At 35.8% G+C, this 71,914-nt stretch overlaps 4 protein-coding genes across 16 annotated transcripts; 2 read left to right on the top strand and 2 right to left on the bottom strand.

Moving 5' to 3' along the window:
• The first annotated feature begins 27,871 nt into the window (after positions 1-27,871).
• Positions 27,872-33,847, top strand: LOC112711520 (phosphoglucan phosphatase DSP4, amyloplastic). 2 transcript variants are annotated; one of them, XM_025764196.3, is made up of 14 exons: positions 27,872-28,376; positions 28,520-28,589; positions 28,685-28,729; positions 29,324-29,426; positions 29,744-29,820; positions 29,931-30,007; positions 30,101-30,181; positions 30,810-30,942; positions 31,851-31,910; positions 32,052-32,108; positions 32,419-32,514; positions 32,695-32,754; positions 32,892-32,999; positions 33,369-33,847. In XM_025764196.3, exons 1-14 carry the CDS (start codon positions 28,351-28,353, stop codon positions 33,501-33,503), a joined length of 1,128 nt encoding a protein of 375 aa, XP_025619981.1. In that variant the 5' UTR covers positions 27,872-28,350; the 3' UTR covers positions 33,504-33,847. The 2 variants fall into 2 exon arrangements, with proteins under 2 accessions (XP_025619981.1, XP_072059515.1); XM_072203414.1 differs by lacking the exons at positions 27,872-28,376; positions 28,520-28,589; positions 28,685-28,729 and adding an exon at positions 28,937-29,235.
• A 1,015-nt stretch (positions 33,848-34,862) lies between these two features.
• Positions 34,863-37,570, top strand: LOC112711519 (protein ACCELERATED CELL DEATH 6). Its single transcript, XM_025764194.3, has 4 exons — positions 34,863-35,331; positions 35,559-35,917; positions 36,005-36,552; positions 36,747-37,570. The coding sequence occupies exons 1-4, from the start codon at positions 35,003-35,005 to the stop codon at positions 37,392-37,394; spliced, it is 1,884 nt and encodes a 627-aa protein (XP_025619979.1). The 5' UTR covers positions 34,863-35,002; the 3' UTR covers positions 37,395-37,570.
• A 27-nt stretch (positions 37,571-37,597) lies between these two features.
• Positions 37,598-40,489, bottom strand: LOC112711518 (protein SIEVE ELEMENT OCCLUSION B-like). 2 transcript variants are annotated; one of them, XM_025764192.3, is made up of 7 exons: positions 40,216-40,489; positions 39,937-40,008; positions 39,457-39,839; positions 39,273-39,361; positions 39,033-39,172; positions 38,448-38,933; positions 37,598-38,354 (listed from the first exon to the last, which is right to left on the bottom strand). In XM_025764192.3, exons 1-7 carry the CDS (start codon positions 40,342-40,344, stop codon positions 37,713-37,715), a joined length of 1,941 nt encoding a protein of 646 aa, XP_025619977.1. In that variant the 5' UTR covers positions 40,345-40,489; the 3' UTR covers positions 37,598-37,712. The 2 variants fall into 2 exon arrangements, with proteins under 2 accessions (XP_025619977.1, XP_072059514.1); XM_072203413.1 differs by having other exon boundaries at positions 39,937-40,003; positions 40,216-40,425.
• A 5,311-nt stretch (positions 40,490-45,800) lies between these two features.
• Positions 45,801-50,978, bottom strand: LOC112711517 (transcription factor DIVARICATA). 11 transcript variants are annotated; one of them, XM_072203404.1, is made up of 6 exons: positions 50,791-50,958; positions 49,516-49,715; positions 47,846-49,420; positions 46,934-47,047; positions 46,244-46,423; positions 45,801-46,114 (listed from the first exon to the last, which is right to left on the bottom strand). In XM_072203404.1, exons 3-5 carry the CDS (start codon positions 48,556-48,558, stop codon positions 46,249-46,251), a joined length of 1,002 nt encoding a protein of 333 aa, XP_072059505.1. In that variant the 5' UTR covers positions 48,559-49,420; positions 49,516-49,715; positions 50,791-50,958; the 3' UTR covers positions 45,801-46,114; positions 46,244-46,248. The 11 variants fall into 11 exon arrangements, with proteins under 11 accessions (XP_072059505.1, XP_025619975.1, XP_072059504.1 ...); XM_025764190.3 differs by having other exon boundaries at positions 49,572-49,715; positions 50,791-50,955; XM_072203403.1 differs by having other exon boundaries at positions 49,572-49,720; positions 50,791-50,931.
• Positions 50,979-71,914: the final 20,936 nt, after the last annotated feature.

The raw sequence follows: 71,914 nt of genomic DNA, 5'->3' as shown, positions 1-71,914 counted from the left end.
GTGGACAAGTGGCAAGTATGAAAGCACAAGTTAATGAGGAGCCAGTTGAAAAAGATTGCAAGGTTATTCAACTGAGAAGTGGTAAAGTAGCTGGCTCTGAGACCAAGGTCAATGAAGAGTTAGTTAACAAAGAAGGTCCATAGGAGAAGAAGGAAGAAGTAGAGCATGCCCCTCTAAAGCGTGCGGACAATCCATTCCCATACTCTCTTGACACTTATCCTACATTGCCAAAGGCTCCTGAGTACAAGCCTAAAATGATATATCCTCAGAGACTTCAAAAGGAGACCAAAGACAAGCAGTTTTCAAAGTTCTTGGAAGTCTTCCAAAAGTTGCAAATCAATATTCTTTTTGCTGAGATTTTGGAGCAAATGCCTCTCTATATCAAGTTCATGAAGGAGCTGTTGTCTGATGCGGTATTTTATAACCCACAAACTAACCGGCAAGTGCACCGGGTCGTACCAAGTAATACCTTACGTGAGTAAGGGTCGATCCCACGAGGATTGATGGATCAAGCAACAATGATTAATTGATTGGCTTATTTAGGCAAGCAGAAAATGGTTTTGAGATGTTCAAAAGGTTTAAGTTCGAACTCAAAATATCAAAAGGATAAATAAATAAGTTGGGAATAAAATATTGAGAAGGCAGTTAAGGCAAACTATTTTTCCGGATTTACTTTTCTTACTAACTATTTTAATTATGTAGGATTTAATTTATAGCAAACTATATGTGACTAGACCCTAATTCCTTAGACCTTTCTAGTCTCCTCTAAAATTCATTAACTGCCAATTTCTTGGTCAATTAATTCCAATTAGAGGCTACATGATCAAATTCCAGTTTATATGCCACAAAAACTCTAATTACCCAAAAATAAAAGGATTATATGTCACGTATCCTGTTAAATCCAAATAATTAAAATTTAGGAGAAATTATTTTCAAGCTGTTGTTCAAGTAAAGAGCTTTTCCAAGTTTTACAAGAACTCAAATAGAAAGAGGGTCATACTTCCGTTCCACCCAAATTCATAAGATAAAGAGCAAAAACAATTCTTAAATTATAAATCCGCACATGAATTAAAATAGAAAAAGCAATAAATTAATCCATACAAATAGACAGAGCTCCTAACCTAAACAATGGAAGTTTAGTTGCTCATGAAATATGGAATGTAAATTTGTATAGAATTCCCTAATGGAATGTACCTAATAGAAGAGAAGTCTCCCCTTTTTATAATTAATACTAATTAATCTAATATTTAAAATTAAGATAATATCTTTTCCTATTTTAAAATCAAATTTGAATTTAAATCCGAATAAACTAACTACTCCGCGTCTTGTAACGTGGGGACCACTTGGCTTTACTGGATCTGCGCCTAACTTGGGTGCCAAAATGGGGCCCAGAAATTACCCCCAGCAGTTTCTGCGTTTTCTGCACGTCACGCATGTCACACGTACGCGTCAGTCATGCGTACGCGTCGATAGTCTTTTCTGCGAGTCACGCGGACGCGTCGGTCATGCGTCCGCGTCACTGTGCAATTCTTCAGTTCACGCGTACGCGTCAGTCACGCGCACGCGTTGCCATGGAAAGCTTCAAATCACGCGTACGCGTCAGTCACGCGTACACGTCGCTTTTTGCTGCTATCTCCTTTAAATCTTGAGCTGCAGAAACTCCATCAAATCCAGTCGAATGCTACCTAAAATAAACAATATTGCACAAAACTTAAAATAGCATCCATAGTGGCTAAAACATAATTAATTCTTAATTAAACTCAACAAATTAGATGCAAATTCACTAGGAAAAGATAGAAAAGATGCTCACGCATCACAACACCAAACTTAAACTGTTGCTTGTCCTCAAGCAACCAAAATTAATATAAGCTTAGGATGTGAATTTGCATGAGAATGAGAGTTCGATTAAGCTCATGTCTCTTCTTATAGTGGGGTTTACAACTGCAATCCTGAATAGTTTTGGCATCTCACTTTATCCTTTGAAGTTCAGAATGATTGGCATCCATAGGAACTCAGAATTCAGATAGTGTTATTGATTCTCCTAGTTCAGTATATTGATTCTTGAACACAACTACTTCACGGGTCTTGGATGTGACCCTGAGCATTTTATTTTTCAGTATTACCACCGGATACATAAATGCCACAAATACATAGCTGGGTGAACCTTTTCAGATTGTGACTCAACTTTGCTAGAGTCCCCAGTTAGAGGTGTCCAGAGTTCTTAAGCACACTCTTTTTGCTTTGGACCATGACTTTAACCGCTCAGTCTCAAGCTTTTCACTTGACACCTTCACGCCACAAGTACATGGTTAGGGACAGCTTGATTTAGCCACTTAGGCCAGGATTTTATTCCTTTAGGCCCTCCTCTCCATTAATGCTCAAAGTCTTGGATCCTTTTTACCATTGCCTTTTAGTTTAACGGGTTATTGGCTTTTTCTGATTGCTTTTTCTCTTTTTTCTTTAATTTTTATTTTATTTTATTTTATTTTATCGCAAGCTTTGTGTTTTTCACTGCTTTTTTCTTGCTTCAAGAATCAATTTTATGATTTTTCAGATTATCAATAACATTTCTCTTCTTTCATCATTCTGAGCCAACAATTTTAACATTCATAAACTTCACTATAAAAAAATATGTACTATTCATGTCATGCATTCAGAATTACAGAAAATACTGCCACATTTAAGTAAATAAGACTACTTTTAAAATTAACTCAATTTCTCATGCAATACATCACTTATGTATTTTTTTATTTGGATTCAAGCTCAGTGAGTAATACATGAGACATCTTTTCAGAATTAAAGCAATAGGGAGAACTAAACTAGTCCTAAGATTCTAACTAATAAACAATCATGCAACAAACAAAGCAAAATAGCAGAAAACCGAAACATAACATAGAAAAAAAGGGGAGGAATAAAAATGAAAGGAACTCAACCACCTTAGTTATCCTAGAGGTCGCTTTATTCTTCAGGTTGAGCTCCTTCGTGAAGATGATTCACCTCCCTTTTGGTGCCATAGGAATAAACAGAAAAGCTTTAAGCGAAGCGTCAACATTAAACTTAAATGTTTGCTTGTCCTCAAGCAAAGAAAATCTGAAAACAAAAACAAATGATAAGATGAAAGAAGAATAAAAGGATAAAGGAACAAGAGAGAATTAGGATTGGGAGAGAGAGAAAGAAAATTAAAACTGGGCGGCGAACTTGTGCGGCGCAGGCGACGCGTATGCGTGCAGCACGCTTACGCGTGGGTCGCGAAATTTTCTTAAGGACACGTAAGCGTCAGGCACGCGTACGCGTGCCCTGGGTTTTGTGCGATTCGCGTGAAACCAGCCGCACGCCCGTGCGACTTTCTATTCGCATGGTTTGAGAGCCAAATTTTCATACGACGCGTTCGCGTCATGCACGCGCTCACGTGGATGGCCATATGTGCAACTGACACGGACGCGTCAGTCACGCATCCGCGTGCTCTAACTTGTGCTTTTAGCACACTTCCTGCCCCAAGCCAGCACAACTCTCTGCCCAAACACTCTTTTACGTCGAATTTGCAGGTCACGCATTCGCGTCAATGATGCGCACGCGTGGATGGCGATAAATGAAAAGGACGCGCACGCGTGGAGTACGGCGTACGCGCGATCATGTTTGTGCGCCAAGCTTGGGTCCAGCGCCACTCCCGCGTAACTCTCTTTCAATTTTTGTTTTTTTTACGCACACATGATTGACGCGTTCGCGTCAATGACGCTTGCGCGTCGTGTGCTCTCTTTTTCTCTCTTTTTTTATTATCAGGTTCTTGTTCTAAAATAGCTGCATGATCAGAAAATTAGTAAGAAGTTAATAAAAATCAAATAAGAAAACTACTACTACAAAAAACAACTAAGACTGAAAAGAAACGATCATACCACGGTGGGTTGTCTCCCACCAAGCACTTTTAGTTAAAGTCCTTAAGTTGGACATGTGGTGAGCTCCTTGTCATGGTGGCTTGTGCTTGTACTGATCCAGGAATCTCCACCAATGTTTGTAATTCCAATGGCTACCAGGATCCCAAACCAGGCGCATAATGCCTTTGAGCAAGTTGAAGCAAGTGACAAGGCCCAATGTCTGTTGATTGTGGAAATGAATTCCAGGGTCCCAAACCTAGCTTTTACACCCGTCTTCTTGTGTATCACCATTGTTCTCACCAGGTGGCAAGCAATCTGAATTCTCACAGAGACATCTAAACAACCTTCTAGATCCATTCAATTGAGCTCTACAACAATCCTTGCACTTCAATTTGGAGCATGCAACCATTTTGAACCTTGCTTGATAACTCTTGTCACTAACCATCTTCCTCTTACTCTTTATGCAACAAAGAGCTCTAAGTTGACCATCCGTCTCTAGTAGCCCATATTCAAGTGGGAAAGCAAAGGTTAAGGATAGGAGTTTTACCCACTTAAATGTTGTATTGGATGGTGATGGCTTTGGAAGAGGTCTTGCAAGCTCCACTCCCTTGTGTTCTTCTTTGAATTCTTCTACCTCTTTGCAAGCTTCCTCAATTTCAACCTCTTCTTCTTGGTAGCTTTCTTCTAATTCAATCTCTTCTTCATTGCTTACCAAGGGCATGGGAGGTTGTGCATCTTCGTCTTCTTCCATATGTGAGGGTGAAAAGTTCTCTAATTCACTGGAGTATAAACTCCTTTGATTTGTTTCCTCACTTTCTTCCATAGGATCTTGCATTGTATCTCTTGGGAAGAAATTTGCTTGTTCCCCTTCCTGGTTCTTGATCATCGTCTGCACATAATTCTCTATATTTTTGACACTCGTCTTTATATCATGTAGAAATTCTTTCATGAGGAGCTCAAGATCTGATGGTATTTAAGATGAATAAGGAGATTGTGGCTCTTGATATGAATAAGAAGGAGATGATGGTTCTTGATATGAAAAGGGAGATGTTGGTTCTTGATATGGGTAGAAAGATGATGGTTCTTGATATGAAAATTGAGATGGTGGTTCTTGATATAAATATGGAGGTGGTGGCTCTTGATATGAATATGGAGGTAGTGGCTCTTGATAGTTGGAACATGGAGCATTGAAGTTTCTTTGGTTTTGACTTTGCCAACCAAAATTTGGATAGTTCCTCCATCCACCATAATATGAATCACTACTCGGGTGTGAATAGTAACCCATGTGATCTCTCTCCATTATTTTTCCTTAGCACAAAATACCAAAAAGGATTAAACGCACCATGTGGTAAACAGGAAAGCAAAGAAGAAAGAACAAAATTCTAAGGATTAAAATAAAATTAACTAGGAAAAACCGAACTTAATTTCAGAACTTAAAAAAAATATTGGTGCTATTAAAATTTTTTTTTGAAATTTTAAATTTTTTTAAATAATAAATAAAAATAGAGAAAAAAGTTAAAGAAAACGAAACAGGGGAGGGGGTTGCTAACGCGAAATAAGGAAAAAAATTTTTCTTTTTTTTTCGAAAAATAATAAAACAAATTTTTTATAAAATTAAAATTAAAACGCCTAATCTAAACAATCAAACAACTAATAGTTGTTAATCACAATCAATCTCCGGCAACGGCGCCAAAAACTTGGTGCGGTATTTTACAACCCACACTACTAACCGGCAAGTGCACCGGGTCGTACCAAGTAATACCTTACGTGAGTAAGGGTCGATCCCACAAGGATTGATGGATCAAGCAACAATGATTGATTGATTGGCTTAGTTAGGCAAGCAGAAAATGATTTTGAGATGTTCAAAAGGTTTAAGTTCGAACTTAGAATATCAAAAGGATAAATAAATAAGTTGGGAATAAAATATTGAGAAGGCAGTTAAGGCTTTAGAGTTATCTATTTTTCCGGATTTACTTTTCTTACTAACTATTTTAATTATGTAGGATTTAATTTATGGCAAACTATATGTGACTAGACCCTAATTCCTTAGACCTTTCTAGTCTCCTCTAAAATTCATTAACTGCCAATTTCTTGGTCAATTAATTCCAATTAGAAGCTACATGATCAAATTCCAGTTTATATGCCACAAAAACTCTAACTACCCAAAAATAAAAGGATTATATGTCACGTATCCTGTTAAATCCAAATAATTAAAATTTAGGAAAAATTATTTTCAAGCTGTTGTTCAAGTAAAGAGCTTTTTCAAGTTTTACAAGAACTCAAATAGAAAGAGGGTCATACTTCCATTCCACCCAAATTTCATAAGATAAAGAGCGAAAACAATTCTTAAATTATAAATCCACACATGAATTAAAATAGAAAAAGCAATAAATTAATCCATACAAATAGACAGAGCTCCTAACCTTAACAATGGAGGTTTAGCTGCTCATGAAATATGGAATGTAAATTTGTATAGAATTTCCTAATGGAATCCCCCTAATGGAATGTACCTAATAGAAGAGAAGTCTCCCTTTTTTATAACTGATCCTAATTAATCTAATATTTAAAATTAAAATAATATCTTTTCCTATTTTAAAATTAAATTTGAATTTAAATCAGAATTAACTAACTACTCCGCGTCTTGTAACGTGGGGACCACTTGGCTTCATTGGATTCGCGCCTAACTTGGGTGCTAAAATGGGGCCCAGAAATCACCCCAGCGGTGTCTGCATTTTCTGCACGTGGCGCATGTCACGCGTACGTGTCGATGGTCTTTTCTGCGAGTCACGCGGATGCGTCGGTCATGCGTCCGTGTCGCTGTGCAATTCTTCAATTCACGCGTACGCATCATTCACGCGCACGCGTCCCCATGGAAAGCTCCAAATCACGCGTACGCGTTAGTCACGCGTACGCGTCGCTCCTCGCTGCTATCTCCTTTAAATCTTGAGCTGCAGAAACTCCATCATATCCAGTCGAATGCTACCTAAAATAAACAATATTGCACAAAACTCAAAATAGCATCCATAGTATCTGAAACATAATTAATTCTTAATTAAACTCAACAAATTAGATGCAAATTCATTAGAAAAAGATAGAAAAGATGCTCACACATCGTTGTCAAAGAAGAAGCCTTTAAAGAGAGATGAGACAGTAGTCTTGACTAAGGAATGTAGTGCCATCATTCAGAATAACTTGCCAAGGAAGATGCCAGACCCATGGAGCTTTCATATTCCATGCACCATTGGGAGTACAATCTTTGAGAAAGCGTTATGTGATCTAGGTGCAAGAATAAATTTAATGTCCTTGTCTGTGATGAAAAAGCTGCAAATCAAAGAGGCACAACCTACAAGAATAGCATTACAGATGGCAGACAAATCTATGAAGCCTGCATACGGATTAGTGAAGAATATCTTGGTCAAGGTGGGTAAGTTCTCCCTCCCAGCAGATTTTGTGATTCTTGACACAGTGGAGGATGAAAATGCCTCTATAATTATAGGAAGATCATTCCTAGCCACTGGAAGAGCTCTGATTGATGTAGAAGAAGGTGAACTAGTGCTTAGAGTGCATAATGAGCAACTAGTCTTTCATGTCTTCAAAGACATACATTCAGCAGGTGAAGAAGAGAGGTTCATGCAGATTGAGCTTATTGATCCAAACCTTCAAGGACCCCCTGATGATGCATAGCAAAATCTGCAGCTCAAACCTCCTTTGATGACAATCAATAAAATTCCTCCTGACATCAAACCTAAGTTTGGTGTCGGGAATGCATCATCCACCAAGGAGGAGGTTCCCAAAAAGAAGAAAGTACCCAGAGAATGGAGAAACAAAAAGATCCCCACTGAAGGTTTCTCCCCAGGAATGAAAGTGGTGTTGACTAGCAATCCAGTGTGGATTTATACAGTAAACAGAATCTTCTCTCTGGAGCATATTGAGCTACTTTATGGAGACACATGAAAGAAGTTCAAAGTAAGAGGTGAAGAGCTGAGCCCCTATGATCCCCCTCCTTAGAGGCGTTGACCGTCAAGCTAGTGACGGTAAAAAAGCACTTGTCGGGAGGCAACCCGATAATTTTGTATCCTTAGTTATTTTTCGTAGTAGTGATTTTCTTATTTATTTGAATTTTATTGAGTTTCTACTATCTTCCTTTTGGTTTACATGTGTTTTGGTCATGCAGAATGATTAGAACAGGAACAGCAGCAATTAAGAAGAATTTTTTACACCTTGTTTTCAGATTTTCTTTGCTTGAGGACAAGCAAACTTTTAAGTTTGGTGTTATCACTTCGCTTTTGGCCTTTCTGTTTATTTTAATAGAACCAAAGGGAGATGAATGTTCTTCATGGAGGAATGAGATGGCCACCAGCATAACTGAGGTGGTTGAGTTCCTTTCATTCTATTTCTCTTTCGTTCTTATTTTGTTGTCTTCTATTTTCTGTTGCTTTGATTGCCTGCATGATCTTTAGTACTTTCAATTCTTAGATTTAATTTCATTCTGTCATTTTCTTTTAGTAAAAAAATGTTTCATGTACCACTCACTAAACTTGAATCTAAAAAGAAAAGAAAAGAAGTGATGTATTGCTTGAGAAATTAAGTTTAATTTTAAGAGTAGTCTCATTTATCCAAATAAGGTGGTATTTTCTGTAACTCTAAATGCATGACATGAACATTGCATATTTAAATTTGAATCAAAGAATGTTGATGTACAAGGAACAAGAATTTAGAGAACTATTATGAATTCTCTACAATAAGTGAGAGTTTAATCCTTGAAGCAAAAGAATCCGCAAAAGAAAAAATATATAATAATAAAAGCAAGGTCCAAGGCTCTGAGCATCAATGACTAGGGAGGTCAGACATGATTAAAAGCTCAAAGAGTTGTTTCCCTAGTCATATGCTTGTGGTGTGATTGTTTCAAGTAATCCTTGAGACAGAACACTAAGAGTTTATATCAAATGCATTTAACAGAGTATGTCAAAGGCTTTGAGCAACACTGTCTGGGAGTAACTGAAAAAAAATAGAACTTAAAGAGAGTTCCCCAGTTAAGTGCTTGTGGCATTTTTGTGTCAAGTGAAACTTGAGACAAAATATTTAAAGTCACAGCTAGGCTCAAGGTGCAAAGCACCAAAAAGAAATTTGCTGTGTTCAAGGATTAAACTAAAATATAAAAGACTAGAGAATTCATAATATTATCTGGATTCTAATTCCGAATGACAGTAACATTCTTCTGATTCAAAGGATAGTGAGATGCCAAACCTATTCAAGATTGCAGTTGTAAACCGCACTTCAAGAAGAGATATGAGTTTAATTGAACTCTCACTCTCATGCAAATTCACATCCTAAGCTTATATTAGTTTTGATTGCTTGAGGACAAGCAATAATTCAAGTTTGGTGTTGTGATGCGTGAGCATCTTTCCTATCTTTTCCTAGTGAATTTGCATTTAAATTATTGAGTTTAATCAATAATTAATTATCTTTTAGCCACTATGGATGCTACTTTGAGTCTTGTGCAATTCTATTTATTTTAGGTAGCATTTGGCTAGATTTGATGGAGTTTCCGTAGAAAAAGAGAAGAAGGCGAATAATGCTGTCAACCCTAACCTCTCTGCACTCAAACCTGAATAACTTGAGCTATAGATGTCCAATGGACGTGATTTTAGTGGCTTTGGAAAGCTCACTTCCAAAGCGTTCTAATGATATATAATAGTTCATACTTCTCTTCCATCAACTCTGCCAAGGCTGCGCCTAACTTGAGATTTCTCAAGTTAGGCATGGATCCAGTGAAGCCAAGTGGTCTCCACGTTACAAGGCGCAGATTATTTAATTATTTATGATTTAAATTTAAATTTTATTTTAAAATAGAAAAAGATATTATTTTAATTTTAGAAAATAGATTTTAAATTAATTAGGATTAGATATAAAAAGGAGAAACTTTTCTTCTTTGGGGGGATTCCACTTTTCATTCGACCTCAGCCCAATTTACAATTCACTTGAATCCTTATTTTCTCTCTAAACCATGAGCAACTAAATCTCTACTGTTAAGGTTAGGAGCTCTGTCTATTTGTATGGATTGATTCTATTGTTTTTCTATTTTAATTCATGTACTGATTTATAATTCAAGAATTGTTTTCGTTCTTTATCTTATGAATTTGGGTAGAACGGAAGTATGACCCTCTTTCTAATTGAGTTCTTGTATAACTTGGAAAAGTTGTTTACTTGAACAACAGCTTGAAAACATATTCTCTTGAATTTCTAATTGTTTGTATTTAATGGGATACGTGACATATAATTCCCTTATATGTGGATAATTAGGATTTTTTTGGCATAATAACTAGAATCAAACTTCACCCTCTAATTGGAATTAATTGACCAAGGAATTAGCGGTTGATGAATTTTAGAGGAGACTAGAAAGTTCTAAGGAATTAGGGTCTAGTCACATATAGTTTGCCGTGAATTAAATCTTGCATGATTAAAATAAATTAATAAGAAAAATCAATCCAGAAAATAGATAACTCTGAAACCTTAACTACCTTCTTCATATTGTTTTCCCAACCTATTTATTGCATGTCTTCTGATATTCTGAACTTATTGTTTAACACTTTTGAACTCTCAAACACTATTTTCTGCTTGTCTAACTAAGTAAATTAATCAACCATCGTTGCTTAGTCCATCAAATCTCGTGGGATCGACCCTCACTCACCTGAGGTATTACTTGGTACGACCCGGTGCACTTGCCAGTTAGTTTGTGGGTTATAAATTCTGCACCATGTGGTCACAGCCATATATAAGTACAAAGGTTCTCCTTCTCTGGGCATGCTAAGCACAGGAGGTTCCGAGAGTATCTTTTTGAAATGGTTGAATGCTTGTTCGCACACGGGGTCCACTCGAAGGCGATCCCTTTCTTCATTAGATTGAAGAATGGGATGGCCTTCTCTGCCGAGGCTCCAAGGAACCAGGACAAAAACCTAAGTTTCCCGGCGAGCCGTTGCACATCTTTGACGCATCCTGGGCTCGTCATCTTGAGGACGGCTTCGCACTTGTCTGGGTTGGGCTCTATCCTTCTTTGTTTTATCATAAAGCTTAGGAATTTCCCGGCTTCCATGGTAAATGCGCATTTAAGTGGGTTGAGCCTCATCTTGAATTTTCTTAGTGCCTCGAAGACGGCTTGGAGATCGTCAATAAGGCTGCTCGGCTCTGTTGTCTTCACCAGGATGTCATCGACGTATACTTCTACCGTTTTGCCGTCGAGGTCGTGGAAGACCTTGTTCATCAGCCTTTGGTAGGTGGCTTCTGCGTTCTTCAATCCGAATGGCATCACCTTGTAGCAATAGGTGCTTGTTGACGTTATAAACGCCGCTTTGTCTTCGTCAGGTCGGTGCATCGGGATCTGGTTATAGTCAGACTAGGGATGTCAATGGGGCGGGGGTGGAAGATGCCTTCCTGCTCCCCGTCCCCGCCCCCATAATTAATCTCCGTCCCCGCCCCGTTCCCCGCCATGGGAGAATAATTGTTTCCATCCCCGTTCCCCGCATTCCCCGCGTTTCTCGCGGGCCCCATTCCCCATTGGTGCGCGAAATTGTGAACAATACTTTTCACAACTCTCATAATCCCCGGTCATGAACCCCAAAAACTTGGTGTTCAATACCATGGCATTACACAACTTCGCACAACTAACCAGCAAGTGCACTAGGTCGTCCAAGTAATAAACCTTACGCGAGTAAGGGTCGATCCCACGGAGATTGTTAGTATAAAGCAAGCTATGGTCATCTTGTAAATCTTAGTCAGGCAAACTCAAATGGATATGATGATGAACGCATAAAAACATAAAGATAAAGATAGAGGTACTTATGTAATTCATTGGTAGGAACTTCAGATAAGCGCATGAAGATGCCTTCCCTTCCGTCTCTCTGCTTTCCTACTGTCTTCATCCAATCCTTCTTACTCCTTTCCATGGCAAGCTTATGCAAGGGTTTCACCGTTGTCAGTGGCTACCTCCCATCCTCTCAGTGAAAATGTTCCTATGCTCTATCACAGCATGGCTAATCATCTGTCGGTTCTCGGTCAGGCCGGAATAGAATCCAGCGATTCTTTTGCGTATGTCACTAACGCCCCGCCTGCTAGGAGTTTGAAGCACGTCACAGTCATTCAATCATTGAATCCTACTCAGAATACCACAGACAAGGTTAGACCTTCCGGATTCTCTTGAATGCCGCCATCAGTTCTAGCCTATACCACGAAGACTCTGATCTCACGGAATGGTTGGCTCGGTTGTCAGGCGATCAACCATGCATCGTGCAATCAGGAATCCAAGAGATATTCACCCAATCGAAGGTAGAACGGAGGTGGTTGTCAGTCACACGTTCATAGGTGAGAATGATGATGAGTGTCAATGATCATCACATTCATCAAGTTGAAGAACAAGTGATATCTTAGAACAAGAACAAGCGGAATTGAATGGAAGAACAATAGTAATTGCATTAATACTCGAGGTACAGCAGAGCTCCACACCTTAATCTATGGTGTGTAGAAGCTCCACCGTTGAAAATACATAAGAACAAGGTCTAGGCATGCCCGTGAGGCCAGCCTCCCAGTGATCTAAGATAGCATAAAAATGAAGATAGCTACCCAAGGTCTTCCAATACAATAGTAAAAGGTCCTACTTATAGAGAACTAGTAGCCTAATGTTTACAGAAATGAGTAAATGACATAAAAATCCACTTCCGGGCCCACTTGGTGTGTGCTTGGGCTGAGCAATGAAGCATTTTCGTGTAGAGACTCTTCTTGGAGTTAAACGCCAGCTTTAGTGCCAGTTTGGGCGTTTAACTCCCATTTTGGTGCCAGTTCCGGCGTTTAACGCTGGAATTCCTGAGGGTGACTTTGAACGCCGGTTTGGGCCATCAAATCTTGGGCAAAGTATGAACTATCATATATTGCTGGAAAGCCCAGGATGTCTACTTTCCAAGGCCGTTGAGAGCGCGCCAATTGGGCTTCTGTAGCTCCAGAAAATCCACTCCGAGTGCAGGGAGGTCAGAATCCAACAACATCTGCAGTCCTTTTTAGTCTCTGAATCAGATTTTTGCTCAGGTCCCTCAATTTCAGCCAGAAAATACCTGAAATCATAGAAAAACACACAAACTCATAGTAAAGTCCAGAAAAGTGAATTTTAACTAAAAACTAATAAAAATATACTAAAAACTAACTAGATCATACCAAAAACATACTAAAAACAATGCCAAAAAGCGTACAAATTATCCGCTCATCACAACACCAAACTTAAATTGTTGCTTGTCCTCAAGCAACTGAAAATCAAATGAGATAAAAAGAAGAGAATATGCAATGAATTCCAAAAACATCTATGAAGATCAGTATCAATTAGATGAGCGGGGCTTTTAGCTTTTTGCCTCTGAACAGTTTTGGCATCTCACTTTATCCTTTGGAATTCAGAATGGTTGGCTTCTTTAGGAACTCAGAATCCAGATTGTGTTATTGATTCTCCTAGTTAAGTATGATGATTCTTGAACATAGCTACTTATTGAGTCTTGGCCGTGGCCCAAAGCACTCTGTCTTCCAGTATTACCACCGGATACATACATGCCACAGACACATAATTGGGTGAACCTTTTCAGATTGTGACTCAGCTTTGCTAGAGTCCCCAATTAGAGGTGTCCAGGGTTCTTAAGCACACTCTTTTTGCCTTGGATCACAACTTTATTTCTTTCTTTTCTCTATTTTTTTCGAATTTTTTTCTTTTTCTCTTTTTTTTCGAATTTTTTTTTCACTGCTTTTTCTTGCTTCAAGAATCATTTTAATGATTTTTCAGATCCTCAGTAACATGTCTCCTTTTTCATCATTCTTTCAAGAGCCAACATTCATGAACCACAAATTCAAAAGACATATGCACTGTTTAAGCATACATTCAGAAAACAAAAATATTGCCACCACATCAAAATAATTAAACTGTTATAAAATTCAAAATTCATGCAATTCTTTTTCTTTTTCAATTAAGAACAATTTTTTTTTAAGAAAGGTGATGGATTCATAGGACATTCATAACTTTATGGCATAGACACTAAGACACTAATGATCACAAGACACAAACATAGATAAACATAAGCACTAAAATTCGAAAAACAGGAAAATAAAGAACAAGGAAATTAAGGAACGGGTCCACCTTAGTGATGGCGGCTCTTTCTTCCTCTTGAAGGTCCTATGGAGTGCTTGAGCTCCTCAATGTCTCTTCCTTGTCTTTGTTGCTCCTCTCTCATGATTCTTTGATCTTCTCTTATTTCATGGAGGATGATGGAGTGTTCTTGGTGCTCCACCCTTAGTTGTCCCATGTTGGAACTCAATTCTCCTAGGGAGGTGTTTAGTTGCTCCCAATAGTTTTGTGGAGGAAAGTGCATCCCTTGAGGAATCTTAGGGATCTCATGATGAGTGGGGTCTCTTGTGTGCTCCATCCTCTTCTTAGTGATGGGCTTGTCCTTATCAATAGGAATATCTCCCTCTATGTCAACTCCAACTGAATAACAGAGGTGACAAATGAGATGAGGAAAGGCCAACCTTGCCAAGGTAGAGGACTTGTCCGCCACCTTATAAAGCTCTTGAGCTATAACCTCATGAACTTCTATTCCTTCTCCAATCATGATGCTATGAATCATGATAGCCCGGTCTATGGTAACTTCGGACCGGTTGCTAGTGGGAATGATGGAGCGTTGGATAAACTCCAACCATCCTCTAGCCACGGGCTTGAAGTCATGCCTTCTCAATTGAACCGGCTTCCCTCTTGAATCTCTCTTCCATTGGGCGCCCTCTTCACATATGACTGTGAGGACTTGGTCCAACCTTTGATCAAAGTTGACCCTTCTAGTGTAAGGATGTTCATCTCCTTGCATCATAGGCAAGTTGAATGCCAACCTTACACTTTCCGGACTAAAAGCCAAGTATTTCCCCCGAACTATAGTAAGATAATTCTTTGGATTCGGGTTCACACTTTGGTCATGGTTCTTGGTGATCCATGCATTGGCATAGAACTCTTGAACCATCAAGATTCCGACTTGTTGAATGGGGTTGGTAAGAACTTCCCAACCTCTTCTTCGGATCTCATGTCGGATCTCCGGATATTCACCCTTTTTGAGTGAAAAAGGGACCTCGGGGATCACCTTCTTCAAGGCCACAACTTCATAGAAATGGTCTTGATGCACCCTTGAGATGAATCTTTCCATCTCCCATGACTCGGAGGTGGAAGCTTTTGCCTTCCCTTTCCTCTTTCTAGAGGTTTCTCCGGCCTTGGATGCCATAAATGGTTATGAAAAAATAAAAAGCAATGCTTTTACCACACCAAACTTAAAATGTTTGCTCGTCCTCGAGCAAAAGAAGAAAGAAGAGAGTGGGAGAAGAAGGAAAGAGGAAGAAGGGAATGGCTTTGTGTTCGGCTAAAAGGGAGAGAAATGGTGTTTAGGATGTGTGAAAATGAAGGAGTGAAGGAGGGTTTATATAGGAGAGGGGGAAGGGTAGGGTTCGGCCATTTGAGGGTGGGTTTGGGTGGGAAAGTGGTTTGAATTTGAATGGTGAGGTAGGTGGGGTTCCTGTGGGGTCCACAGATCCTGAGGTGTCAAGGAAAAGTCATCCCTGCACCAAATGGCAAGCAAATTTGCATTTTTAGCCATTTCTGGCGTTAAACGCCGGGCTGGTGCCCATTTCTGGCATTTAACGCCAACTTCTTGCCCTTTTCTGGCGTTTAACGCCAGTCTGGTGCCCCTTTCTGGCGTTAAACGCCCAGATGGTGCCAGACTGGGCGTTAAACGCCCAACAGCTAACCTCACTGGCGTTTAAACGCCAGTAGGTGCGTCCTCCAGGGTGTGCTGTTTTTCTTCCTGTTTTTCATTCTGTTTTTGCTTTTTTTATTGATTTTGTGACTTCTCATGATCATCAACCTACAAAAAAAAATATAAAATGACAAAGAAAAATATATAAAATATAACATTGGGTTACCTCCCAACAAGCGCTTCTTTAATGTCAGTAGCTTGACAGAGGACTCTCATGGAGCCTCACAGATATTCAGAGCCATGTTGGAACCTCCCAACACCAAACTTAGAGTTTGAATGTGGGGGTTCAACACCAAACTTAGAGTTTGGTTGTGGCCTCCCAACACCAAACTTAGAGTTTGACTGTGGGGGCTCTGTTTGGCTCTGTTTTGAGAGGAGCTCTTCATGCTTCCTCTCCATGATGACAGAGGGATATCCTTGGGCCTTAAACACCAAGGATTCTTCATTCACTTGAATGATCAACTCTCCTCTATCAACATCAATCACAGCCTTTGCTGTGGCTGGGAAGGGTCTGCCAAGGATGATGGATTCATCCATGCACTTCCCAGTCTCTAGGACTATGAAATCAGTAGGGATGTAATAGTCTTCAACTTTTACCAGAACATCCTCTACAAGTCCATGGGCTTGTTTTCTTGAATTGTCTGCCATCTCTAGTGAGATTTTTGCAGCTTGCACCTCAGAGATCCCTAACTTCTCCATTACAGAGAGAGACATGAGGTTTACACTTGACCCTAAGTCACACAAGGCCTTCTTGAAGGTCATGGTGCCTATGGTACAAGGTATTGAAAACTTCCCAGGATCCTGTCTCTTTTGAGGCAGTTTCTGCCTAGACAAGTCATCCAGTTCTTTGGTGAGCAAAGGGGGTTCATCCTCCCAAGTCTCATTTCCAAATAACTTGTCATTTAGCTTCATGATTGCTCCAAGGTATTTAGCAACTTGCTCTTCAGTGACATACTCATCCTCTTCAGAGGAGGAATACTCATCAGAGCTCATGAATGGCAGAAGTAAGTCCAATGGAATCTCTATGGTCTCAGTTTGAGCCTCAGATTCCCATGGTTCCTCATTGGGGAACTCATTGGAGGCCAGTGGACGTCCAGTGAGGCCTTCCTCAGTGGCGTTCACTGCCTCTTCTCCTTCCCAAAATTCGGCCATGTTGATGGCCTTGCACTCTCCTTTTGGATTTTCTTCTGTATTGCTTGGGGGAGTACTAGGAGGGAGTTCAGTAATTTTCTTGCTCAGCTGACCCACTTGTCCTTCCAAATTTCTGATGGAGAACCTTGTTTCAGTCATGAAACTTTGAGTGGTTTTGATTAGATCAGAGACCATGGTTGCTAAGTTAGAGGTATTCTGCTTAGAACTCTCTGTCTGTTGCTGAGAAGATGATGAAAAAGGCTTGCTGTTGCTAAACCTGTTTCTTCCACCATTATTATTGTTGAAACCTTGTTGGGGTCTCTGTTGATCCTTCTATGAAAAATTTGGATGATTTCTCCATGAAGGATTATAGGTGTTTCCATAGGGTTCTCCCATGTAATTCACCTCTTCCATTGAAGGGTTCTCAGGATCATAGGCTTCTTCCTTAGATGAAGTCTCCTTAGTACTGCTTGGTGCATTTTGCATCCCAGACAGACTTTGAGAAATCATATTGACTTGTTGGGTCAATATTTTGTTCTGAGCCAATATGGCATTCAGAGTGTCAATCTCAAGAACTCCTTTCTTCTGACTAGTCCCATTGTTCACAGGATTTCTTTCAGAAGTGTACATGAATTGGTTATTTGCAACCATTTCAATCAGTTCTTGAACTTTAGTAGGCGTCTTCTTCAGATGAAGAGATCCTCTTGCAGAGCTATCCAAAGACATCTTGGACAGTTCAGAGAGACCATCATAGAAAATACCTATGATGCTCCATTCAGAAAGCATGTCAGAGGGACACTTTCTGATTAATTGTTTGTATCTTTCCCAAGCTTCATAGAGGGATTCTCCTTCCTTCTGTCTGAAGGTTTGGACTTCCACTCTAAGCTTACTCAATTTTTGAGGTGGAAAGAACTTTGCCAAGAAGGCATTGACTAGCTTTTCCCAAGAGTCCAGGCTTTCTTTAGGTTGAGAGTCCAACCATGTTCTAGCTCTGTCTCTTACAGCAAAAGGGAATAGCATAAGTCTGTAGACCTCAGGGTCAACCCCATTAGTCTTGACAGTGTCACAGATTTGCAAGAACTCAGCTAAAAACTGATGAGGATCTTCCAATGGAAGTCCATGGAAATTGCAATTCTGTTGCATTAGAGAAACTAATTGAGGCTTAAGCTCAAAGTTGTTTGCTCCAATGGCAGGGATAGAGATGCTTCTCCCATAGAAGTCAGGAGTAGGTGCAGTAAAGTCACCCAGCACCTTCCTTGCATTGTTGGCATTGTTGTTGTTTTCGGCTGCCATGAGTTCTTCTTCTTTGAAGAATTCGGTCAGGTCCTCTAAAGAGAGTTGTGCTTTGGCTTCTCTTAGCTTTCTCTTCAAGATCCTTTCAGGTTCAGGGTCAGCCTCAACAAGAATGCTTTTGTCTTTGCTCCTGCTCATAAGAAAGAGAAGAGAACAAGGAAATGTGGAATCCTCTATGTCACAGTATAGAGATTCCTTGAAGTGTCAGAGGAAAAGAAAAGTAGAAGACAGAAGTAGAAAATTCGAACTTATCAAAGAAGATGGAGTTCGAATTTTGCATTAAGGGATAGTATTAGTCCATAAATAGAAGGATGTGAGAAGGAGGGAAGTGATTTTCGAAAATTAAGTAAAAAATTTTGAAAACATTTTTTAAAAACATTACTTAATTTTCGAAAATGAAAGTGGGAAAGAAATAAAGTGATTTTTGAAAAAGATTTTGAAATTAGAAATCAAGAGAGATTTGATTGAAAACTATTTTGAAAAAGATGTGGTTAAGAAGATATGATTGGTTTTTTTTTTAAAATTGTGATTGAGAAGATATGATTTGAAAAACATTTTTAAAAAGATTTGATTTTGAAAATCAAAAACTTGACTAACAAGAAAAGATATGATTCAAACATTAAACCTTTCTCAACAGAAAAGGCAACATACTTGAAATGTTGAATCAAATAATTAATTGGTAGCAAGTATCTTTGAAAATGGAAAGAAATTGATTTTGAAAAAGATTTTATTGAAAAATTGATTTGAAAAAGATTTGATTTTGAAAACTAAAAAAAAATTTTGATTTGAAAACAAAATCTTCCCTTTTAGCCATCCTGGCGTTAAACGCCCAGAATGGTGCACATTCTGGCGTTTAACGCCCAAAATGCTACCCTTTTGGGCGTTAAACGCCCAACCAGGTACCCTGGCTGGCGTTTAAACGCCAGTCTGTCCTTCTTCACTGGGCGTTTTGAACGCCCAGCTTTTTCTGTGCAAGTCCTCTGCTGAATGTTCTGAATCTTCAATTCTCTGTATTATTGACTTGAAAAGACACAAATTAAAAAGATTTTTGGATTTTTAATAATAAGAACGAATCAAATAACAATGCATGCAAGACACCAAACTTAGCATTTTGTATACTACTGACACTAACAAAATGAAAATGCATATGAGACACACAAAACACTCAAGTCAATTGAATCAAAGATCAGAGCACGAAAATTATCAAGAATTACTTGAAAATCCTTAAGACACATGAATGAATGCATGCAATTGACACCAAACTTAAGATGAGACACTAGACTCAAACAAGAAATTTTTGGATTTTATGATTTTTTTAATTTTTTTTGTGTTTTTCGAAAATTAAATGGAAAAAGATATCAAAATTCTTAATGAGAATTCCAGGAATCAGTGCAATGCTAGTCTAAGACTCCGGTCCAGGAATTAGACATGGCTTCACAGCCAGCCAAGCTTTCAAAGAAAGCTTCGGTCCAAAACACTAGACATGGCCAAAGGCCAGCCAAGCCTTAGCAGATCACTGCTCCAAAAGCAAGATTGATAAAAATCAACAAGCTTTTGTGATGATAAGTTGAAACCTCGGTCCAATGAGATTAGACATGGCTTCTCAGCCAGCCAGACTTCAACAAATCATCATGAAACTCTAGAATTCATCTTCAAGAATTTCGAAAAAAATAAATACCTAATCTAAGCAACAAGATGAACCGTCAGTTGTCCAAACTGAACAATCCCCGGCAACGGCGCCAAAAACTTGGTGCTGTTGCCGGATCAGAAATTTGGCACTGATGTTACCGGACCAAAAGCTTGCTCAAAACTTGAACAATCCCCGGCAACGGCGCCAAAAACTTGGTGCGCGAAATTGTGAACAATACTTTTCACAACTCTCATAATCCCCGGTCATGAACCCCAAAAACTTGGTGTTCAATACCATGGCATTACACAACTTCGCACAACTAACCAGCAAGTGCACTGGGTCGTCCAAGTAATAAACCTTACGCGAGTAAGGGTCGATCCCACGGAGATTGTTAGTATGAAGCAAGCTATGGTCATCTTGTAAATCTTAGTCAGGCAAACTCAAATGGATATGATGATGAACGCATAAAAACATAAAGATAAAGATAGAGGTACTTATGTAATTCATTGGTAGGAACTTCAGATAAGCGCATGAAGATGCCTTCCCTTCCGTCTCTCTGCTTTCCTACTGTCTTCATCCAATCCTTCTTACTCCTTTCCATGGCAAGCTTATGCAAGGGTTTCACCGTTGTCAGTGGCTACCTCCCATCCTCTCAGTGAAAATGTTCCTATGCTCTGTCACAGCATGGCTAATCATCTGTCGGTTCTCGGTCAGGCCGGAATAGAATCCAGCGATTCTTTTGCGTCTGTCACTAACGCCCCGCCTGCTAGGAGTTTGAAGCACGTCACAGTCATTCAATCATTGAATCCTACTCAGAATACCACAGACAAGGTTAGACCTTCCGGATTCTCTTGAATGCCGCCATCAGTTCTAGCCTATACCACGAAGACTCTGATCTCACGGAATGGTTGGCTCGGTTGTCAGGCGAGCACTCGGTTGTCAGGCGATCAACCATGCATCGTGCAATCAGGAATCCAAGAGATATTCACCCAATCGAAGGTAGAACGGAGGTGGTTGTCAGTCACACGTTCATAGGTGAGAATGATGATGAGTGTCACGGATCATCACATTCATCAAGTTGAAGAACAAGTGATATCTTAGAACAAGAACAAACGGAATTGAATGGAAGAACAATAGTAATTGTATTAATACTCGAGGTACAGCAGAGCTCCACACCTTAATCTATGGTGTGTAGAAGCTCCACCGTTGAAAATACATAAGAACAAGGTCTAGGCATGCCCGTGAGGCCAGCCTCCCAGTGATCTAAGATAGCATAAAAATGAAGATAGCTACCCAAGGTCTTCCAATACAATAGTAAAAGGTCCTACTTATAGAGAACTAGTAGCCTAAGGTTTACAGAAATGAGTAAATGACATAAAAATCCACTTCCGGGCCCACTTGGTGTGTGCTTGGGCTGAGTAATGAAGCATTTTCGTGTAGAGACTCTTCTTGGAGTTAAACGCCAGCTTTAGTGCCAGTTTGGGCGTTTAACTCCCATTTTGGTGCCAGTTCCGGCGTTTAACGCTGGAATTCCTGAGGGTGACTTTGAACGCCGGTTTGGGCCATCAAATCTTGGGCAAAGTATGGACTATCATATATTGCTGGAAAGTCCAGGATGTCTACTTTCCAAGGCCGTTGAGAGCGCGCCAATTGGGCTTCTGTAGCTCCAGAAAATCCACTCCGAGTGCAGGGAGGTCAGAATCCAACAACATCTGCAGTCCTTTTTAGTCTCTGAATCAGATTTTTGCTCAGGTCCCTCAATTTCAGCCAGAAAATACCTGAAATCATAGAAAAACACACAAACTCATAGTAAAGTCCAGAAAAGTGAATTTTAACTAAAAACTAATAAAAATATACTAAAAACTAACTAGATCATACCAAAAACATACTAAAAACAATGCCAAAAAGCGTACAAATTATCCGCTCATCACCCATCTCCCTATGTTTAACATTCATATGAAAATTATAATAAAAAAATAAAAAAACCAAAAAACAAACTACAAAATATTATTACAAACACACAAACATATCTTATCCAAGATTATAAGTCCAGAAATATAACATAGGAAATCATAGTCCATAAAATACAATCTTGAACAATAGGGTTATGATTTTTCAATGAGTGAAATTACTAAAAAAAATCCTTATAGTAGAAATAAAGTAAGGGTTATTAAGTAAGTTCAAAAACTCGGGGAATTATTAAGGATGGGGCGGGGATCCCCGCTTGGGTCCCCACGCCTGTCTCGGGGGAATTTTACTCCCCATCCCCATCCCCACGGGAAAAATTCCCCACCATTAGGGCCCATTCGGCGCGGTTCCCGTAGGGATCTCTGCCTCCTGGGGATTTTTGACACCCCAGAGTCAGAGTACGCGTCCATGAAGCTGAGGAAGCGATATCCTACCACCGAGTCTACCAAGGTGTCGATGCTGGGGAGAGGGAAAGAGTCTTTAGGGCATGCTTTATTCAGATCGGAATAGTCGACACACATTTTCCACCTTCTGCTGACTTTTTTGACGAGGACGACGTTGGACAGCCACATTGAGTACTTGAGCTCTTTGATGAATCTGACTTCTAGTAGCCCAGCTGTTTGCCTGGCCACCTCATCAGCCCTTTCCTGAGACATCTTTCTTCGCCATTGGGCTACTGGTTTGGCGTCTGGTTTGACGGCTAGTCGGTGGGACATAACTTTGGCCGGCATGTCTGACGGCGTCCATGCGAAGAGGTCGCCGTTCGTCCTGACGACCTCCGTGAGGGGGCCCTTGAGCTTGTGAGGAAGGTTCCTGTTTACAAAGGTAAACTACTCTGCCGAGTTTTCTATTTGGAACTTCTCCATGTTTCCTTCTGGTTCCGGCCTTGGCTTGTCCTCCATCCTTACGTCCAGGTTTGCCAGGAACACGCCGCTGCTTTCTTTGACTCTTTCCTTAGGGAGAGACTGGCGTTGTCACAGGAGACCGCCACTTCTAAGTCTCCCCTAATGGAGCCAACGGTTCCTTTATCCGTTATGAACTTTATTGTTAAGAATTTGGTGCATATTACGCCTAAGAACTCGTTGATGGTTTTTCTCCCTAGGATGATGTTGTAGGCTGTGGAGTCTCTGAGGACCACGAAGTCTGCCATAACCGACCTCCTGGTGTCTCTGGTTCCTAGGCAGATTGGGAGGGAGATTGTCCCGTCGGGTTTTATATAGTTATCGCCTAGTCCCATGACCCCGTGCTGGCGGCTCTTGAGGTCAGACTCCTTGAGTCCCATGGCATGGAATACATTCCTGAACAGGATGTTGGAGTCAGCCCCGGTATCGACGAGGATTCACCTGACTAACCCCGACCCGACCATTGCTGTGATTACCATGGGGGAGGGGGTTTTCAGGGAGATCGTGAAACCATTGATCTTCTGGACCGAAGGATATCATGGGAGATCCTCTGTTCAGGGCGGCGGGACCTCCTGTCTAGATGGATAGGACCCAAGTATCCTTTTTTGCCGCCGATTTGGACTTGGAGGGGGGTATCACGCCCGACCACGATGTTGACCACGAAAGTTGGGGTGTTGTCGGCGTTCCCTGTGGGTTCTTGTCTTGGTTTGACAGTCTGGCTGCGGTCCTCTTCGGAGCATTCTCGCTCTCGTCTCCTTGGTTCTCGGATGAGTCGGGAGAAATCGTTCAACTTTCCTTCCCTGATGGCCTGCTCTAAAGCGTCTTTAAGATCGAAGCAGTCATGGGTTTTGTGGTCGAACCCCTAATGGTAATCACAGTAAAGGCTTTTGTTTCCTCCTGTTCTCTCTTTCAATGGTCTGTGTCTGGGCAGGATTCCCTTGTCCGTGATCTGCTGTAGACTTCCACTATGGGCGCCGTGAGTGGCGTGTAGTTTGTGAACCTCCCTACCTATGGGAGTTGTTTTGGTTGTTTTGCTGAGGTTCCGTCCCTGGGAGCTTCCCTGTATCTGTCAACCTGAGGGGCCTGCCGTGCTGAGGGATTCGAGGGCTGCCGTTTATTGGTTGCCACGACTGGCTTACCTCCTCATCGTTGATGTATTCCTTGGCCATGCTTTGAATTTTCTGCATGGTCCAGACAGGCTTGGTGGTGAGGTGCTTTCTAAAGTCCTCGTTTAGCAAGCTGTTCGTTAGGTAGAGACTGGCAACCGAGTCGGTGAGGCGTCGATTTTCAAGCATTCATTGTGGAATCTGTTAAAAAACTTTCTGGTCGGCTCTTCAGGGTTTTGGGTAACCCCCAACAAGTTGATCGGGTGTTTTGCCTTGGCTATGCGTGTTGTGAACCGAGCTAGGAAGCTTTGGGAGATGTCTGTGAAGGTCGTGATGGATCCTTGTGGGAGTGCGTTAAACTATCGAATCGCTGGCCGGCCAGCGTCACAGGGAATGCTCGGCACCTGATCGCGTCGCCTACCCCTTCCAAATTCATTCTTGCTTCAAATGTCGTGAGATGTTCCTGGGGGTCCTTAGTCCCATCGTACCTCATGTCCGTCGACTTGTCGAAATTTCTCGGAAGCCAGACCTTGATCGAGGGGTGGAAAGGAGTAGCTCCCATGATGATGGGTTTCAGCCGTTTCCTGGCTTCTCCCTTTTGGGACTCCCCACGACTTTCGGATCTGCCTTGGGTAAATCGGGAGGTTGCCTGTGTATGCTCTTCGTCTCTGTCTTTTGTCGGACTCCTTTCTTGATTCTCGTATCTCCGGGAGGGGGAGTGGGTGCCGGGTTGGCTGACGTCTCTGTGGGATCGACTCCTCGTTGCTAGCTCCCTTTCAAGGTTTTGCACTCTGTGTCTAAACTCTTGCATAATCTTAGCGATGTTGGCTCCCGTCCTTCCGAAGGGACGTCTTTCAGGGGCTTGGTGTAGATTGGTTGGTTTGGCTGAACGGAGGATCGTGGTTGTTCGCCGGCGTGGGCTGTTGAACTCGCCCTACTCAGGCGGGCCCCTCCTCATTCGCGAAGTTCCTCCGACGTGGGGAGTCGCTCCATGTCTGCTCTAGGTCTCCACAGACGGCGCCAACGTTCGTTACCTGAGGGACCTCGGGTGCTCGACGGGTCGGGTGGTGCGGAGAGAATGAGTGGGTGAGGCCTTGAACGGACTTGGAGCAAAAGTGGAGGTGTGAACTGGAAGATGGTGACGTCGGAGACGGCGTGGACCGGGGCTGGCCACCTACAAAGAGACTTCGATGATCAAGTCAGTGTTCGTACGAGGTGATAGCCGAATTAGGTAAGATGTCACATACCTTGGGGGAGAGCTTGGCCTCTTTCCTTATATACTGTGCTGGGTGGGCCTATAGGTGACCTAGTAAAATGGCCAAAAAGCTTCCATGAACTGTCCTAGTCCACGTGGAGGTGAGGTCACTCTAGTTTCCGGGTCGGGGGTCTGGGGTGCTGCCTCGAGGGTACCGACCCAGCTGATTACTAGGCGTGGTGACTTGAGCTGCTTTGTGGCAAGTCGCGTGTGCTTCGGGGCGGGTGTGGTGGTCCTACGCATCAGGTAAACGGGCTAGACTGTGGTAGTTTGTAACATAATATAATTCTATATTTACACCAAATACATAAATTTAAATTCAAGAAGTTGAAAATTTAGCTTTTTAATTAATGATTATTTTGAACTTAATTATATTAAAATGATTATTATTATTATTTTGTAATATTTTATAACTGTAGTTGGTTTAATCTATTATATATTATTAAAACTAATTTTTTATATTTAATAATGAAGCTAGCATATCATATTTGTGAAATTATTTTTAAATTTATTCTTTTCAATCATTAAATCAAATTAATTATAATAAACAAATTATAAAACTAATTGATTTAATCAATTCATATGCTTGAATAATGTTTAGATAGTATTCATTTTGGTATCTTCAGTTAGAACCATAAAAAAATTTGTTTAGTTTTAGAAGTTAAAGCTAACAATACTAATTATCTCAAAACCATAATTAATTTATTTATTGATTTGAATTAAATTTTAGTAAAATTAATTTTTTAATAGCTATAAATAAATAGTGGATAATAACAATAAATACTCTGAAGTACTCCAAAATACTCCGTTATTGTTTATATGACAAATTTATTTTTTCTGAATCTTCTTTCACCTCAATTTTATTTTCTTTTATTAAAATCAAATTTAAACCACAATTTCATCAGAAAATTGCAAAATTATTTCATTTAGAACTAGTCGATCAGGATGACAACACCTGGCTGCGCTTCTACTGGACTCTGAATCCGAATGTAAAGTACCAAGTAGATAAAAGTGTAGTTCAAGGTACAACACAATCTGTAGTGAAGAATATCTTGATGTTTTTGACCCTTTGCATAGAGTCATTGGGACCACTTCAAAATGTCTAATATATATATATTTGGACTCGTACCAGACACTACTTTGGCTCATGTACAATATATTCTGTATCAACTATGGGATTTGGCAGCCTTTTATACTTGCTGTGTTGCTGATCCGCATGACAATAACTTTCAGTGATTGCAGAGGATAGTTTTTTCTTGTAGATTTTTGCTGTGTTACACTTTAAATTACACTTTTGTTTTGTCTGCCTAGTGTCCTTCGAATTTGGAATCCAGCGGTAGCTGCCAGGTGTTGTTATCGGCTAGTCTGCAGCCTTCTGCGCGAAGAAGGTGGATTTTATATGAACAAAGACAAACTTAAAATTGAAAACAAAGGAGTACTTTAGAGTATTTTTTAAAATACCTATTGATGTTATTAATAGTTATTAGAAAATTAATTTTACTATATGTTAAATAAATTGACTATGATTATTAAGCAATTAGTATTGCTAACTTTGACTTTTAATTAAAATAATTTTTTTTATCATTCTAACTAAAGTTATAAAAATAAATACTATCCAAAAATTATTCAACCATATAAATTGATTAAATCAATTAATTTTATAATTTATATATTATAATTTATTTAATTTAATGGTTGAAAAGAATAAATTTAAAAACACTCTCACAAAATATGACATACTAGCTTTATTGTTAAGTAAAAAAAAAATTTAATAATATATAATAGATTAAACCAACCACCTTATAAAATATTACAAAATAATAATAATAATCATTTTAATATAATTAGGTTCAAAATATTTTTAATTTTTTGAATTTAGATTTATTTTTGATGTAAATATAGAATATTTTTTATGTAGATATAAAATATTACAAAATAATATTTTGATGTAGATATAGAATTAAATTATATTACTATAAAAATTATTTGTATCATAAATCTATACACAAAGTATATGAATTAATATTAACTTTTTTTTCACGATCATATTGAATATTATTTGTTGATTGCAAGATGTGAACAATTTTCACCTCAACAATCGTATATAATATTATAGTATGTTTATATATGATAAAATATAAATTTTGTACATTTTTTAAATACATTTATAATAAATTAAAAAACTAAAATATTCTCATTTTACTTCACATAAACTGCATCAACTTAGATGTACGTAACATTAATAAAAAATATGTTAAAAAAGATAGTTAAATTTATTATTTATTTATTTTTATTATTTTTAAAATTTAAAATTCTGATGTTTATTTTTTTTATTCCTCATCTATATTTTTGTGTTTATTGTATCTTGTACCATAAAAAGTTATATGTCGCTCCACCAAAACAAATTTTATTTTTTGATTATCGTCTACGCTAAAAAAATCATCCCTTTCACTTTAGCTGTTCAGCACCTAAATTTTTTTTATTGACCCAAATATGTTCCATATATAAATATTTAATTATTAATCGATATCATTAATCTCACTTGTCAAAAAAAAAAAACGAAAATTTAAAATTATTCTACTATCAATAAAACTTACAAGTAAATCAAAACTTGACGCGTAATATCAGCATCAGATATTTATTTTCGGCGTTCTCAACGGATAATTTCCCTACTGATATACCATCTTAACTTGGTCTCAAAGATGATTTCTTCCTTCTTGAAAATCACATTCCCAAATGATTTTTTTTTCCATAGTAAAAAGCGTGGAGTGTCTATACCGCCGTGAGCCCACGTGGTTGCACCCAGTAGTTTATGTCATTTGAGTGTCCTCTTGACCTCTTCATTCTTCGATTGCAAATTCATTCTCTAAAATATTGCAAAAATATTCATCAGAAACATTTCATGCTTAATCATTGGATCTTAGTAACAGCCACTGCACACAGCAATGCCTTTATCAAGCGATTATTCACAAAAAATGTTTGCTCAATAATAATGATTAAGAACCTTCTAAATAATATTTTTCACATAAAAATTTTGTGAAAATAATAATTAAAGATTATCAGATAATTTAACACAATTAATTAATTTATTTAATATAATACATGTCAAAATATAAACTATCATTTTTATATGAAAATGTAGCTGTAAAAAAAATTTGCTACAACAAAAATCAATAACGGAACTGTATCCCAAAAAAAGAAAAGGCTAACGCCTTTTTCTGGTTGTAACTGTATAAAATAAAGTAATTCCTGAATCAAAATATCAAGGAATAGAGAGTAATCGAAGTAGATACTATTACAGAGAGAGAGAGAGAGAGAGAGAGAGAGAGAGTTTGCATAACTATCAACTCAGAGTGTTTCAGGTTTCTGCTGCAAACATGAACTGTCTTCAGAATCTTCAGCGGTTCGTTATTCTTTCTTCATCCTTTATTTTAATTTATATTTTCACTGTAATGCACGCTTTTTCTTTGTCCATGGCATCCAAATCGAATGAGATTCTTAATTAAACTTTTTCTTTTCTTTTCTGTCTGTTTCCCCCATTTGTAGATCCTATGTTTTGCCCTTACAAGTATCCACGCGCCACCACAGGAACCATCCTTTCTGTTCTGTTTCACTGGTACCTCAGTCTCGCCCTATTTACTTACACTGCATTTTCTTTGTTAATGTGTTTAATTTATATGTGAAAAATGTGGTTTTCGTGGTTGGTTTCAGGGAATCAGCAAGAGTTCTCATCAGAATCGAAGTATGGCAATTAAGGTAACTTTATCTTTTCCGAGAAATATATATATATATATATATATATATATATATATATATATATATATATATATATATATATATATATTTTCATTTTTTGGTTTTCCATTTTATCAATCTGCTGTTGGTGGTGCTAATCGGTTAAGAGTTCATAAGCTCTTATGAAACTTATAGATAGTAATAATAATGTGAGGATTCTTTGCATAGGAATTATGCAGTTTCGCAATAGTGGTATTGCAAAGCTGAATTATGAAGCCAGTACACAGAATAGTAAGACAATGGAATTTTCTCGGCATATTCTGAAACATACCAAAATGGCCAAATCAATGATAGTGATAGCATTTGAATGGAGGGAATACATTTTGTCATTTTGGTGCACGTGTGGGAATAAAAACAAATTATAAAGAAAACAAAGGAGTGTCTGCAATAGAAGTACTTCAACCTCAAAAAGTGAATGTCAATTTTTTACCCAAGTGTCATTCCCTTTGGTTTGTTTATGTAAACAGGTGTATTGGTATCTGCAATTTGTGTCCTCGTTGCTTCATATCTTCTTTTCTTTTCACTAGAGAACATGATTGGCATTTCCTTTTGCAGTCTGCTTCTGGTTCCATACCAAGTGCAGAGACCAGTAGTTTTGATATGAAAGAGGAAAAGTCTGAGACATATAGTAACAACATGACAGAAGCCATGGGTGCTGGTATATTTCATCACTCTGTTTGTATTCTGCTACTTTGTATTTATAGGTTTGATTAATCAAAAGCAATTAGAAGACCATCTCTCTGTTTTGAAGCTACATCTTTGATGTTGCGTAAAAAGATTTCATGTTACCATAAATAAACTTTCATGTCATTTGTTAAGATAAGTTCTTGCAGCCATATATACAGCATTTGCCTTCGGCTGATGGTTTGGACTTTGGATTATCCAATAGATGGGTCTTTCATTATAATGACCTTCCGTTTCTTTCATTCTTTGAGTATTAACACCATAAACCCTTTATGACATAGTTTTATACAGTTTTGACATATAGGCATGAATTGGGAATGAACTACAACTTCATCCGTCCAGACTTGATAGTAGGATCATGCCTACAGGTTTTTATTTTATTTTTTCCCCTCCAGTTGTGGATTTGTGGCAATCTGGTACAGTTTTGTGAAATCAAGTTTGATCATCTGACTTCTTTAATTTTATCTGTAAATTCCAGACTCCCGAAGATGTTGACAAACTTCGGAAAATTGGAGTGAAAACTATATTTTGCTTGCAACAAGATCCAGACCTAGAGTATCCTTAGTAGTTTATTTATAAGGCTTTCTTTTTCCACTTGGAAATTGGGAAAACAAGAAAAATTGTTGTGCTTCTTGACCACTATTTCAGATATTTTGGAGTTGATATCAATGCCATACGAGAATATGCCAAGGCGTGCAGTGACATTCAGCACTTGCGTGCTCAGATAAGGTCAGTTATGGGATGATACTGGTTAAATGAGAACATTAAGAGGGGACCATTATAAATTCAAATTGGCCTGAATTATTTCTACTCAGGTTAAGTTGCATGTTAAGAAATACATTGAAAATGTTGCTAGAATGTTTCGTTCACAAAAATCCAGTACTTCGCTGTATTCTATATTCTACTGATTAGTGCTAACAACTCATGGCTTGCATGGGTAACAAAGTTTAACATATAGCAAAGAATTAAGCTCAAAGACATTACCGCCCTCATAATAATATTAAGGTAAAATCTGTAGTCACTGTCACATATGATAATCTTCCTAACAATCACATACTCTGTTTTAAATACTTAAATATAAACAAGGGAATGGTTTGCTTGGATGTTGATAATATATACTTACAAATATTTATGATCTTTTTGACTGCTCTCTTGCAACACGTAAGCCAAACTCTGCTTCTATTTTTTATCAGGCACTAATTTATTCTTAATTAGTAATGTCACTTTGCTTTATTGTTCTTAATTTACTATTAACTATTGGTAGGTTTTGATCATTCCCTCTCTATTATACATTTCTTTGCCTTTGTATGCCTTGCACTTCTTAACATTCAACGATGATCTGATTTTGATGTGGCAGAGACTTTGATTCATTTGATTTACGGATGCGTCTCCCAGCTGTAGTTAGCAAATTATACAAGGCAATAAATTCCAATGGAGGGGTGACATATATACATTGCACTGCTGGACTTGGAAGAGCTCCAGCCGTTGCGGTATGTCTCTTGATTTTGTCTGTAGTGTGCATTTTCTCTCTCCAGGTATTTGCCTGATTTATGCTAAAGGAACTACTTTCCATTTAATCAAAGTAAAGACAAGACACGGAATGTATTAAGTGACTTCTCACCAACTGAATGCTTTCATTAGTTGTTCTCGCTTAAATTTGCTAGTATCAAATAAATAACCAAAAACCATATAATAGCAAAACTTTTGATTTCATAATTTTATGTAATTTTTTAAAGCCTGTAGATCAAACTTAATTTAGTGCTACAGTAGGGTGCCAAGCTTGTTGCCTCTGGCCATCCCTGGTTCAAGTTGTGAGAAATAGATTCTCCTCTTATGGGGCTAATGTTGTGTACATATGACTGCCTCACCTTACAATAATGGAAGCCTCATGCTCTGGGCCACCTTTTTCTTTACCATGTATACTTTTGCTGTTGACTGCTAGAATGATTTTTGCTGGTATGGCAATAGCGCAGACCATCCTAATGTATTCTCTTCTAGCTTGCCCTTGTTTTTATAAAGGTTATACAAGAAATCCTAAAAATTGATATTTTTGCTGTTTTATCACAAAAGGTTTAATTCTCTAATTCATGTAAGCATAATAGAGCTTTTGGGACTATATATTCACTATTAATTTTGATATTATTGAATTTGGTATGACTTTATATTGGATCAATAGTAAGGAAATCCAAAAGGTGGTTAGTTATACTATGGATGACGGAAAATGGATTAACCAATTCAAACTTCCATGAAGTAGATTTCAATTTTCCTTTTTTCTCGAACATTTTGGCATGAATCCAAATGCATCTTTATTTGTTTATTTTTAGCTCAGGTACATTTAACATATTATATGTTGATTGATCTCCATTAGTCACTTATTAACTGTTTATTTTTGTCTCAGTTGGCATATATGTTTTGGGTTCAGGGTTATAACCTCAATGAGGCTTATAAACTTCTCCTGGTAACTTCTCTTGATGCTTTTTAATGCTGCACATTCCAAAATAATTTGATAATTATCCTTGTAATCTAGGTCTTAAAATTCTCATTCGAACAGTGTAATGGCTATTATTCTCATTTGCTTGAGGCTCTTTGTCATTTGCAGAGCAAAAGGCCATGCTTTCCGAAACTGGATGCCATTAAAAGTGCGACTGCTGACATTGTGAGTCAATTTAGAAATTCCACATTTTTATGGTCTCTACATATATAAATTTTGATTCGAGTCTACCCTATAATAGTGACTTGACGGAATTTTAGCAACAGGGAATCAGGGATCCAATTAGTTTCTTTTAATGGTAAAAGATGTCCGTGGAGCAATTAAACTAAAAGAGAATAGATTATATGTTACTATGTAACTATTTCTTATCTTTATTCCCTCATTATATCAACAAGAACATGTGAATATCAAGCAGATATATACTGATTTTATTTTGTTTATATTACTAAGCATCATTTATTTATGGCATTCAAAGCTTACAGGCCTCAGTAAGAAGTCTGTCACTTTATCATGGGAAGGCAGTAATTGCTCTTCAGTGGAAGTTTCAGGACTCGATATCGGATGGGGGCAGGTGCTGATCTGATCGAGCTTTCTCATTCGTTTTTTTGTTTGAGTTCTTCTGCAATAGAAATATTAACAGTAGTTTTGGTCAAGGCCCCAGAAAGTTACTAGCTTCATGCTTATTGGATTTCACCAACTCTCTTTATTTTTCCACTCAATGCTAATATGATGAATTTTGACAAATTTTCAGAGAATGCCCTTAGATTTTGATGACAAGCAAGGTTTGTGGTCTCTCAAGAGGGAATTGCCTGTAAGCGCACTTATAGAAACAAATTTGCAGATTTAGCCGACTCTAGTTTTCGGAATTCAATCTTTCTTTAATGCATTTGCTAGTTTCGTGATATGCAAAATTGTTTAAGAAACAAGTTTCTTATAACTTTTTTCCAGGAAGGGCACTATGAATACAAGTATATAGTTGATGGGAAATGGATATGCAACAAGAATGAGCTTATAACTTCTCCCAACAAAGATGGCCATGTCAACAATTTTCTTGACGTAAGTTTGAACTACCTTGCTTATAAAACCGGCATTAGACCAACATATGGAAAATTTGGTGTTGGGTGAGCTATGCTCCTTATAACATCCTCCATTATTTTAACCAAAAATAGAAAGGGGAGAAATTTAGTGATTGTTAACTCTTTCTTAACATCTTTGAATCCAAGGAATTGGAAGTAGCTTTTCTTTTCAGTAAAGAAACTAGAATCTTTGCTCATGAATTTGTTCAAGTATGAATTACAACAATTTTCCAGAATATGATATTTTATGATTTGAGCTCAAATTGTAACGATGCATATTTTAAATCATTAGAAATTTGCACAGTGCTTCCTCTTGATTTTCAGATAATTCATTCTCCTCCATGAACAGGTCCTTCATGATCCCAGCAGTGTTGGCGCATTGCTTAGGGAGAGATTGACTGGTGATAATCCTGATCTCACAAAGGACGAAAGGCTGAGAATAAGAGAGTTTCTTGAAGCCTATCCTGATGAGACTGAGCAGTGAACCATCAATGGTTCATATGTAAAGAAATAGATGCACGTTTATAAATAAAAGAGTCATCAAATTTGAACCATAGATAAGATCTATGTTACAAAAAAGAGAAAAATATGTTGGGATGCAGCAGTATGTGTTGAGTTGGATGGAAATAAAATGATCGTAGCACAATTCAACCAGTGCAAATGTATCATGATGACATGTAAGATGGCTGTTAAAAAGATAATACAGTTATAACTTATACCCAGTTGCCTTCAGATTTTCAGTAAATGTTTACATCATTATCATCCACTCATGTGTAAGCATATTCTTAAAGTTTTTCTTTTCTGGTAATAATGAATTATTTTTCTCTCTGGTTTTTTTCTTTAAAAAATGACCACATTATCGAATTTTGCATTTTGGTTTGATTTGTTTCTTCACTTTTTTTTTGTTAACTTTGCTGCCTTAAAATTTTATACTTTACTTTTCTATATTACTTCTACTAACTTTTAATCAAGTAGCTCTCGAGTCTCTGAAATAGGTTGAATCATAGTTGTTGGTTTATATTGTATTATTGTATTATCTATATATAATATAGATCTTGGATTTTGCTTCAAGAATAGAAATGGAAATTACTTGGATAAAAATGTCTTTGTATAAAAATAATAGTTAAATATTGATATGGTTTAATTATTCTATTAGTCTTTATAGATTTACCAAATTTACAATTAGGTCTTTATATTTTTCCATTCAATTGGGTCTTTAAACTGCTTTCAATTTTGTAATTAGGTCTTCGGTTGTATTAATTTGAGTTCCTCACTTTAATCAAACAATAAAATTTTATCACTTTGCTGTCAATGGTTATTGTGAGATTTTGTGGCATTCTTCACACCATACATTAGTGCTATAGCATTTTATTATCCACTAAGTACTTTTAAGGCCACATAAGTTGAAGACTTATGTGCATTGGATAATTAGATCTTTGTTATTGAGAATCATGTAAAAAATACTTTAGAAGTGAAACTTTCTTACTTAGAGAGTGCCAAGCTTTATTTATTTATTTATTTATTTTTTCTAGGTAGTGCATAGTTGATACCTTGCTTTAGGGGATGGACTCTAAATTCTTGAGAGCCAAAGCATCCATGTTTTAAGTGTTATTACATAATGAAGAACGTTCCAACCTTTGCTGTATTGGCATCTTAAAACCACGTATATATTATATAGAGAATATATTAAAGTAAATATACTATAGAAAAAGAGAGACTAAAATAACCTTATAAAATATATAATAATGAACTAATTATGTAATTTGTGACAGAAACAGCTATTTGCTTATGAATCCGTCTCACTTTTGTTATAAAACCTGTCTCCAAAGCAAGGTATATATTTGATTGGACTAGTTTGTGTATGATGAGACAAATGCTACTACTTATTTATTATTAATAGTTGGTCACATTTAATTTGAGCTTTGAAACCAATCTCCAAAACAGAGGTAACTTTGCATTGTTTCAGTTGTCATCATCAGCCTTATGGCTGGAAGTGGCAGGCGGAAGAGTATTGATTGTACTTTATACAACGCTGCAATCGAAGGCAATTTCGATGCATTCAATCATGTCCAAAACATTGAGCATCTACTCACTCCAAACAATAACAGCATCCTTCATCTACACTTAACATCTGCAATCACTATACCAACTCAAACTGTTTCCCCACCCCAACCGTTGTTTTCTCTTCTAAACAAAAGATGCGAAAGATCAACTGTTTCCGAAGATTTTGTGAAGAAGGTTCTGGATAAATGTGGAGGCCAGGTTCTAATCGCCAACGCCAAGGGAGAAACTCCACTTCATCTGGCAGCAAGGTACCAACCTATCTATAATGCGCATTCCAAACGCAACCTAAGGACACAAGTTAAGATTACTATTAGGAGAAGGTTTTAAACTTTTTATTTTGATAAATGCACGACAATTGCATTGGAAACTAGACTTTGCATACTTTTCTATAATAACTTTCTTGACTAGTTTTAATTTAGTAAATAATTAAGTCAGCAGTTTAATAGTTAAGTTTCATGTATCTGACTTATCATAGGTACGGACATTCGGCGGTAACAAAATTGTTGATAGAGAGTGCCAAGAGTTTTCATGATGACATTGAAGCTGGGAGAAGAGCAGAGAAAGAGCTTATGAGAGCAAAATCCAAGACTGGTGACACTGCATTGCATGAGGCAGTGCGCCATAACCCCATTGAAGTAGTGGACATATTGTTGAATCTTGATAAATCTATTAATAATGTTGCTAACAATGAGAATGAAACACCGCTCTATATAGCTTCAGAGAGAAAATATAAGAGAATTGTGGATAAGATATTAGTGAAAGTGGAATCACCAGCATATGAAGGCCCCAACGATCGAACAGCATTGCACGCAGCTGTGATTAACAGTGACATAGGTATTGCATCTTCTTGTCCTCAAACATAACTTTTTGAAGATAATATATATTTTAACTGAAAATTATATAAACGATGTAATCTTCTAGGAATGGTAAAAGACCTTATGAAGAACGAACATGTAAGAAGCGCCATCAAACATGCGGATGGAAGAAAAGGTTGGATTCCTCTTCATTATGCAGTAAAAGATGGAAACACAGATTTGACAACATTATTGCTCAATGAAGATAGGAACACAGACACAGCATACATGCAAGATAAGGAAGGTAGAACTGCCTTTCACATTGCAGCATATTTTGGCCACGAGGAAATCGTGGACACATTTGTAAAACACTACCAAGGTTGTTCAGAAATAGTAGACAACAAAGGTTGGAACGTTCTTCATTATGCTGTGAAAGGAGGATCTTCACATATAGTTGCTAAAATAATGAGAAAGTTGTCGCTGAGTCACCTTTATAATGAGAAGGATATTTATGGAGATACACCTCTCCATCACCTTGCAAGTTCTCGGATTCAGAGTAGGGAGTTGGTGTATCATAACCGAGTGGACAGACTTGCTTTGAACAAGAATGACCAAACGGCCCTTGATGTTGCTTATGCTATTGCTGAGGATGCTGATAGAGTATTGACCAAAAAAGTAAGTCAAAAGATTTTCTCATTTAAATTAGACATTATTTTTGTATAAATAAGGATAAACATATTTGGAATTCAGAAAAGGTTAAAGATTGAAGGAGTTTATATGTTTGAGATAACAATCAAATTTGATTAAAACTGAGGGACTAATTTGATTATTATGTATAAGGTAGTTAACATTTTTCTACCCAAATGCAGAGGTTGATAATGCAATTAGAAAAAGCTGGAGGTATAGGAAGTCAACATTTAGATGAAAGGGATAGACTAGGAAAGGGTACCAAAAAGTTAGAATTCACGAAAGAAGCAAAGGAATCACATCTTATAGTGGCCACTCTAATTGCAACAGTGACATTTGCAGCTGCATTTACCTTACCCGGAGGTACAGAACAAGATGGTGATCATAAGGGTAGTCCTATATTAGGACACAAACCTTCTTTCAAAGCATTCATTGTATCCAACACCATATCTTTAGTTATGGCTGCTTCTGCAGCTTTCATACATCTCTTCTCGCCGCTAAACAAAGCTAAGTGGTTGGACTATTACTTCTCTGAAGTGGCATTCTCCTTCACATTGGTGGCTATAGCAACAATGATTGTAGCATTTGGAACAGGAACATTTGCTGTTTTGGGATCTTCTCCTGTTGGTATTGCGGCTATTATTGTCGGATTGTCGTTCTTCTTTGTCTTCAGGCAAGTGTTGCAAATGAGTTTTGGAGGGGAATCTTTTTTCACCTTTGTTATGAACTTAGTGAATGCAATTATTTTTCCGTTCATTAGATTTACACCTAGACCATTTGGGTTCTTCATACTTTTCTTCAAAAGATCAGATGAACCTAGAATCATATAATGTTTCTAGATTTATGTGTAAAGCACTTTAATTAGTGGCTTTCATTTTTCTCCTGGGGCTTGAATTTGTTTGTTGCTTGCTCGCTTTGTGTATTGTATTAAAGCACTTTAAAATTTGGTTTGTCTGCTAATTATTTTCGTGCTATGAAATATTTTCGCTTTGTATATTGTTCTTTAGATACTTTAGCAAGAAAGAGAGCAAAGTAGCCTCTGTCATGCAATTTGCATGATAAAACTATTGTGTATTAAATGTGTATACAGTTTTCATGATGAATACACAAGAACTAGTTGTATGTCAAGCAATAACTGTTTGGAGAATTCAATCTGTCGCACAAGCACAACATTGATGGAAAAAATCTTTTATGCCACTGCAAATTCGATCGCAAATCGACTTTTCTCCTTTAGGTGGTTTTATGAAGATAGTGTGTTGTGGCTTTTCTCCATTAGGTGGTTCTCTGATGATAGGCATTTTTCCATTAGGTGGTGTTGGCTTTACTTCTTCTGCAGCATCATCTTCAGCTTGAGCATCATAGTACTCTTTCAAAGCTATGTCAAAGCCTTCTATTTGAAGCACTTTGTCTTTCCATATTTCAAAATTCATCATTGTTTCAAACATAGGTTTCATGCCACCCAGAACCTTCACATTTGACCCTTTGCTCAAAATCACCCATCCTTGTGGGTCGTTTTTGAGGCGAAGCAAGCTCTCCATTTTGTCTTGGATTTCATAGTCCAAGACTTCATGCAACTTGCTTGCTTTCTTGGTTTCTTTCTTGATTTCTATCTCTTTCCAGAAACTAGAAATGGCACCATGATCATTCTTCCCCAGTTGATAGTGCTCGATTACACAGTCTGCCCTCTTGATCGTTTCATGCACCTTTATCTTATCCAATTCAAATGCCAATTTCTGATTCCATTCTCTGTTTTTTCCTTGGTAGATGAAGATGTATTTGCCTCCCTCCAGCTTGAATCAAATGTAACACATTTATCTCTGTTAACACAAGGTTGAAATGCAGAATGCTATTTTATGTGAATTTATATTTCAAAATTTTCTTACCTGAATTCCAAGACTTAATTTCTTTAGCACATCCCAGAACCACTTCCATTTCAGACTGAGGTCTTCACCGTCGAATTTCCGGAAAGGGAATGCTTCAATCCCCCACTGAAAGATCAAGTCCTTGGCATCTTCATTCATTATGTCACCTTTGGGTGTCAACACTGGCATAATGGGTTTACCAGTGTAATTTAACTTCTCTCTGATTAATCTTATGCCTGGTAACTTGGAGAAGTGCTCCACTGCATAGCATCTGATGTAACTCTTCAAGGTTTCGAATCTGAGCTTGATCTTTGCGCTGTCATCCATGTTATCAACAATGGGAATCCACAGAATCTTAAAATCCTCTTTCTTAAAACCTTTTATTACTTCTTTTGGATTTTCCTCGAGTCTAACATGGATATAATTTAAAAACAAAATCTCACTATCAATCGAGTTGAACTCCGAAAAGTACAATAACACATGTTTCTGCTTGAAGACTTCAAAACCCTGCTTCAAGGACACAATGATTAGCTTAGTTATTAGAAACTAATTATTCAAACACTTCATTAGACATGATATAAGGTTATAATTTGGTTTCTTGCTCACTTTCTTGGTCTTGGTGTTGCCATCATACACTTGAACTCTTGGAAATTCAGGCGTAGGTTCGCACAAATTCCTCAACATACTTACACTATCTTTAGTTTGGGAAAACATTTCCTTACGTCGCAAGTAATCTTCAAAGCCATCTGCAGAAACAGGTGATCTAAACCTCATTATTAATCTAAACGAAACTCAATCTCGACTTCATTATATATTTTGATTTGGAGGAAAGCACCAAGCCATAACCTATTTCCTGTTTGATCAAGCTCAGATGTTCCTTCAGATTGTTATCAATAGAAGAAAGCCTGTCAATAAAATCTGATAACTGATAATCCCTGAAACAAAATAAATAACCACTGCAGTTATATGACATGATTAATTCTAAAGATCGTCTGAAAGCCATTGTTGTGAATAGAAGGGAATTGGTTACGAGGAAGCAATAATGTTGGCAACAGACGCGACAAGGGAAGCGAGTATCCAGTAGACAAGAAGGGGGATCTCATTGAAGGCATCTGACAAGGAAGGCACATCTTCTGTGTTGTAACCAATAGATGAAAGTTTTAACCATTCCCAGATATGTTCAAGTGCTTCCATTACCCAAGCCACTAAATTTGTGGCAATAGGAGGGACCTTCCACCTGCTTTGGACTTCATTTGTCCATGGAGATTCCAGTGATTCAATCCTGTGAATTTCGAAGGCAAATGCAGCTAATGTCAGCAGCGCCTTCGCGTCCCACGAGTAATTCTTGAGTTGTTCTAGAATCCACATTGTTGTTTTGTGCACATATTGCACACCGCTTGTTGCATTTATCATCTGCACTCAAAACTCAAAAAACAAATCACCCCTCTAGATCATTTTTGAACAAGGATAACAACTGTTTTTCGAAAGTTGTCCAATTATGCATAATAACCTGAGTAGAAATCAGCTTCAGGGTATGAAATCCTGGTTGGAAACTGCTAGATCCTGTTTCTGGCAACCTATTCTGTGATTCAAAGATTAAACTAAGTAACAATTAAGATAATAATGTATTAGATTATCCCCTAATTTCTTTATAAGTGGGGCTAGTGAAAATAATATGTAAGATGTTAAACACAAATTATGTTAAGCAGTGTAGTCAAACATATCAAATCATGTATCGATTTATGAAGATGAGTAAACTCCGATCATGAAAGGAAGTGAATTGAATTACCTTGTATAAAAGAGTGGAAACGGTGGTGTAAAGAACATGAGTATCGCATGTGGCATTATCATTGAGATGGGTGTGATAAGCCATATCCCGGATATGAGAGTCACCAAGTTCAAAGGGATTCACTAACATGGTTTGACTTTGACCCTAACAACCCTAGTTTCAATGTGTTTCACTCTCATTTCATCTTCAATCTTCACACCATATGGTATAATAATTGCCAATCTTTTGGAGCCAAAACAAAAATCAACATTAATTGAATAAAAAGAATAGTTCATCATAATTTTAATTAAGAGCATCTATCTATGTTTGAACATTCAAGCAAAGATTAAGCTATATAAATAAATAAAATGCATTCAACTATTCAAGCAAGGCACATTATGCATTCGAGGAAAGGCATATATGATATACCACAAGCCTTCATAATTTTATCCATCATGGAGTTTAATTAAAGACCTGTATTCGATCTTATATATATGTATAAGCTAATAAGCTTGCTTGTTTCATGGTTTATCTCATGGATTCTCGCTCACTCTTGTTAATAAGTAAATAAAAAAAATCAGAATTTATTTTCTATCAAATGTAAACCAAATATGTATCATTAGTGTGTGTTTGGATTATGGTTTGTCAAACTAAAGTTTGAATAAAAAATTTTTATTCGGACACATTTGGACACACCTAAATACCATCATGTCTCAGTATGTCCAGTCTTATTCTTAATATATATTCTTAAAATAAATTTAGATATAGTATATATTATTATTATTTATTAAAATAAAAAATATTTTAAATATTCGATATAATTAAAATAAGACATTAAAAATAATTTATAAAATTAATTTATATTTTAATATCAATAAATATCAAAATATTATTATGATTTATCTAAAAAATACTTTATATTTTATATGTATGCGTATTTTCATGTCATGTAAGATTTTAAAATTTGTCTATCAGCGTATTCTGTGTCGCGTCGTGTCCCGTGTTTGTGTTTGTGTTAGTGTCCGTGCATCATAAGTAACATTTGTATAAGTTCTTTTTTTTGTGACTATTTGTATAAGTTCTTTAAGTTCAAATTTTATAGACTTGTAAGTGTAACAGAAAAAAGAAGATAAGATAAGAAAATAATAAATTATAATAAATAAATAATATCTTTTAGAAAAAAAAACAAAGTTGTATTCATATTTTTTTTTTTTTAACAATGATACTATTCTTTGTTATATAGAGTCCATTATATGTGTTATATTAATAGCTATTTCGCATTAAAACGAGAATATATAAACTTGTGAAAATTTCGTAAGTCTTATTTAATTCCTTTAAACTCTTATGAGAAGACATGGTTTTAGTTTTACTGATACCTCAGTTTCAAAAAGTTAAGGAAGTTTCAAATAAAATTTTTTATTCCAATAATGGTACTAAGCGATTAAGTGTAAATATTAACATAACAGTGCAAAAATATCTCGAAAATAATGAATAATAATACTAATAATAAAAGCACGGGTAAAAGACATATAAACATTACTAATATTATTATTATATTATTAATAGACAAACACCAAATAAACAAGAGGGGTATTATGTAATAAATTGCTTATATAAATCGTTGTATGCAAAAACGATTTACCAAGCAAAAGAAGCTAAGCAATGCACAAATCCACCTAATTCATAATTAAATTATCCTAAATCGTTGTGGTTTACAATAATTTATATATATATATATATATATATATATATATATATATATATATATATATAAGTAACTGAATTCAATTTAGGTTAGACATATAATATTAAAGACAATTTTATTTAGGTGTTTTACCCTGAAAACATTATTGCTTGTTTGAAAAAAATAGAAAAAAAGAATAACATATAGAGTAGGAAACAAATAACATTTATTTAAAAAAATACAATTGTGTTTCATTTATGGTTAGCATAAACTATTAGCTAAAAATAATAACATAAAAAGTCTATTAAAAAGCTATAATAGAAAAAAAAAAAGAACTATTTAAAAAAAATATTTTTACAACGACGATGAGTTTTTTAAAAATCGATTTTAATTTTTGCATTTCTCCCTTTTTTTCGTATAACCTGTCAAGAACAATTAATTTTAAGAAATTAAGAGATGAATGAATGTACTGAAAAAAAAAAAAGAACACAATAAAATATCTAAAATTCAAATCCCAATTCCAATTTACAAGTAGCATTGTACTTTATTTTTTTTAATATAACTTTATTTAATTGCATATACCAAAAATAAGTAATACAAGTATCGAAAATATTTGGTAAGTGATAACTAAAAAAAATTAACTAAAAATAATCAAAATTTATTTTATTTAATATTTATTAATTATTATGATAAATAATAATTATTAAATAAAACAAATTCTAAATTTTTTTTCCTCACTAACATTACATATACAATACCTAGTTACGTCATCATATAATATATACAAACATTTAGGCTCTACTTTTTCCAGAAAAAATTTATATAGTAATATTAGTTTAAAACTTTTATTATTGTTTCTATCAAAAGCATTTTACACTGTAATTTAGAGCTTGTTTGGGTGAGCTTCTAAGAAAAGATCTTTTTTTGAGTTATCATTTTTTAAAAGATCTTATAGAGAAGTAAAAGTAATTTTATATTTGGATATCTCATGTAAAAAGGTCTTTTTATCTATCAATTATGTTTGGTATAACAATATAAAAGTACTTTTTTGTTTATTTATTACATGAAAAACATCTTTTTTTAAGAAAAAAAGATCTTTTAAAAAAAGATGTAAATTACAACTTCTCAAAAAAGATCTTTTTTTTATTTTACTAGTGTTTTTACTTTTACTACTAAAAATTTGCCAAATACGTTAAAAAATAAAAAAAAAAAGATCTTTTTCATTGAAAAAAGATCTTTTTTGAAAAAAGATCTTTTTTTAACAAAATAATGGCGCCCAAACATGCACTTAATCAAATTTATTACGATGGTAAAAAGATGGATATTAAGATTCAGAAACAACTACACCCACACCCTACAGCGGTTTACATAGAATTATAAAAAATAAGTGTATATGAGTAAGTTTTTTATAAAAGTTGTATATAGATAATTTTAATTGTCATTTATTTTATTTAAGTAATTTACCCATTAATTTACTTCTTTTTTTTATTTTTGCGTGAAAAAACCGTATTTATTATCACTAATAGGAAAACAATTTTTAACTAAAAAGCAAGCTAAGCAATTATGAAATTCAAGTTCCACTAGGCCAAGCTGATATCTTTTAACTTGTTCATCACCGCTTCTTCTAACAACTGTTGTCAATATGAATATTTCAATTATTAATAAAACAAAAATTGCATTTTGAGAAAGAAATTCGGCAGATTTAAAATAAAATAAAATAAATAGATCAGATTATATGAAAAATAATAAAATAAATTATGCATCGTATAAACTTTATTATTTGGAGCAACATTGGTTGATGGATTATTAGGATCATCACTAAGCTCTTTTGATGAAATTCTTTTCGAAAATAGTTCTTGAAACATATAATCAGATAGAAAAACTTTTGCATACAGTGGATATAAATGAAAAAATTCAGTAATACTCTGAGGAATATGAAAGTCGCTACCGTCTAGTAGTGGATATTGATTATCTTCAAATAATTCTTCACTTACAAAGATTAATTCATGAGACACATCATCATAAAAAGTATCAACTTGTTCTAATGGAATGCTTTTATAAAATTCTTTGTATGACCTAGGAAGTTATGGCAAATAATTTTCACTATTTTCTTGATTCTCCATGCATTCCATAGTTTAAAAAAAAAAAGATGTAGAAAAAACTGAGTCACTTGTATTGTTAAAGAAGGAGACAGAAGAAAAAGAAGATAAATAGTTGCAAATTATAAATTTTCTTGTGGTATGTATATATATATATATACATTCTTATCTTTAAATTGTACAAACATGCAACAAAATATAATATAAAGATATGATAAGATAATCATAATAAATTAAGCTAAAAAAATAAAATCTTTTAGTTAGAATTTATATTAATTAATGGATCCCGCTAGGGAGACAATGGACTATTTGTACAATGTGTACAATGGCTATTAAGTTATGAAATGAACATCCATCGAACTCTTGACCTTTCGAATCTAACGCTTTAATACCATATCATGATATCACTCATCCCAGAAGCTTCAGCTGGTGGGAAAATGTAACACTAATGATTATATCTCTAATACTCCATAAACTTCCATTGTACACATTGTATAAATATTTCATTGGCTCCTCATACTTTCCCTTAATTTTATCTTAAAATTGATTTATTAAATTATCTTTTACTTCACATAGAAATAAAATGTACTAAGTTATTGTCTTATAAAGTCAACTACAAAATCTACTTTTATTTTAAAATGGATATTTTGTGGGTGTGTGTGTGTGTTTTTAAAAACAACAATATTAGGGAATCAACTCTATATAAGCTAAGAATCAGCCAACTGCTAAACCAGAGGCACCGGTAACTTTAACCGGATGTTGCTACTGATAGGCACACGGATATTTCTTTTTCTTGTAAATTGGATGGTTTTGGATATGATTTCTATGTTTCATGTGTTACGCATTAATAAAACATAATTAATTATATGAAACCAACTAATTAATGATCAAAGGATCTGATCCGTGATTCTCTCCTATCACTAGCGTATCTTCCCTCATGTTTTGAACGTGGTCAACAATAATTTAAAAGACAAATTAAATTATAAATTAATAAAATTAATTATAATTAATTATGTTATTCCATTCTTGGCTGATTATTAGTTGGTTCCATGTACTTTTCATTTTTTAAATTAAAGATATGGTTTTTGATTCAACAAATGCTTTGAAAGAAGGTTTGTATCCTAATATAGGACTACCCTTATGAAGCAAATATTTATTATTATTATTATTATCAATCATAAGTCATAACACAAATTTAGTCATTCTATCCGCTTCATTTACAACTATTAGGATTGAATTTAATAGAAAATAATATGATTAAGGCCATGCAAATGCCCGGGTGACCTAGTAGTATAACTTTTGTGCTATGAATGTCTTTTCTTTTCTCTTTTATGGAATGAAAATCATTTTCTTCGTCTATGAGCAAGAGATCATTCTATTACATCTTGCTTTCATTTTTCTATTTAAGACTGTCATGGTTACATATGATTCAGACTTTACGATAAGTAAGAACAAAAATATGATTACAAACTATTTTGATTCATGAAAAAGAATCAATAATAACATTTATAAAACAAAATTTTATTAGTGATACCATGTAAATACATCACAGTAAGTTAGAGTAATTCACTAATTGTATAAATACTTAACAAGTTAATTAGTGTCAAATTCTTCGTCTATAATTTAATTTGTGTCAAGCACTTTTTATACTAACTCTCAACTCTTTCCGATGGCAACCAAATAAAATATGAAAAAGTAACCATTAATAATAAAGTAACCATTAATAATAGTATAAAAATTACATAAAAATATTTTGTAACTAGAGTTTGTGGATCAAATGCTTTCAAAAAGTTCTTATAATTAATATATCTTAAACTAATAACTTTTTGAAAAGATACACTCCATCCAAAGTCTCTTCGACATAGCCATCGAGACTCTAAATAGAAACTAGCTCACCGTCCCCTTCGGCATTGCCATCAAGGCCGGAGAACTAGGAATCAAATATTATTAATAAGAAAAATTATGAATTACAATTATATCTAGAATGTTCCTGTTACAGACAAGTCTTGTATTCCTACCTCATTGTTCCTATATTTTCATTTTTCAACCTAAATAAAAATCTTTAGTACATTTACATGTTCTTCCTCCTTTAAGCAAATCCTCCATCTATTAAACCCTTTGGATTAGGGTACAATTCCTACATTGGAAAACAATTAAAATAGTGTAACTATCATGGATAATAGAGTTTAAAATAGCCAATTTAATATTTCTTATATTAGTGGAAATTGAATTAGACTAACTAATTGAGAGTAAAGAAATGACTTACAATGATCAAATTACATCATAAATGCTTTTTCTTAACTTTTCTCCTTTAGCTAATCTTTCTTTATGTCTAAAATATTTCTGAGCATGACTGCTAATTTGATGATAAGTTCTTGTTTTGACATAATATTCTGAAATTCTTGACCAATTTGTACCTTCTGCTTGGTACCCTCTAACAAATAATCTACCAAAATATGATTTTTGAAATAAGTATTAACAAATTTTACACTAAAAAATTTTAAACAAAAACATAAACTATTTAATTAGTAACAATTTTTTTCTTTTTTGGTTTTCAGTCCAACCAAAAATGTTATTATGTCAACCACTCAACCATTGTCAAAACAAAACAAATTTAGCAATCAACAAAACTATGCGTCATTTGCAATTACTTTAGAGCTCTTTCAAATTGCTAGTTATTGATGCACAAATACATATGAAAGGTTGGATTAAGAAGAAAGCAATGAAGTGAAGCAGAGTCGGTCTTACAAAAGAGGAATGTTAGACTAGTATATTGTAGACAACCTACAACAAAGTAGAGATATATCTAAAACAGGAGAAGTGCTCCTATATGCTAATACTAGTTGCTTCACTTTTTTCTTTTGTGTAAACACCAATATTCAACTAGATAATAGATAAACAAATAAATAAATAAATATAAAAGAAGAAAAAAGAAGCAATATAATATAATAAATACCTATGCTCATCTTCAGTCCACCGAGAATATTTCTTTGTATTGTTGGTGTTAGCAGATTGGCTTTGTTCCCTTGTTGCTGCCTCCATTGGTGCTGCGGCCGCGACTACCTCCGCCCTGCCATGATAGAAATAAACAATATAATTTTTTTTCTTTTCCAAAAAAGAACGAAACAAATGTTTGTGTTATTTATTAACACCTTGCAAATTATTTAACGATAAAATAAGTGTAAATTACTATAATAAACCAAATGGCTCCCAAAATTACCCAGATCCCCAAAACTAAAAAGGCTACTTGAAAATTATTGAGGGGATGTTGCTTGTAAATCGAATTTATGAGTTTCGATTTACATGGAGTGCTGTTCACGTGTCTAAATCAAATCTATGGGTTTCGATTTACATGCAAATAAAAATCAAATCTCATTGTTTCGATTTAGTGTTTATATAGAATTCAAAGCTATTTTATAGATAATTTGCGTTTGCATGCAATTCAAATCTAATGGATTCGATTTAGTACCATTTTGCATGGTAGCCTTTTTTATTTTGGGGGATTTGGATAATTTTGGAAGCCATTTGGTTTATTATAGTAATTTACCCATAAAATAATTTGCCAAGTCCCCAAAATTTGTCAGTTTAATTTTTTCTTTTCTTCGTATAAGATTATTTTGACTCTTTTTGTAAAGAAAAATATACAGTTTATTATTGTAATTTAAAAATAATTTATTTATTCAAAAAACAAATCAAGAGGGAAAAAACGTTCATTGTTTATACAGTTTGTTCATAAAACTTCTAAGAAAAAAGAAGAATAGAATAAGTAATTAAAAAAAAAAAAGAGTGGGAGGAGAGAATGAAAATATGTATCGGCTAAAAATAAATAAAGAAATAAAAAGAGAATGAAAATATGTTGAGCACAAACCTGTGATGTTGATGATCAGTGTTATAAGGCGGTGGTGGTGGGGTTGTTGTTGTTGCATTGATGATGGGGATGGAGACAGGGTTGTGTTCCAAGGTGGTGGTAGGAGCAGCCATTATCATAGTCATGTTCTCAGATGCAGTATTCAGAGGAGTGTTTGAAGTATAACCGTTATGGATGACATTGATGTCCTTCATCAGCTTCTTGAAGCGTTCTTGCAGTTGAGCCGGGGTCTTTCCAGGGAGACGAGCAGCAATCAGCTCCCAGCGGTTGCGTTTAGCATACTCAAAAGAATTGGCAATAACTGACTCAAAGGCTTTGTTCTCCTCCCAAGTCCAGACCTGAGGTTGAATAGGTTGGAGCTGAAGCTGAGACTCAGGTAGTTGATAACCACAATCAGCAAGAAACTGCTGAAACTGCTGAGGATGAGGGTGGGGCTGAGGCTGAGGCTGAGGCTGAGGCTGAGGTTCTGGCAAACACTCAGCAAGAACCATATCGAACTGAGGATAACCACACGTGTCACTGAAAAACTGAGCTACTGTAATCTCCCTTACATCCGGCTGCGGCTGAGACTGAGGTGGTTGATTGCCACCCACGTCAATGGCACACTGCTCTACCATATTCCTTCTATCCGCATCCCAGTCTATCATATCCCAAGGATCTATCATATCCAAAGGATCCATCATTGAGAAAGTACCTAGTTCCTCTTCACTCATTCTTAGCTTCTTGCTTCTTCTTCTTCTTCTTTGCTTCTTGCTTGGTTTCCTATTTTTAGATTATGGGAAACTAGAAAGTATTCGTTTTCAAATTCTGTTTCATTTATAAATTCTATTTTATTTTCCAAATCCTATTCTAGGATGGACCGACATAATGAAACAATAAAAGAAACAATAAAAGAAACAGAGTATATAAACAAACTCATTTTCAAAATTAAAAATTAAAAACAAAAGAGTTGACTCGACAAAATTTGTTTAAATAGACTAAACTTTTATTTTAATTTAAGATCAGGATTAAAATAAATAATAGTGACTAATAGTTTGTTATTAAAAAATTAATAAAAATATAATTAAAACATCAAAAATAAATTAAATATTAGAGACTTTTTAAAAATATTTTAAAAACAGAAGCGAACTTTATTGATTTTTTTTAGTAATGGATTGTGCTATTTATTATTATGAAAAAGTTGGGTGTTGTAGCTTATTATGGATATTTATTTTTTTTTTATTTTCCACCCAACTCTTATCAGCTTCATCAGAGGAGGGAAGTCCAGCAGATTTAAGAAGCTGGCCCACAAGTGCCTTGAATTTTCCATTGCTCTCTGTTTTTCCTCTTTGCATCCACTTACTTCATCCTTGGAACTAAATATATAGGTAGTAGGATCACCCCAGTTATCCTCGTCTTCATCTTCATCATTATAAGTCACACTGTTGTCCATATCATCCTTTCTGGCTCAGGTTTGGAAGAGAATATTCCATCTCTTCAATCTCCACATTTCTCACTATGTAACCCTCATTGTCATTACTGCTTTCTTGAGAATAGTTAAGTTAAGCATTATACTCACATCAACAGAAAAATCACCTGAAAGATCACATATTGAAGAAAGACTGGGTTACACAAATATCTCTTGGAACATCGAGATTCAAAAAACTAAAGACAGCAGCATAGAAATTTACTGCAGGTGACAAGGATGAAGTTGGACTAATGTGTGGAGTCGCAAAAGGACTTGTACCATTCAATTTCATATTTTCGCGCTCAAGGCTTTGTGGGAACTTTACTATTCAACTTCAAACTACTCTCATGATCCTGTTTCTTCTCATCCACATTTGATCCCATCAAACCAGCACCACAAGAAATAAAGCGAAAAGCTTGATTCCTGCTCTGACACAAGAAATAAACTATGTCTTAGTATTGAATTACTTCATTCAACTAATTCATGAAAAGAACCAATAAAATTCAGTGCAGTAATATCTATTCCTATTTCATTAAAATGTTTGCTTCCCTTCTGAGTAATTTAATACTTATCAAATACTATCTATTAAAATGTCGGCATAAAAGAGTTTCGTATAAAGAATGAAATAGTAAAACACAGATGCTCATGAATCAAGAATAATAATAGAATCAAACAATTGCTTTATCATGCTAATTCTTTAATAAAATACAAAAATAACAAGTGCTTTTTCAAGGTTTAACAACATTTTTACAACGAGAGAAGGGAATACAAGAAATATAATATGATACTTTTCATAGACCAAACACAAAAGAAACATTCAATCAAGAGGAGCTCCAAACAAAATGAAAAAACTTTTATTTGGTATTATTTAGTAGATTGATGCAACAGATATAGAAAAGATACAGAACAAATCTGCATCAAGTTGAATCAAACAAAGCTAGGGGAACAGAAAACTTAGTCTCCACCAATGGGTAATTTCTTGGGGGTTGTCAATCTCCAAACAAAAATCATCAAGAGATAAGATCAAAAGAATGAGTACAAATAACAGGACTAAATCAAATATTAGACCAAGTGCTACAACTGCAGATTCAAGTATTATGTAACAAAAAGGCCAAAACCAAAGTGGAAAAGTGACTTCAGATGCACATTCTGTCATGCAGGCAACATAACAAAAACCCCAGAATTCAGAATCCGTGATTTTGAATTAGAACTATGAAACAGCAAACACTCTCAACAGCTCTTGACATGGATCAGAGCTGAACAAAGAGGGAAAAGAAATTACAGAAATTATACATTAACAAAGAATGAAAGAAAAAATAAATTGATAAACCCGCACAAGACTGATCACAAAAATCAGATGAAGCACCCAATCAAGTCTTCAGTTTTCCAGGTAGAAAATCAAATAAGACCTTCAACATCTTTCCATCTTAGACCAAGATTCATCCATATGAGTGCCATTACAAAAAGAAAAAAAATTGACAAGAAATGTAGACCTTACCGTCAAAGCAAAACCAAGAACAAATACATGGATGTGACCCCAAATCAATCTCAGCTCCCAAGCAAAACGGGTAAAAACCCTCTTCAGGAAAGTAAAAAAAAGAAGTCCACTGTTTTCTCAAATAAGCAAAGAGAATTCTATGTAAGAAGAGTTGGCTGATGATTCGATGGTGCAGAATGTTTGGACATATTTTTTAAATTTTTTAATAATAATAAAATAGTTTTTTTATTTTAATTACAAATTAACTTTATATATTTTATTTAATTATAAAAATTATTTTTTATTTTATAAATTATTATTTTATCATTCATCTATTATGTTTATTAATAATCAAAATAAAAAACAATAACGAATTAGATCTTTCATTGATCGTAATAAACTTTTTTGTCATTCCAATCGATTAAAAATTTATATTTGATCCGTAACGTTAGTCCAGGGCTGTTAAATTCTATTTCTTTGAAAATCAATCAATTAGATTATCAAAACAATCGATTGAATTTCAAGTTTTTCATAACTCGATCGATTGGACTTTGTTTTTAAAAAGAAACGTTCAAAAAGTAAAGAAAGCGGTGAAATTGAAAAACACAAATTTGGTGTTGAAAGAATTTCAAAAACGACAAGAACTGAGAAAAAAAAAGATATCTTCGGAAACCGATACTTCTTCTTATCTTTTTGCAAAAAATGGTAAGAATTCAAAGAAAATCAACGAAACCGCAGATAAAAAGATATTGGTATCGAAAAAATCCCTTGTAACGATTTTTTTATTTTAGACGATGGAAGCGGCCGTTACGATATATAAAAAACGCTCGATTTGAAAATGTTGTACGAAATGACTACAGGTTATCACAAAACAATCGATTGAAAATTGCAAGGCAGGATGATTTTCGCAAAAATTAATCGATTGGTCATATTACTCAATCGATTGCTTATACTACCCAATCGATTGAATGCTTCAAAACAACTTGAGGTCTCACAATACAATTCAATCGATTGGTTGTGTTACCCAATCGATTGAAAGCTTTTACAATTTTTCTTTATTTCTATGCACTATAAAGATATTTTAGTTTAAAAAACTCATATTTTTACGATGAAGTAATGTCATTTTCATTTATTATTTCAACAACAATGCCATACAAATTTTATGTCTTGTGAATTATATTTTATTTTATATAATTAATTTATGTAAAAAATTTAATATCTTTTTATTTATTTGCATTCTATTTTGTTCTTTTCATTTATTCAAGATTTGACCTCTCTATTGAATCTTGACTAAAAAAAATACCATACAATATATATTAAAGCATTTTATAATCTGTTTATATATTGCTAAGACATATATGAGTATATATATTACAAATTTTTAATCAATTCTTCCTAGATTAACAATGGAAGCCCCTTTCCAATCCTTCATTGGAGCTATATGACTTTTAGACTTATTATCTTCAGATTTCACAGTTTTCTCGGGAGGCACACGATCCGTTATTTTCTCATTGTAAAGCTCTAATAATATTACTTTCATGTTGTGCTCTACATTCTGAGCCTCCAATATATCGAACATCCGTTTCACAGCTCCGGAGATGACACCAGCATCACTCGGTAATTCGCCATTCTGCACGATGAAGAGCACAGAAGGATAATTGGATTTCAATACAAAACATTTGAGCAAACATAAAAAGCAGTTAAAACATGGGAATATTGAATATCTCCTGTATCGCCGATATTTCCAGTTGGAGGTGTTTGATATGAATTTCTCAAAAAGAAGGAACATTTCAAGCAACAAATACCTGGAAAAAATAAGAACATTCATTACCAGCCAATACATGATTTCAAAAAAGGTAAGTCAAGAGACATTATAACTACCCAGGCATCGAGTCATAAGTCTGCACCACTCTCTCATGATACATAAAGAGATTGATACATGATTTTAATGGTGGGATTGAATAATTGGTGATAGATTATTCACCAATTTATAATGTTAATATTAAAGAAAAGATAAGATTAGAGTATCTAAATCAAAATAAAGTCTTAAAAATTGAAAATAGAATTTTAAAGTCAAGATAGATGAATAATAAGATAATAATTTATAAAAACGATAAACAAATTGAAAATGGCGTAGTACACCATTCAATCGATTGGGTAACACAACCAATCGATTGAATTGTGAGACCTCAAGTTGCTTTGGAGCATTCAATCAATTGGATAGTATAAGAAATCGATTGAATTTTAAAAAACCAACATTTTAGTCATCATTCAATCGATTGGGTAATATGACCAATCAATTGATTTTTGCAAAAATCATGCTGTAATTTTCAATCGGTTGTTTTGTGATAACATGTAGTCCAATCGATTGAGTTATTATGTGAAACCTGAAATTCAATCAATTGTTTTGATAATCCAATCGATTGATTTTCAAATAAACACAATTTCACAGCCCTGAGGAACGTCACGGATCAAATATAAACTTTTAATCGATTGAAATAGCCAAAAAGTTTATTACGATCAATGGAAGATCTAATTTATTATTATTTTTTATTTTAATTGTTAATAAACATAATAGATGAATGATAAAATAATAATTTATAAAATAAAAATAGTTTTTATAGTTAAATAAAATGTATGGGGTTAGTTTGTAATTAAAATTAGAAAAAAACTATTTAATAATTGTTAAAAAAACTTAAAAAATATGTTTTGTTATGGGACCATGGTCTAAACGTTCTGAGACCATCGAATCGAGTGTGCGAAGAGTTGCACAAAACCAGCCCAACTATAAAAAGTTCGAAACCTTTCGGAGAAAACTAAAATGGGTAAGCATCAGAAAGGCGATATCCGAAGAATAAAAGAATTGTTGAAAGAGGTTTAATAAATGAACACAGAAAAGAAAGAAGAAAATAAAAAGAATAATAACAAGAAGAAGAAGAAGGAAAAAATTGACCGAGTGTAAAATGTAAATGAGATTATGAAGAAGGAATAAGAAAGCACAAGAAAAAAAAATTGTTGCTGGGGCCACCCCTTATTTCCTTGCTTTCAAAGCCCCGAAATCATAGTTGTAAAAACCGGATCAGATCGGTTGGTTCGACTGAAAAATTGGCGAACCGAACCTTATACCGGTCCGATTTAATATTCTGACCGCTTAAAAAAATGAACCGGTCAAAACCGGTACGAACCGATCAAACCGGTCAAAACCAACACGGTTCAGAATTGAACTGGTCCGATCAATAACGCGGTCAATAGTCAACCTGCGTGCCGATGACGTCATGCTGACGTCAGAATGCGGGTTGTGAAATTAGAAAAAATATATTGCAAACAGTGGGAGTCGAATGAAGACCAAGTTGACAATCACTGCACTAACCCGTTTCTTTAGCGTTTTGAATGCTTTTTAAAATATATATATCAATTCTTTCTAACTAATATATATATAAACATGAAAATACTTAACTCATTTTTTAATTGAAGTACAAATTAATTAATTTTAAAATAAAAAATGATAATGAATAAAAAAATAAAATAAAAAGTTACTTATTCTAAAAAAATAAATTTATATAATTATTTAATTATATAAAAATATTTAGACCTTAAAATTATTCTTTGGATATAATTCATAGATTGTTATTCTTATTGTATCTAATTAAGATTTATATAGTAGTATGAACTAATTATATGTTTATCTTTGTATTAGTTATTTATATAATTTGACTTAACTGTTCTTAAAATGTTAGTAAAAATATGTATTTCAAATTTTAAAGTTTTTGACTATTTTATATTTTTTATTTATGTGAGAACAGTTTTACCGGTTGAACCAGTAACTTATCGATTGAACCAATAAACCAATAAATCAATAATTTGATCGGTTCGATTACCGATTCAGTTTTGACAACTATGCCCAAAATATCAGAGTTTTCAAAATTTAAAATTTATATAATTATTTTAATTTTAATTTTTTGACCCAATCGAAATATTAATTATTTCATAAAATAAAAATTAAAAAAAATTGAAAAGAAAGAAAATGTTAAATTGTTTGCTGTTACTTTCTCTGTGCTGTTACTTTCTCTGTCGCGGGTGGCCTAGATTTTAGGGTAACGTTTGTCTACTGTGCTCTATGTGCATCATCAAATGTGGATGGTTGGATTTTAAATTAAGTTTTGGCTTTTTAAATTAAGTTTTGGATTTGAAAAATAATGGGAAGTGTTAGCTTATTTTTTTAATTGCTATAAATAAAGAAAGTTTTAATTTTTATATATTTTGAAAATAATATATATACTAAAGTTTTATTCATTTAAATATTAGATAATTAAAAGAATAAATTAAAATTTCTAATCACTATGTTTTTGTTTTAATTTAAATTTTTGTTTTGATAAAAAATTATTTTATTTCAATAACTTTTTTTTAAAAAAAGTTGGTCTTTTTTTTTAAAGATATATCTTTTATTGCATAAAAAAACTTTATATCTAGAGTACATTATGTTCTCCAATAGTACATTATGTCAAGACAAAGGAATTTTCCGATTTAAATAAAATTTATCTAATGGGTAAAGGAGAGAAAGAAAATAATTAAGAGAGGAAGAAACTCCAACGCGCTAGTAACTGCTGTTTATAGAGAAGGTGTTTTGAAAAAATGATGTCGCCGGTATTCCTCCACCAACAATATCGCCTGAGACAAAATTTTTCCAGGTTCCTGGCGTTGATCCTCAAAGACTAAAGCGTTCCGCGCCAACCAAATCTGTCATAGAAGGTAAGCTACCTGAGCACTTCTGATTCTGAAATTGGGTTTGAATTTTTCAGCTTCCATGAATTGACTCCACAAATCCCAAACTTTTAGGTTAAGGTCGCGGAGAATAGTGCTAACTAATGGGAAGCTGTTCCAAATTTAAAGAACTTTTGGACAGAAGACAATAGCATGCATCGGTGTCTCCGGCGCCGATTGACAGCGGAGACAAAAGTCGCTAATTTGTGGTCATTTCTCGTTCAATTTTGCTTTAACTGCAATGCTTTTATGGGCTAATCTCCAAACAAATAATTTAACTTTTGGTGTTACTTTCATTTTCCATAAGGTTTTTCACATTTCTAAGTCTGCATATTGAGGATAAAGTAAATTCAGTGGAGGGTGAAAGAATTAGTATGCTATACTATACCCAGATTTTACTGAGTATTCCCCTAAATTGTTATTGCACCATATAATCAAATCTTCCTCTTCTGTCTTGATCTATTGAATATTGACACAGAAAATTAAATGTTGAGATAAATTAAAATATCAAACAAATTACATTAATATTTAATTTATCTTGTACTTAATAGATAAAAAAAATCAAAACAGAAAAAAAAAATTATTAAAAAATTTATAAAACATATAAATATATTAATATCTTTTAAATTTTTAATTTTAAATATTAAATTTTAAATCTAATACAATAATGAGAAAGTATAGGGAACCAATGAACTAAGTGTATAATGTGTACAATGAAGGTTTAGAAAGTATTAGAGATATGATTATTAGTGTTATATTATCCTATCAGGTTACGCTTTTGGGATGAGTGGTTTCAGGACATGCTATTAGAGTTCCAGGTTCAGAAGGTCAAGAATTCAAACCTTGGTGAACCCAAAATTAGTTTTTTATAACATGAAATATTTATTATCCCTGATAGTTATTCTAAACAGTATAGGTGATGTTCATTTTATTCATAAACCAATTACTATTTTGCAACTTAGGGCCACGATACTTTGTATCTTTCAAGATTTCATGGCTTTATTGAGTTCATCAATTCCGCCTAGCAGTAATTAATTAACCTTGGTTCCCTAAATCATAAATGGTGCTACATTAATAAACTTTAAATTATGAGTTCTGATCTAGATAAGATTACTGATCGAAGAAGATTTGAAACAATATAAAACTTAAATTTTCAATGTATTTGTTATATATTTATTAAAATAATAATTTTAATTTGTATTGTTACTAATTTTAATTTGTATTCTTACTATATATATATTAGTTAAATTCTACCTGATATAATAAATTTATAAGGAAAAAAATACATGAAAGACATTGTGATTTGGTTCGATTATATAAAAAAAAGTCATCTAATTCTATAAACACGGTTCGATTTAATTCAATTATTTTATCGAGATCGTTCCAATTAAACTAAATTAATTAGTCACCAAAAAAAACTAATTAAAATTAGTTTGGTTTGATTTCATTTGTTTAATTTTTTTAATTAATTTAAATAAAAACTTACCATTTTATTTTACGAAGTCGTAACATTAAAATCATATACGCATTTTGGTCTTGAAGAGTATATACGCATTTTTAACATTAAAGTCATAACATTAAAAACTTACAATGAAGAGTATATACACATTTTAGTCCTTAAAGAATTTTAAATCAGACATTTTAGTTCTCAACTAAAATTAATTACTCAATTGGTCCTAACAATTAATTCGTCAGTCACTTAGGTCTTTGGCTCCGTCAACCCTAACGGAAGACAAAATAGTCTCTGGAAAGTCTAACATGGAATAAAATAATCCCTGACAACTCTAACAAGGGACAAAATGATCACTGACCCATTTATTCGAAAACGACATTGTTCTTTCCCAATTTTATTATATCTCGCATAACCCTAACATTCATACTCTCCTTCTTCACCTTCACAGTCTTCTTTTCTATCTTTTTCTTCCTCCTCTTTAACTCCAAGATTAAGCCATGGTGTAATTGTCACACATGTTGCACCTACCTCAACATGTCATGGACCACACACTTCCTATATCTTTGTGACTGGTACATCCACATCCTCTGCACTTTACCCACCAAAAGCATCAACTTCCATGTCTTTGATAACATCACCTCCAACCTCGACAATGTCCACGACATCCTCAAGACCAAGTTCCACAACTATTCCAATGGCACACCTTTCTCTACTCTCCAGCAAGCAATATAGATTGTTGGATATTAGGAAACCATGAGAAAATTTTCTTTCGACATCATATGCAAATTTTCATTTGAAATAGACACCGAGTGCTTTATTCCTTCTTTCCCGGAGTCCAAGTTGGCGGACAGCTTCGACCTCGCATCCAAGATATTACAACGAGCAATGTCGCGGTTGCCGCTCATATGGAAACTGAAGCGATTACTGAATATTGGTTCGAAGAAGAATATGAAGGAAGCGATCGGAGTGGTGGACAATGTGGTCATTGATACACATCCCCATTGAAGCTCTCATCACCTACAACATAATTGTAATCACACTCATAGCCAAAGTGAGAATTCATGGTGGAAAAGCAAAAATAAAACTAACAAAATCTAGAAAACAAGCAAAAGACAAACTATTTACACTATTCACCTATGTACAATAACCAATAACACAACACCATTGCAAATCTCCGGCAACGGCGCCATTTTGACGAACGGATTTTTGACGGTTTAGAATTTCACTAATGAAATCTCGTTGTAAAGTATAGTTTCTAAACCAAACAATAATCCTTTCATACAAAAGTTGTTTGTCACTAGTACAAACCCCTAAAATTTATAAACCGAAGTATTCAAACCTCGGGTCGTTCTCCCTAGGACTTACAATGAAGTGTCTTGTTATTGATTTGAGTTATTTTGGGGTTTTGATATGAAGCATGAAAGATAAATGGCAATGAAAATAAACTAACAACTATAAAAGACTCTTGGCAAGGTATGAGAACTAGAAGTCCTATCCTAGTTATCCTTCTCAATTGTGGTGAGAGTTATTCATTGCTACCACTTAGTTAACCCTTACTAGATAGAGAAAAGTCAAGTGGATGAATCAATTTGATTCCTCAAGTCCTAATCAACTCCTAAAGGAAAGACTAGCTTTAGAGGCATTCAAATCAATTAGCAACTTCTAAGTATCAATCAACAAAGAAACTAGATAACTCAAGAGTCACTAATTACTCTACCTAGGCCAAGAGGAACAAAACCTACACTAAGTTCCAACCAAGCAATTCATCAAACACTTGGAAGGCATAAAAGAAAAGCATGGTAAATTGATAACAAGAATAGAATCTAACAACAATTATTGCAAAGAATTAACAACAACAATCAAGGAAATCACAACTATCATGAATTACCTCAAATTGCATTATTGAAAGGAAATAGAGGAACAACAATCTATTCAAAACAAAATGAAGAATTACAATTATGAAAGCACATAACTAGAAAGGGAGAGATTAAGAATTGATAAAAGAAAATTGAATCAAAGCATGAATTAAACCTAGATCTAAGAAGAGAGATTAACCTAAATCTAATCCTAATTCTAGAGAGAAGTGAGAGCTTCTCTCTCTAGAAACTAACTCTAAACTAATCCTAGTGAGTGTGTATTATTGCCTAATTCATTCCCTAATGCCTTTCCCTTAATCTTTCACCCTTATATTCCTCTTCCTTAGCATTTGGCGCCAAAATGGGTTCAGAAACCCTCTCAAATCGCCAGGCACGTGTTGCATTAGTGAGGTCATGTGCCATCATCGGCGCGTGCGCGCACGGTACGCGTGCGCGTCCTTGATCTGTTTTGCAATGTGCGCGCGAGCGCCTTGTGCGCGTGCGCATGCATAGCTGACTTTGCTTCTTTGACATTTTTATGCTTCTCTCCACTTGTATGCTTCCTTCCTTGCTTCCTTTGATCCATGCCTAGCCTATTTCAATCCTGGAATTACTAGCAAACACATCAAGGCATCTTATGGAATCAAAGAGAAACTAGAATTCATCAAATAAGGCTTAAAAAGCATGTTTTTACACTTAAGCACAAATATGGGAGAGATAACAAAACCATGCTAATTCATAGGCTAAATGTGACAAAAGGTTATCGAAACACTCTAAATTCGTTATGAAACAAACAGTCAATTTGGGGTTTGTCAACCTCCCCACACTTAAGCCTTAGCATGTCCTCATGCTAAAATAAGAAGGAACTAAAGGTTATGACAATTATTGAATGCAACTAAACTATATGAATCCTATCTAAATGCAACTACCTAAAGTAAATGTAAATGCTTAATTCAAACATCTCAAATTGCCAAGAGAGCATGTGTAAGCACAATGGCTAGGCAATAGGAATTAAGTCCAAACCACAATTATATTGAATTATTAAAAAAAATTCAAACTTGCAAGAATATAGATAATATGGGTGAACACATGTAATTGAACTTTTGAACCCTCACCGGATGTGTATCCGCTCTATTCACTCAAGTGTTTAGGGGTTAATCCACTCAATTCTCTTCTAATCAAGCTTTCCAAAAATTGATTTTCTTCTAACAATCAACACTTATTCAATGCATGCATACATTCATCATGAGGTCTTTCATTTTGGTTGCAATGGGGTTAGGGTCAAGGTAGGATCATTTATGGTTAAGTGGACTAAGATTTGAATCTTTGATTAGCATAGACTTCCCCACCTAACTATATAATGACCTATACAAGTTCAAATTATTCTAACTACCCATTCTTCACTTTTTCTTACATATTCATGCATCCTTATTTGATTCATAACACCTATGCATTGATTTCTTTTTATTGACTTCACTTTGGGGCATTTTGTCCCCTCTTTATTATTTTTCCTTCTTTTTCCATATACAATTTTTTGTTTTCTTTTCTTTTTCTTTTTCTTTTTCTTTTGTTTTTCTCATTTTCACTTTTATTTCTCTTTTTTTTTTCTTTTCATTTCTTTTTCTTTTGTCAAACTATATACAAGAACATCAATGCATAAGGTCTATTCATTTAATCAATACATGAGTATGTACCCAATTCCTAAACATGAAAGTGTACTACCCCTTTTATCCCATCCAATGTTCCCAAGCCTCACCAACTTTGAATAATAAACACTCTCACTAGCCTAGGCTAATCAAAGATCCAAACAAGGACTTTTATTGGTTTTTCCGCCTTGGGCTTGTAATGTGCTAAATTGAGAATAAGTTAGTTAAGCATAGGCTCAAAATTGGCTAACAATGGAGAGTAAAGGTTGGCTATTTGGGTAAGTGGGCTAATGAAGTAATGGCCTCAATCATATAAATGTATAAATACAAGAGATAAATGGACATATAGAATCAAGCAAATCAAGGATTACAATCATAGAAAGAGAGCAATTGCACACAAGAATGGAAAATAAGTGGTTATAAAATGTAACCACATCAATAGGCTCAATTCTCACAAGCTTGTGTTCTCAATTCAATACATGCTTCACAAAGTATGTAATTCAAGCGAGTTTACCAAAAATTTTCTTTCAATCAAATGGGTTGATGCCCTATATTTAAACTTCTTGGAAAAAAATCTCAATGTTTGACTAAGCATTGTTGTGATTGAAAAATCCAAAAATTTTCTTAGTTCGCCATTTTCTTTTACTTAAAATCAATTTCTTATGCAAAAAGGGTGACTAAGTATTTTGCAATTCAAAGTATGCTTTCTAATCACAACCACAACTAAAAGTAAAGATAAACAAAAATGTATAAAGAAAAATACAACTAAAAGTACGGAATCTATCATCAAAACATCTACAAATATCCAAAAGCATCAAAATATCTAAAATCCAAAATAAGTAGTAAAAGTATCCAAAGCGACTAGAAATGCATCAAAATATATACAAAGATGTGCAAGATAAGATAACTAGGCCGAAAAGTTCACCGGTTCCCAAATAATGCTACCGGTGCCCTCCCCACACTTAAAACCAAGCATCGTCCTCGATGCTAAACCGGAGGATCAGTGGGAGGTACAACGATAGGCTCTGGCTCTGGCTGTGGCTGTGGGACCGGATCCTCATGAGTCTGTGGTGGCGCTGTAGTGGCATGGGTATCCTGCTGAACTGGTGCCTCCGCATCCTCCTCCTGATGATCCTGCTCATCGGAGGCCGGAGAATCGGAAAGCGGAGGTAGCTCAGCACCCAAAGAAATAAGAGCCTGGTCCATCCGATCTAATCGGCGTCTGACATGGCGTCTCTCTCGCTCTAAGAACCGGAAAAGACGCTGGACCAGGAGATAAGTAGGCTCAGGTGCTGCTGGAGGATCTGTAGATGATGAAGGAGCTGCAGCTGTAGAGGATGATGGGGCAGCTGTAGGGGCTGACGGGGAAGGTGTCCCGATGACAGCTCTAGCCCGAGAGCGGCGTCTAGCAGGTGGCCTCTCATGCACCCAACCACCCCAGGGGATAGTAACCTCCCTGTCATCTACATCAGGGGGTGGTGGTCGCACATCATCATCCAACCATGGGACCTCAGCCAGGGCCGCCATACTCGTGACCAATGTAGGAAAAGGGAGTAGGTCACGAATATGCGCCCGCCACATGCACTGTCTGATAAGTCGAGGGAAAGAGACATCCTTCCCCTCCATGACACACCCAATCAGTAGGAGCATCTCCATGGGGATCTCAGAGAAGTGGGTGGTGGGTAGGACATAGCATGCGAATATCATCTGCCAAGTCTTGGCCTCACGAGTCAGGTGAGTAAAGAGCATCCCTTTCGGCTTAGTATTATTTGCATCCAAAACCCATGTGGCATCTGGTAACCCAATGACACTTTTGAGTGCCTCATAATCAAAAGTCATGCTGTGTATGGCCAACTCAGCCTGCTGATGGGCACACAGCTCATCAGGGACATGCCGGCACTGTAGCGCCTCCTCAATAGCAGTCTCAGTAACCATGATCTCTCTACCCCTCACCTGAACCGAATCCAAGGTTGGGCGGAAGAAATTGCAGTAGAATTCCTTCACCCAAGATACATTGATATCCCCCAACTCTCGGTCAACAAAGTCGATACCCAACTCAAGGATCCGACCGGTAATGGGCCGTCTCACATCATTAGGGAGGAGTAATTTCTTCTCAACATTCAGCTTTGTGGTTCGATATTTGGAAAATCGAAGCTCACAGTAGAGATTGGGGAATTTGTCTGGATTGGTAGAAGGTAACTGCTGATTTTCTTTGTCTACATCATTCAAAAGATTCTTGGCATAATGCTTGTAGATGGCAGGAATGGAAGGTGTAGAGATTTTTCTTTTCTTGGAGGCAGTGGCTATGGCTTTGCCCTTATCTGACATCCTGAAAAATATGATAGAATATATGGAACATTTAGCATGTAACAAAGAAGGCATGTTCAGGAGACAATTATCAAAGAATAATCATGATGTTGCAGTGACTATGCAAAAGTGAACAAGTAAACCATAAGTGAACAAATGAACCAAAAAATTGTGATCCTCATTAGGGCAACAATTATTATTCAAAAGGCAATAATATCATCAAAGTGTAAAAGAATGGTTAATGACGGTAAAGAGGAGTGGAAAGTAATTGGTTAAAGAAGTTAGTGAGTTAGAAAAGTAGGTTAGGAAGATGATGACAGTTTGCGCAATTAAAAAGAAAAGATTGTGGTTCATGTTCACAAAGATTGTGCAAATTCGGGAAGTCAAAAGGAAACAGAAGGTTGCCCAAATTTGAAATAAAGATCAAAATGAAACTAATTTCCTTGAAAATCGGGCAGCATTTCGCCTTAAAATTAGACGTTCCCGGATAGCAAATTAGCACAATTATCACAGAAAACAACATCAATTACGCACAGCAGCAAACAGATAATATTGAGCAACATATAGCGCCAGAAATTACAACTCAAGACCAACAGACAGTACTCAAGGAAGCAGGCAGCAAATATGCACATACGGAGCAATTATCAGGCCTAGAATCCTCTATCCAGCCCTAGCTACCTAACTGCAGTTATATCTATCTAACCTAACATGCAAAAATTGAATTGAAACGAACTAACAGAGAATTATACTAACCAACAGAAAAAACAGAAAAACAGAAGTTGTGTGGGAACCTGGAAGCAGGGGCGGAATTGGGTATGGAAGAGAAATAGGGAGTGGGGCAATAGAAACAGCAGTCGTGCCGCCGCGAACGGTGGCGGTTACGGCAGAGGAGAGGCGGCGGTAGTTACTGCGGCTGCCGAGATGAGCTGGAGGGAGAAAGAGGTTGGGTGGTGATGAGGCTAGAAGGGAGAGCCGCCGTGAACGGTGATGATGGTCTGGCGGCGGAGATGGTGGCACGGTGGTGGGGGTTTGGCCGAGAGGAGTGACTGTGGTGGTTGGTGTTCGGGCGGGGATGGATGGACGAGAGAGGGAGAATGTGGGCGATTGGGGGTGATGGCGAGGGAAGGGGTTGGCCGTGCGGTGGTGGCCGGCGGAGCAGCGGCGGTAATGGAGGGGAGGAAGAAGAAGAAACGGTAATGGAGGTTGAGGGGGCAAGGTGCGCGACTGCGCAGTGTGCGTCGCGCATTAGGGTTATCCCCATTTTTAAATCGACGCGCGCGCGCACCATGCGCATCCGCGTCCCTTGAGGAAACTGGGTGCCTACGCGTGCGCGTACAGCGCGCTTAAGCGTGGATGAGCAAAATGGGAAAGGACGCGTGCGCGTATAGTGCGCGCCCGCGTGCATGGGATTGGGCTAGGGGCCTAGAGTTGGCCCAACTAAGGCCTAACTCTCTGGAGAATGGCCTGGAAGTCGCGCTATCAGATCTGTGCGCACGCGGCATGTGCACGTCCGCGTGTATTGAGAGGAATGGAGATCCACGCGTGAGCGTACGGTGCGCTCTAGCATGGGATGGCAGAATAGGTAAGGGTGCGTGTGCGTATAGTGCGCGCACGCGTACATTAGATTGGGCCCGAAGCTTAGAGTGGGCATGAGGCATGCCCAACTCTCGGGTTAGAGGCCTACATTGACAATTTGGGAGACGGTGCGCGCTAGCGCGATGCGTGCGCTCGCGTCTTATCCATTATTGACATACAGGCGCGCACGCGGCAGGTGCGCGTCCACGCAGATCGAGTTGGGCTAGGGGCTTAAGGTTGGCTCAGAGCTGGCCCAACTCTCTGGGATTGGCTCAACAATTTGTAGCAGCAGATCGGCGCGGACGCGTCAAGTGCGCGTCCGCGCGAATTTCCCTGTTCTCATAAACGGCGCGCACGCAGGTAGTGCGCGTCCGCGGGGGTTAGGTTGGGCTCAGGGCATAATGTTCGCCCAAGGGAGGCCCAACTCTCGGGTATGTGGGCGATGATGCATCTGCACAGGGACGCGTACGCGTACTTTGTGCGCGCGCGTCCATCCCCTCCTTTTTTTTTATGAAACAAGTTGCTGGGTGCTCCCCTTAGTGTTCACAACTCTTATTCACTCAACCATCATACAATTCACAAAAATACAATTTTTTTTTGATATTATTCATCTACTACTAAACACAACATGCATGTGACTAAGCTAACAATTAAGTTGTACAAACAAATTTGTATGAAACATCTACCTACAATGGTAACTCAAATCACTTATTAAGTAAATGTAAAAGACTGGAAAGAGTTTACCATGGTGGGGTGTCTCCCACCTAGCACTTTTAGTTTAAGTCCTTAAGTTGGACATTTTGAGATGCTTGTTGTCATGGTGGCTTATGTTTGTACTCCTCCTTGAATTTCCAAGGATCTTTTCCCCTCAATTGGTTAACAGAATTTCCAACCATTTTTATTAAGCTTGGGCAGAGTTCTACCCAAAATACGAGTCCCCATATTTGGTCTTCACATAGCGAACCGGGGTCCCATATCTCATTTTCGCATCCATCCGTTAGTTGAGTTCCATGATTTTGTCGGATGGGTGGTTGACATAAATGTGGTGGACACACAGAATTCTCGTTACTCCACCAATGCTTCCTTCTAGACCCATACGAAGTAATTCTTGTCTCATCATCATCCCTATACTGTGGAGCCTTGACCTTGATAAGCTTAACACCAACTTTCCAACCACTACACAACTCATTCTTACTTTTAATTCCACAAAGAGTTCTAAGTTGACCATCATTTTCAATCAAACCATATTCAAGTGAGAAATTAAAGCTTAGAGATAGAGATTTTACCCACTCAAATGTTGTGTTGGACGGTAACTTGGGAAGGGAGACTTCCCCACACTTAGACAATGCAAGGTCCACTTCCTTGTGCTCTTCTTTAGTTGTTTCCACCTCTTCATAATTTTCTTCAATTTCAACCTTTTCCCCTTTGTTACATGGCTTGGTGTTGACATATGGTTTAATGGGAGGTGACTCAACTTTGGATAGGAATTCATTGATGAATGAATTCATCTCTTGATCAACCTCTTCATATTCTTCAATTTCAATATACACCATGCCCTTGTTGTTATCCTTGGGAGGTTGTGTACACTCTTTTATAGTTTCCACTTCATGTCCAATGGGAGAGGATTCCATCGTAGAGAGAAATTCATCCATGATTGAATCCATTTCTTGATAAGTCTCTTCCAAATTTCCAACGATGATATGCCTTGAAGGTTGCGCACCCTCCTCAACATCAATATCAAGCTTCTTGAAAGAGGGTTCCATGATGCTACATTCCCATGGACTTTCAACATCTCCTAAATCTTCAACCGCTTCTTCCCGTTCTTCAATGATCATAGGCTTCTCCAATTGTTCCAACACAAAATTGGACTCTTCCTTCTCTACCGGATTTCCCACTTTCTCCTTCATGCGTTGCTCTTCTTTTAACCTTTCACATGGGGCTACGGAAGCACCTTGAGTGTTCAAGCATTGGTATGCTAAGGTAGACACTACCTTGGTCAAATTGGTCACAAACTCAAGTGTATCCCGCTTTATGGCTTCTTGTCCTTGAAGTAACAAAATGAGAGGATCATCTAGTGGGGCTTGATCATTATTTTGGAGAGAGGGTTCATAATAGGAAGGTGGTTCTTCCTGGTAAGGTTGTGGAGATTGTGTGTATTGAGGTGGTTCTTGGTGGTAATCTAGATAGGGTTGTGGTGGTTCTAAGGGTTCTTGCTCATAATGGTCATAAGAATATCGTATGGATGATTGGTTATATGATGGATATGGGTCATAGGAAGGTGCTTGGTATGGAGAGGCTTGTGAGAGTGGTTGAGAGTTATGTTGTAGGTGTGGTTCATAAGCATATGGTGGTGGTTCTAGAAAGTCACAAGGTGATCCACCATAGCCATTGGGTTGATATGCATCATAGGATGGCTCTTCTTCATAGTGCATTGGTGGGGGTTGTTGCCGTGAAGATTGATCATATGCATATGGCTCCTCCCACCTTTGGTTGTTCCATCCTTGATACACATCCTCATTGAAGCTCTCATCACCTACAACATAATTGTAATCACACTCATAGCCAAAGTGAGAATTCATGGTGGAAAAGCAAAAATAAAACTAACAAAATCTAGAAAACAAGCAAAAGACAAACTATTTACACTATTCACCTATGTACAATAACCAATAACACAACACCATTGCAAATCCCCGGCAACGGCGCCATTTTGACGAACGGATTTTTGACGGTTTAGAATTTCACTAATGAAATCTCGTTGTAAAGTATAGTTTCTAAACCAAACAATAATCCTTTCATACAAAAGTTGTTTGTCACTAGTACAAACCCCTAAAATTTATAAACCGAAGTATTCAAACCTCGGGTCGTTCTCCCTAGGACTTACAATGAAGTGTCTTGTTATTGATTTGAGTTATTTTGGGGTTTTGATATGAAGCATGAAAGATAAATGGCAATGAAAATAAACTAACAACTATAAAAGACTCTTGGCAAGGTATGAGAACTAGAAGTCCTATCCTAGTTATCCTTCTCAATTGTGGTGAGAGTTATTCATTGCTACCACTTAGTTAACCCTTACTAGATAGAGGAAAGTCAAGTGGATGAATCAATTTGATTCCTCAAGTCCTAATCAACTCCTAAAGGAAAGACTAGCTTTAGAGGCATTCAAATCAATTAGCAACTTCTAAGTATCAATCAACAAAGGAACTAGATAACTCAAGAGTCACTAATTACTCTACCTAGGCCAAGAGGAACAAAACCTACACTAAGTTCCAACCAAGCAATTCATCAAACACTTGGAAGGCATAAAAGAAAAGCATGGTAAATTGATAACAAGAATAGAATCTAACAACAATTATTGCAAAGAATTAACAACAACAATCAAGGAAATCACAACTATCATGAATTACCTCAAATTGCATTATTGAAAGGAAATAGAGGAACAACAATCTATTCAAAACAAAATGAAGAATTACAATTATGAAAGCGCATAACTAGAAAGGGAGAGATTAAGAATTGATAAAAGAAAATTGAATCAAAGCATGAATTAAACCTAGATCTAAGAAGAGAGATTAACCTAAATCTAATCCTAATTCTAGAGAGAAGTGAGAGCTTCTCTCTCTAGAAACTAACTCTAAACTAATCCTAGTGAGTGTGTATTATTGCCTAATTCATTCCCTAATGCCTTTCCCTTAATCTTTCACCCTTATATTCCTCTTCCTTAGCATTTGGCGCCAAAATGGGTTCAGAAACCCTCTCAAATCGCCAGGCACGTGTTGCATTAGTGAGGTCATGTGCCATCATCGGCGCGTGCGCGCACGGTACGCGTGCGCGTCCTTGATCTGTTTTGCAATGTGCGCGCGAGCGCCTTGTGCGCGTGCGCGTGCATAGCTGACTTTGCTTCTTTGACTTTTTTATGCTTCTCTCCACTTGTATGCTTCCTTCCTTGCTTCCTTTGATCCATGCCTAGCCTATTTCAATCCTGGGATTACTAGCAAACACATCAAGGCATCTTATGGAATCAAAGAGAAACTAGAATTCATCAAATAAGGCTTAAAAAGCATGTTTTTTACACTTAAGAACAAATATGGGAGAGATAACAAAACCATGCTAATTCATAGGCTAAATGTGACAAAAGGTTATCGAAACACTCTAAATTCGTTATGAAACAAACAGTCAATTTGGGGTTTGTCAGCTATACTACACATTCAATTATTTTTTCATCCAAGTTTTATCTAAGTAGGTCCAACACCAACAAAAACCACTCTCATTAAAAGAGAATCATTACACGCGCTTTATCTTCTCCTCTCCCGCCTTCTTCTTCTTCTCCCCTGCGTTTCAAATACACGTATATGTCATCTTCTTCTTCTTTCAAATTCATGTATACCTCCTCCTCCTCCTCCTTCTTCTTCACGCACGCAGATTCTTCTTCTTCTCGTCTTTCGTTATCATCATCACCAACAACACCAACATTTTGCCAATGGATTATTTTTTCAATCGAATTGAATGGAATGCAATTACTAAATTGAATTGAATTGAATTGAATTGACGCAGGTGTTCTAAATCTGAATTGAATTGAATTCAACTGATAATCTCTAAATTGTACACAAAAGTGTTTCAAATTTGATTTTATATAATGGATTATGTTTCGTTCATTCAATACTATACAATTGTTTCACCATGAGTACGTGTTCGGTTCATTATGCAGAAAGCTGTTTGTTTCGTTCATTCAATACTATACAATTGTTTCACCATGAGTATGTACTCGGTTCATTATGCAGAAAGCTGTTTGAATTTGATTTTATATAATGGATTATGTTTCGTTCATTAAGTACTATACAATTGTTTCACTGAGTACGTATTTGGTTTATTATGCAGAAAGCTGTTCAATTTTGAATTTATATAATGGATAATGTTCCATTCATTTAGAACTATACAATTGTTTCACCATAATAATATGTTCGGTTCATTTCTATTTTGCACAATTCAAAATTTTTCCTCCTCACCTTATACTGCTTCTTCACCAGGGAGAGGACGAAGAAAAGACAAAAAATACAGTAGCAATAACAACAAAAAAATAACGATAAGGAGAAAACACGTGAAGAAGAAAGAACGCAAAAAAGAAGGAGAAGAATGAGGAGGAGGAGGAATACGAAAAAGAAGGCAAAGAAGAAGAAGACGCTCCATGCATAAACGAGTGCGAGAAGAAGAATAAGAAAAAGCGCGGGAGAAGAGAAGAAGAAGAAAAGAAGAAGCATGAGGAAAGAAGAAAGCGAAAAAAGTGCGTGACCTAAAATTACTTGGATGAACTTGGATGCAAAAATTGTTTGGATGTGGAAAATATTTCAATAATAATATAGTACCAATAGAAAAATATGAGCACATAGCTCATCATAATGATACAATATTAAAAAAAATTGGTTATACTTTAGGATCAAAAGTGGATGCAACGTCTATAAAACATATAAAACAAAGAACAATCATAATAAATAATATTTATAAAAAAACTAAATTAATGAAAAAATGATTCAATCAATCAATTTGTTAATGATCTCATACTTATGGATTTATTTGGAAGAGCATTATATGTCGACTGGTTTCACCTCCAATTTCACTAATGTTATCACTTATATTATATTTAAACTGCAAAAATTTCACAGATATAATATTAAATATCAACATAACAATGAATCAAAACCAAAAATAGAATAACAATAAATCACTAAATTAATAACAAGTTAAAAGTAAAAAATAGCAGTAACCATCCGACCAATAAAGTAAGTAGACTTGTTTATTGTACCATTTGCACCGTATTTGAAGGTTCCAAAAATAGATTTAGAATTATTCCACATGTGAAAATTTTTTCAATAACAACGGCTATTTATTGTCAACCTCATCACACCATCAATTCACCAAAACCACATAAATACCACCAAAATCATATTTACAGTCTCCACTTTTCAAATTAATATATTAACAAATTCAAATTAAAATCAATTAACAATAGCAATAATAATAATAAACAATTAACAATAACAATTAATAGTAGCAACAATAATAACAATTAACAATTAATAAATTTAAAAAAATAAATAATAGTAGCAGCAGCTAATAAAAATTAGAAGAAGAGAGAACAGTAAATCAAGAAGTAAAAAATCAATAGAATAACAGAAAAAATCAAGTAAAAAATAGCAAGATGCTAAATCAAACAAATCGACCTGACTCAACAAGCTCCATTCTTGATGAGTTGCTAATACAGACAAAGTAGTAGAATGCATGGAGAACGACAAAGAAAGAGGCACTACAAAGACAACGGCATGCTGTTGTGGCCTGCGTGGAGCCTTGGAGGATGATGGCATGTTGCTGGGAGAGGACGACGACATGCTGCATGGAGCCGTGCTGGGGAGGACGATGGAGAGAGACCGACGCTACGAAGAAGGGAGAGGAAGAGGACAGGACCGCAGGATGCGAGTCAGGGTCGATGCTGTCCGACGACAGCAATAGCGGAGGCGCGGAGTAGAGGAAGGTTGATAGGGGATTGTGACTGAGAGAGAGACAACTTTTTCGGTGCTGGAGAGGAGTGAGGACTGAGGAGGCAGAGGTCATTAGAGTTAGGTTATTTAGGAGAATTAAATTTAGGGTTTAGTTACAAAATCGATTCGGTTCTGTTTAGTTAGGATTTTCTCTACTAGAATCGAAAATCGAATCGAACCATAGAAAAAAAATCGGCAAAACACTTTATTTTTGGTTATCTTGGTTGTCAATTTTTTTTTATTTTCGTTTTTTTAGTTCAATTGATCGGTTTTGAACACCCGTATATAGCAGTATGTAAGGCTGCATTTGTTTATAGGGAGCACACAGAGACACAAAATCGTATTTGACAGATGATACATGGAGAGAGATATTGTGTCAAAGACACTAAATTAGTGCATTTTGTGTCCATTTTGACAGGAGAGACACAGAGACACTAACAAAAAACACAACTTATTTTTGAGTAATTACCCAAATCAGTCCCCAATGATTTTAGAATCGGACATTCTAGTTCCCAAGAAAAATTAATACACAGATCAATCCCCAAGGTTTTACTCCGTCGAACAAATCAGTCCCTAGTTCATTTTTCGGCAGAGTAATTACCCAGATCAGTGCTCAAAGATTTTAAAAACAGACATTTTAGTCTCCAAAAAAAACTAATGTACAAATCAATTCCCAACGTTTCTCTGTTGGACATAATAGTCCTCCATCCAAAAATAAAACAAAATAAAATTATTATTATTATTATTAATTGCACAATAATATTGTACTATATTTTTTGTATTTTTTAAATAAAAATAATGATAAATTTAGTCATTAAATCATTTTATATATATATATATATATATATATATATATCACTCAATAATAATAATAATAATAATAATAATAATAATAAAATTATTAGAGATTATTTTTATAAAAAATTCAAAGTTAAAATTATTTGATATTTTTATATTTTTTTTTGTTTCCCACGAACTGTCCGAATCTCTGACACTTGTTTAAGTGGACGAATGAGCTTA

This window comes from Arachis hypogaea, chromosome 9 (assembly GCF_003086295.3).
Source record: "Arachis hypogaea cultivar Tifrunner chromosome 9, arahy.Tifrunner.gnm2.J5K5, whole genome shotgun sequence".
NCBI lineage: Eukaryota > Viridiplantae > Streptophyta > Magnoliopsida > Fabales > Fabaceae > Arachis > Arachis hypogaea.
Note: the sequence above shows the minus strand (reverse complement) of the source record. Positions and strands in the feature narration are given on the sequence as shown.

What these genes read in the sequence shown, in the direction of transcription:
- LOC112711520 (XM_025764196.3), top strand. Translation starts at nt 28,351, where the DNA reads ATGAACTGTCTTCAGAATCTTCAGCG. An exon ending in ATCGAAGTATGGCAATTAAG is followed by an intron (nt 28,730 to 29,323) that starts GTAACTTTATCT and finishes TTCCTTTTGCAG; the next exon opens with TCTGCTTCTGGTTCCATACC. An exon ending in GACAGAAGCCATGGGTGCTG is followed by an intron (nt 29,427 to 29,743) that starts GTATATTTCATC and finishes AGTTTTATACAG; the next exon opens with TTTTGACATATAGGCATGAA.
- LOC112711519 (XM_025764194.3), top strand. Translation starts at nt 35,003, where the DNA reads ATGGCTGGAAGTGGCAGGCGGAAGAGTATTGATTGTACTTTATACAAC. An exon ending in CCACTTCATCTGGCAGCAAG is followed by an intron (nt 35,332 to 35,558) that starts GTACCAACCTAT and finishes GACTTATCATAG; the next exon opens with GTACGGACATTCGGCGGTAA. An exon ending in TGTGATTAACAGTGACATAG is followed by an intron (nt 35,918 to 36,004) that starts GTATTGCATCTT and finishes GTAATCTTCTAG; the next exon opens with GAATGGTAAAAGACCTTATG.
- LOC112711518 (XM_025764192.3), bottom strand. Translation starts at nt 40,344, where the DNA reads ATGTTAGTGAATCCCTTTGAACTTGGTGACTCTCATATCCGGGATATG. An exon ending in CTTGATCAAACAGGAAATAG is followed by an intron (nt 39,173 to 39,272) that starts GTTATGGCTTGG and finishes CTGTTTCTGCAG; the next exon opens with ATGGCTTTGAAGATTACTTG. An exon ending in GCAACACCAAGACCAAGAAA is followed by an intron (nt 38,934 to 39,032) that starts GTGAGCAAGAAA and finishes TCCTTGAAGCAG; the next exon opens with GGTTTTGAAGTCTTCAAGCA.
- LOC112711517 (XM_072203404.1), bottom strand. Translation starts at nt 48,558, where the DNA reads ATGAGTGAAGAGGAACTAGGTACTTTCTCAATGATGGATCCTTTGGAT. An exon ending in ACTGATCATCAACATCACAG is followed by an intron (nt 47,048 to 47,845) that starts GTTTGTGCTCAA and finishes CTATCATGGCAG; the next exon opens with GGCGGAGGTAGTCGCGGCCG. An exon ending in TGGACTGAAGATGAGCATAG is followed by an intron (nt 46,424 to 46,933) that starts GTATTTATTATA and finishes ATATTTTGGTAG; the next exon opens with ATTATTTGTTAGAGGGTACC.